Source organism: Papaver somniferum, chromosome 4 (genome assembly GCF_003573695.1).
Source record: "Papaver somniferum cultivar HN1 chromosome 4, ASM357369v1, whole genome shotgun sequence".
NCBI classification, from domain to species: Eukaryota; Viridiplantae; Streptophyta; class Magnoliopsida; order Ranunculales; family Papaveraceae; genus Papaver; species Papaver somniferum.
In genome coordinates, this window is record NC_039361.1 from 13,879,852 (window position 1) to 13,951,940 (window position 72,089).

General features: G+C 37.7%; 1 long non-coding RNA gene across 3 annotated transcripts; it reads left to right on the forward strand.

Moving 5' to 3' along the window:
* The first annotated feature begins 17,192 nt into the window (after window positions 1-17,192).
* LOC113274777 lies at window positions 17,193-20,157 on the forward strand. 3 transcript variants are annotated; one of them, XR_003323220.1, is made up of 6 exons: window positions 17,193-17,398; window positions 17,486-17,611; window positions 18,477-18,656; window positions 18,935-19,087; window positions 19,366-19,519; window positions 19,798-20,157. It is a non-coding gene; the product is annotated as an uncharacterized LOC113274777 (long non-coding RNA). The 3 variants fall into 3 exon arrangements; XR_003323221.1 differs by having other exon boundaries at window positions 18,491-18,656; XR_003323219.1 differs by having other exon boundaries at window positions 17,486-18,656.
* Window positions 20,158-72,089: the final 51,932 nt, after the last annotated feature.

Genomic DNA, 72,089 nt, shown 5'->3' on the forward strand with positions numbered 1-72,089 from the left:
TTATTTAGCATTTGGGTCCTAGATTTTGGTATGTATGAGTGTTTGGGTCTTAAGTTTGTCCAAGTTAATGTTTGGGTCGTTGACCCGTTAGTCGACCTATTTTTCTGGTCAAACAGTTACAGTAGCTAACGTCAGTTAATATTTATATTTACCCGTTTGCGATGCAGATAATTTCAGTTAAGTGGCTCGGAGTTGGTTTTTTTCTGTTAGAGAAAACAAACCGATTCCTCTTCTTACAACCAGTTGACCACTACCATTAACGATGAAAACAATAAGAAGAACAAATAGTGAATAACAATTATTATTGAGGATTCAAATCAAGGTGGTGTGATGATTTTTTTCATTTTTTTTGATAAAGAAGGTGGTGTGATGATTAAGATGAAGACAAATATCAGAAAATGAAGAGAAGAAATGGATGATTATGGTAACCTGCGCCTTTCTTTTTAGGAGTTGATCGATGATAGCCATGGCCACTCAAAGCCTTTTGGTACAGGTATCACAATCATCCGTACACTTTAGCTCCCACAAGTTTCATGTTATTTCTTATATCCAAAGTAGTTGTTTGGTTTGTACTCAAGATTCATGTACAGTTGTTGCGGAATTTTATCTCCGTCAATTTACACGTCGATGTTAAATTTTTATGGAATTAGTTTTGTTCCTCACATTCCAGAGGGACCAGAACTCATGGTAGTCAAAGTCTCTGTTGAAATGGAACGGGTCTCATGAATTCATAATTTATAGTTATGAATCTCATATTTATTTTTATTTGATTTTAATATTGATGTAACTTGAGTTTATGATCATTAGAAAAGAATGGAATTGATTAGTATGTTGATGTACATTGACTTTCTGATCATTGGAGAAGAATGGAATTGCTTACTACATGTTCGAAGAAATGCTCAAGAGAGGCTTAATCATCCATGGTTAACTAACTAAGAGTTTGACCAAACCGCTAGTTGACCTAGTTGACTAACGAGTCAACGACCCAAACACTAAATTGAACAAACTTACGACCCAAACACTAAGACATACCTAAATCTACGACCCAAACACTAAATAACTTATATGGTTAATATGGAAGTGCTCATATGGCTAACCATTGGTTAACTATTTGTGAACCAACTAACTGTACACGTTTAGGTACGGTTACTCAAACCTAAATGAAATACATTTCATTTGTGTGTGACAAGCTAAGTTTCCATCTAACGGTTGAAATATATTAGCTTGGTTAAATTAGTTTTTTCATCTAACGGTGAATATTGAATGCTTTGTTACCAAGGTAACTTGGATTGCAAACCCTGATTCGAAAACTATATAAAGGAGATATCTAGCAACTGGAAAAAATAATCCCCACACCTCCTGTGTGATACTAGTTGGTTTTGCTAGAGTCGATTATCCTTTAACCTTAGGTTTCTTCTCGATACCCTGTAGGTTAACGACTGAAAGACTTCATTGGGATTGTGAAGCTAGACGAAACTACTTCTCTTGTAGATGAGCGATCTGATCTTGCAATTTTCTATCGTACGAGTTCAATTGAATAATTGACTTGAGACTATATATATGATAGGGAAAGATAAAAAGAAATCACAAACATATTCGTCTCATCGTTTGTGATTCCGCAATATCTAGTTTCGCTACCATACGATTTAGATTATTGTGAGGTGATTGATAATTCTAGGATGTTCTTCGGGAATTTAAGTCCGGGTTATCAATTAGTTTTTGTTCACCTTTATTTTATCATAAGACATAACAAAACTCATAGGTTTATCTGTGGGAGACAGATTTATCTATAGACTTTTCTGTGTGATACAGATTTGTTTATTAAAGTCTTCGACTTTGGGTCGTAGCAACTCTTGGTTGTGGGTGAGATCAGCTAAGGCTCAAGTGCGTAGTATCCTGCTGGGATCAGAGACGTAAGGAGTGCAACTGTACCTTGAATCAGTGTGAGATTGATCAGGGTTCAACTATAGTCCAGACCGAAGTTAGTCTGTAGTAGGCTAGTGTCTGTAGCGGCTTAATACAGTGTGGTGTTCAATCTGGACTAGGTCTCGGGGTTTTTCTTCATTTGCGGTTTCCTCGTTAACAAAATTGTGGTGTCTGTGTTATTTCTTTTTCGCATTATATTTTGTTATATAATTGAAATATCGCAGGTTGTGCGTTAAGATCAATCAATTAGAATAGCCAATCCTTGGTTGTTGATTTACATTGATTGACACTTGAATATTGGTCTTTGGTACCATTCAAGTAATTCCTCTTATATTCAATCAGGCTCGCAGATTTCTATTTGCTGATTGTGGATTGAATTAAGAGTTAGAGATATTAAACTCTGTGATATACTTTAATCTAGATTGAGTCTGACTGTCTAGTTGATTCTCTAGAAAGTGTATTGGAGTAAGTCCTCTCAGATTTCCAAACGAATTGTTGGGTGTGGTTGTTAGACCCCGCATTTTCAGAATCAATAACAACATGCTAGAAGAATTGGGTCAAAGCTTGATAGGTTTCTTGTTAATATGGAATGGATTGAGACGTTTGAAAATTCTAAAGATGATTTTTTAAAACTCAAGGTGTCTCTGATCATTCCCCTGTAAACATTGAAACTATTTTTGAGAAAAGAAAACATGACCCTCCTCCTTTTAGGTTTTATAACCTTATGACTGATGATCCGAGTTCTTAGAGGTTGTTAGGAATGCCTGGAAATACCATATTGTTGGAAACCCGATGTTTGTTCTTGTCTCTAAACCTAAGAGGGTCAAACAAATTCTTAGCAAATAGAATAAGGCTAAATTTAAACATCTTTATGTTCAAACCCTTTCTGCTGACAATGAGTTAGTTGTTGCTCAAGAGAATATTCAAAAAGCTCCTCTATGTCCTATGACTGCTAAGAAAGAAAGGGAAATTGTTATTAAGTACTCTATTTTAGATAAATATGAAGAATTTATATTGAAACAAAAGTCTAGAGTACAATGGCTTGATCTTTTTGATTCCAGTAATTCTTTTTTCCATAACTCTCTCAAAGAAAAAAGATCCAGGAATAATATTTTTACTCTACATTCTTTGTCTTGTGAGCTTTTAGAGGATGATTGTTCTATTTTTAAAGAATGTTTTGATTTCTATTCTCAATCATTTGATGAGTTCAAGACTCAGAGGACTAATGATAACATTTTTGAAGATATACAGTTTAATAAGGAGATGGATTATAACACCTCTTTAAAGATTATCAAGGATGTTTTTAGAGATGAAATTGTTCTACCTCTGTCTACCATTGGTTCCAACAAATCACCTGGCCCTAATTGATTTTCTAGTCATTTTTTCAAAGTTTGTTGGAAGATTGTGGGTGATGACTTTGTGGATGCTATTAAGAATTTATTCTCTAAGTCAAAACTCTTGAAGGAAGTTAATAGTACTTTTATTACTCTAGTGGCCAAGTGTGAGAATCCTTCTCAGGTAATTGATTATAGACCCATTGCTTGTTACAATGTGATTTATAAGTGCATTACTAAAACTATTTATCTTAGAATGAAGTTACTTAATTATAATTATTAAGGAGTTGATAAGTGAAAATTAGTCTGTTTTTTGTATCTGGAAGAGTTATTCAAGATAATATCCTAGTTTCTCATGAGCTTTTTAGGAATTATCATAAAGTTTCAGGTTCTCCTAGATGCTCTCTTAAGATTGACTTAAAAAAATCTTTTGACAGTGTTAGCTGGAAGAGGGGTTTTCCTGACCAATTCATTCAATGGACTTTCTTTGTCTTTCCACAGCCAAAATTTTTTGTTTTGATAAATGGTTCTCCTTATGGATTATTTGGAGCAGAAAGAGGTTTGATGCAGGGATGTCCTCTTTCTCATTACCTTTTTGTTATTGTTATGGGAATCTTAAATATTATCATTCAGAATCAGATGAAGACTGGAAATTTTGGATTCCACCTCTCTGGCTCAGCTCAGTCACCTCTGTTTTGCTGATGATATCCTTGTCTTATTCAAAGGTAATCTGTCTTCTGCTTTGACTCTCAAAGGTTGCATTGACAACTTTAGCAGATGAACAAGCAGAAGCCTACTTTTATTTCTTCTTCCATTAAGCCTTTGTTCTTGATCGGATTGTTCAGTGTTTGGATGGCTCTGTTGGTAGTTTCCCAATCAGATATCTGGGTATGCTTATACTAAACTTTCTTACTCTGATTTCCTTCCTCTTATTTTTACAGTTACTGCCAGAGTTAAGTCATGGAAAGATAAGAATCTTGTTTTTCCTGGTAGCGTTATGCTCATTAAATCAGTCCTCATTGACATGGTCCATTTTTGGTTATCTTATTTTATTTTTCCTAAAAGGATATCAAAGAGCTTAACAGAATTTTTAAAAGATTTTATAAGCTGGGTCTGATCTGGGTAAGAAACACAATCCTATGGTTTGAATGTCATTTGTCTCCTTTATCATGAGGGTGGTCGTGGAGTCAAAGATTTAGCTACTACTAATATAGTTGCAAACCTCAATCACATCTGGCATATAATTTCTGGTGCTTAGAATGTTTGGACGCATGGTGTTCAAAGGAATTTAATCAAACATAAGGATATCTGGCAGCTTAAAACCCCTAAAGATGCCTCTTGGTATTGGAGAAGAGTCCTGGAACTTAGAGAAACTGCTAAAGATCAAATTGGTTATGTGATTGGAGATGGGTCTAAAGTCAATTTTTTTGATGTTAACTGGCACCCAAAGATCACTGAATGGGTACGTAGATGATGTATTTTGTTCACTTTTTCCAGATAAATATATGCTTATTGCTGATTATATTAGTGAAGGTAAATGGAATTTTCCTCCCTCTGATGATGACAGTTTTAATGAAATTTTAGCACAAATCTCTTGTGTGGATTTAAATGTGACTGAATCTGATATCATTATCTGGAAGGCTAATGCTCATGGAGACTTTAATATGCGGGACACTTATAAGGTAATAACTTCTTATAGAGAGTATGTTCAGTGACATTTTCTTATTCGGTTTAAACTTCAAATTCCCAGAAATTCATGTATTGCATGGATTCCTCTCATTGGAGACTCAAGACCAGAGATAAATTGAAGCAATGGGGTGTTATTGAGAATTTCATCTGTGTTCTTTGCGAGAATGGAAATCAAAACGAAGCTCACCTCTTTCACTCTTGTTAGTTTGCTTCTACCATTTGGCAAGGTTTACATATTAAGATGGGTTATAAAAGAATGAGTTTTAATTCTTGGGAAGAAGAAATTTCTTGATGTATTGAGCAATTTTCTGGTTCTGATCTTGTCAGCTCTATCAAGAAACTTGTTTTCACTGGTTTTATTTACCAAATCTGGAAGGAGAGAAATAACAGAATCTTTGCTTCTAAGAAATATTCCTCTTATCAAGTTAGCATTAAGATTATTCAAGATATACAACTAAAGCTGAGTGCTTATCCTGATGAGTTTCTGGCACTACTTCTCATTGAGTTTTTACGCAAAATTGGAAGGTGGAGTGTCATTTTACTGCTAAGAAAGTGATCCCTTGTTGGTCGATTGGTCCAGAGGGGAATGATATTAAGATAAATACTGATGGTTCAAAGAAAGACCATTCTGGTGGCTTTGGGGCAGTCTTAAGAGACAATTCTGGTGTTATCATTGATTGTGCTTTAGGAGGGATTAGTCATGTTTCTGTTGCTACCCGTGAACTTGTAGGTGTGGAGCTTGGTAATAAGCTTGCTATAGAAACGAAAGATCAGAAAATTCACCTTAGTATGGATTCCATGGATGCGTTTTTGTTACTTACAAACAAGAGTCCAAAGTCACCTTGGAATATGCTTCACATCTGGAGGAGGGTTAAAACTCTTCTTCAGAGCTTCAACTCAGTTAAATTCGGTCACTGCTTCAGGAAAACTAATGGGGCAGCTGACCTTTTGGCGAGCAAGCATCCTTTTTGAAAGGAGGCATCTTTTTGATTTTTGTTCTTTTCTTTTTAGAATGTTTTAGCATGTGTTTGGTTTTGTTTTGTTCTCTTGGGCTCAGGGACGGAGGAAGAAATCTTTCACAGGGGAGGTTAATGTATAAAACATATATTTTTGGGGAGATTATTGAAGAATTTTTTCCAAATAACAAAAACATCAAGGGATGTCTAATGAATTAACAAAAAACAGGGGGACGGGGGCCACCCCTAGAATGCACACAGCTCCGTCCCTGCTTGGGCTTTAGCCTGCTGATTGCATCAGGGAAATAAAAAAAGTTAATAAAAGCACCAAATAGAAAATCTGCGAGTTGATATTTGTGGTGCAAACTAACAAACAAAAGCGTGCACTAAAACAACTGTGCATCCTGTCAAGGTTTAATTGGAAAATAAATTGAGTACAAATTTGAGGAGTGTTTAGTGTGTTACTTACTTTTCAAAACTACCCACATCGACTCACCAGTTACACTCACACCGATAAACCAGTCACACTCAAATATAGTCTATTAGGAAATAGACTATATTTGAGTGAGTTATGTTGATACATGAAAAAATATCCCCCTTAACGGGTTAAGGGTGCCCTTAAGAGTGGTAACAAACTTGGGTCAAGGCGTGGAGACTTGGGCACTAAGCCCAACTAGGTGGAAAAGGCCCAAAAGGATTGAAGGATTAAGAAGAAATTAACATAGAAGAAAGGGGTTAGCTTAAGGAGTGGCGTTAAAAGTAATAGTATTAGGACACATGGCGTGATGTCACAAAATGAGGGGCTTTTGGGAAAGCCTATAAAAGAAAAGACAAGGTACAATGGAAAGGGAACTCTCTCTTACGATAATTGGCACAATGAAGTCATGTGAGGCAACTAGGACGGGTAGGATCTAAAATGAAATTTGGGTATTAACATTTGGCGACCACACCCGGAGGCTCGTGCCTAGCTCACAAATGACGAGCGTGGGAAGCGTCGATCCAAGCGCTATATGAGAGCAAATGGTCAACCGACCCATTAACCTTGATCAAGTAACTTTAGAGGACGACGACAGCGAGGAGGAAACACCGATCCTAAGCATCGTCAAGCAACCAGTGAAGCGCGCAACTCAACCAAAGGAGTCAGCATCACCTGAATTCTAGAACATGCAAGCAGAACTGAAGCAGCGCGCCCGGAAGAGACAAGAATTGGAAAATTGGATAGCCCAGGCGGTTGAAGCAGGACAAAGCGCCCCAGAAGAGGCGAGAAAAGAGGAACACTAGGCCAACAGAATAACATCAATTTCGAAAGATAGGATTGCCGAGTATTTGGAGCAGAACTACCACGTGGTAAAGCAAGATGGCCTTTGCCGCGTGAGTAGCTCATACCCTGCACACATCCAGGATTACTCGTATCCGGAAAACTACATTTACCCAAAATTCAAAACATACGAAGGGCAAGGAAATGCGCGGGAACATCTCAGCTGATTCTTGTAAGATATGAACGACGGGGCCAATGATGAAAAATTGTGTTTAAAAGAATTCCCGAAGTCACTTACGGGCACGGCATTCTCTTGGTATAATAACCTTAAGGAAGAAAGCGTTGACTCCTGGAAGACCATGTCTACACTCTTCCTCGGAAAATTTTATTCGGCTAAAAGGAAAATCACTGCAATAGATTTAACTAAGAGTGGACAGCAAATCGGAGAAGACATAGGAAAATACATCTCGCGATTTAGACGCTTAACCCTGGATTGCCATGAAGACATCAATGAGGGGACGCTTGTAGAAATTTGCGTACGAGGGATGAATCCGGCTTTCAAGGGAAATTTGATCAACTTCAAGTTACAGACCTTTGTAGAACTAGAAGAAGCAGCTGATAGGATCGCCGACTGCATAGAAGATGTGCCCGTAGAGTCCAACTGGCGTACTACAATAAGTGTCGTGTCAAGAAATTCATCCTACGGGAAATATAGTGTTAAGTAGGAAAGTTGGAATCGGTCACAAGGATATCGCAGAAATCAAGGAAGAGGAGGAAGAGGAATGCGAGATAATGAGCCACCTCCCCTCCCATGCAGTAAAGACCAAATAATCAAGCTCTTAAACCAATGGATCGCTGAGGATGAAATTCAATTACCCCCAACCATGGTAGACATCAACAAAATGGACAAGGGTTCAACTAACTACTGCCATTATCACCGAAGATTGGTACACCCAACCGAGGAGTGCTTCGTCATCCGAAGTATATTTGAGCGGAAACGGGAAGCAGGAGAGCTTGATAGGCCAAGACAAACAATCGCGCACGACCCATTCTTGCACCATTAGCCCAGAAGAGAAAATCCGACAACGAGCGTACAAGCTGTAGTCAGTTTTATTCCGGAAAAATGAAGCAGATTAATAACATATGTTTTTGAATCAGTGAGTAAATACTTCAAAAAGGTCTCAGGTTAGCCAAGGGCGCCTGATCGACTGACAAGCTTTACGAAAGGTCTCAGGTCAGCCAAAGGCGCCTGATTGACTGACAAAAGGTCTCAGGTTAACCAAAGGCGCCTGATCGACTGACAAACTTTATGAAAGGTCTCAGGTTAGCCAAAGGCGCCTGATCGACTGACAAACTTTACGAAAGGTCTCAGGTCAGCCAAGGGCGCCTAATCGACTGACAAACTTTACGAAAGGTCTCAGGTCATCCAAGGGCGCCTGATCGACTTACAAACTTTATGAAAGGTCTCGGGTCAGCCAACACGCCTGACTGACTGACAAAAGGTCCCAAGTTATCCAAAGGCGCTTGATCGACCGACAAACTTGACGAAAGGTCTCAGGTCAGCCAAAGGCGCCTGATCGACTGACAAAAGGTCTTAGGTTAGCCAAAGGCGCCTGGTGACAGAAGACCCCAGAATTGCAGACACTCTTAAGTGATTGGAAAATAAGGAATGAACACAAGTTATGGGGGGATAGGCGCGTTCAACCAACGCCATCCCCACCCGCCAATCCTTTGAAAACTAGAAAAAAAGGGGAATAGGCGCGTTTAGCAAAATATCGCCCCACCCACCAACCCTTTGAAATAAGAAGGGGGAATAGGCGCGTTTAGCAAACGCCCGCCTCACCCTCCAACCCTTGAAATAAGAAGAAAAGAAGGGGGAGTATGCGCGTTCAACCAACGCTCGCCCCACCCGCCGACCCTTGGAAATAAGAAGAAAGGGGGAATAACCGCGTTAAGCGTAATGAAAACACGGGCCTACAGTAATACCGCAAGTGCACGGTCGTCGGTTGTAGCTCGTGCAAGTACGGGTCGATCCACAGAGATTGGGAGTGTTTTGTAGTGTTTAGCTATTTTGGGCTCCTAAATTGTTGTTGGTTAACTTATGAAGCCTTTTTGGGTTTTGGGCTTAGGGGGTTTGTTTTGGTCTTCTGGTGAGCTCAAGTTGTGCTCTGGGCTTTTGGGCTCAATGGGATTGAGCTAACAGTGGACTGTGGGCTTTTGATTAGACCTAGGCTTTGGTTTGTAAAGGTCCAATGGTTAAAAACCCAGGCTTTGGACTTATGGGCTTCTGGCTTAGTAGCAAAAGAGGAGTGTAAACAGTGGCTCTAGGCCAAATTGGAAGCAAACCAGAGAACAAAAGAATGGCAAAAACAGCAAAGATTAAACAGACTAAAAACTAAACAGCAAAAGAAAGACAGTGAGAAAAATGGTGGAAAACAGTGTGTGAAAATGTGAAGAAAAACAGTGATTCTAGAGCTAAACAATGGCTGTGAGCCAAAGGCAAGAGTGTGAAGACAATACAGTTATAAGATAAAACAATGATGAGAACCTAGGCATACACTAGAGTGGGAAGAGAACCAGTTTGCTCACAGTCACTAGTGAGCACTAGTTTCTCCCCACTACTCAATCAACACAATGCTTCAAAGGTTTTAACTTATCGTTCAATTACTCAACAGTGAACAAAAACTAACAGTGAACTAAAGAGGGATAAAATACTAACATTAACAACGAACCTAGAGAATTAACATTCACACTAACACAATACTAACAGTGACACTTAAACATGATACTAAAAATTAAACTAAATATGTATAATGTATCAAACAGGAAACAAAAATTTATCAAAACAGGGAACAAAAATTAACAAGGAACAAACATTAACAAAATAAGAATCATTGCTAAACAGGAAACAAAAATTGAGGTAAAAAAAATTAAAATTTAAAACACAACAGGGAATTAAAATTCAACATTAACAGGGAATTAAAATTTAACACTAACAGGAAAATAAAATTAAAACACAAATTGCAATAAAAAGTGACAGAATTTAACAGAACTTGAAATTAAAATTGAAACCCTAAATTGAAATTTAATTGAAATTTAAGAACTGGAATTAAAACTAAGGTATCCCATATTAGGGGGTATCTCGGCTAACCCAAGCACACCCTGAAATTGCTCTACACACTCTCTATTTATAGCATACAAATACCCAATTTTTTTCAAACCCTAAAATTAGAAATTAGGTATTTTCAATTTCGAAATTGCTCACCAAATCCGCTGAATTGGTGGTGACCCATGCCTCTTTTCTTCTCTCTCGGTCCTTCTCTGCCTCCAATTGCGTCAATTGCTCCCTAATTCGAGGTGTTTTATCAACCCTCACCTAGGTCAGTTGGTGAGAGGAGTTAAAGCAACTCGGCTAGGGGGATGGTGTGGTGTCGGGTGATGATGGTGAAGAAGTGATGGCGCTGCAGAGGTGAGGTGGTAGAGATGGTGGAGCAGGTGGTGGCAGGGATGATGATGGAGTTGCAGACGAGGGTCGGGAGAAAGAAGAAGAAAGAAGGAGGAGAAAACGATTTGGGTTAGGGATCGTTTGTTTTGGGGTATAGGTTTCTGATGCTAGGGTGTGAAGCAGGTTCAGCGGAGTTTGATGAACAACGAGTGGAAGGCGTTGGATGTGGAGATGAAGATTGATCTAACGGATAAAAGTGAAGATGCTGGCAGCGACCGTTGGATGCAGATATACAACGAAATTAACGGCGCCAGATGGAGTTAGGTGTTGTAGTGTTAGGCGGAAGTATCGAGATTTGATGCGCAGGCAAAGAAGCGATCGTTGGATTCAACTACAATCTAATCTGAAGGCTTGGAATTTAGGCACTATGGTGTTTTGCAGGAGCTTCAGATTTTGATGCGCGATGAAGGAGCGACCATCGGATGATGAGATGGATCCAATCCGACGGCTGAAGATGGAGGCGGTTTTGGATTTAGAAAATGGGTTTGGGTAAGGGTTTTGGGCCTTGGGTATGCCAAGCCCATATCTTCTTTAAGAACAATTCTTCCTTCTTGAGCCCATTCCTAGCTTTTTGGACGTGCGCTCCATTCTTTGCGGCTTCCTTGCGTAATTTCTTCCGGCTTCTCACTACTCTTCAGCTCTTTTCCGCTCCGCAAGTTATCCAGATTTTATTTATTACCTAAAAATGCAAAATTAAGTAAGAAAAATATTTATTCTTGAAAACAATGAAAATACAGAATATGGGATAAAATGTAGAATTACTGCACAAAAGATGAGTTAAATGCCAACAAAAAGGGATAAATATATACAATATTTGGCACTCATCAAATACCCCCAAACCTGAATTTTACTTGTCCTCAAGTAAAACAAAATTAAGGAAATCCTAACTATACCACTGTCGCTGGTCTCTCGAATGCATTTAGCGTATGCACTAAGCCTTTTAAACCACTAAGTGTCCCTAGTGGACGAGTTGAAGTCTCGTGAAGGTTTGCTTAGAACGTACCTACAAAGTTCTAGGTCAAAATATAAGCTCAGATTCCATCAAATGTGACATGTACAAAACAGTTTAAGCTCACAGCAAAATGGAGATGTCAATCTAGCTATCGAAGGCACAATCTTAGCACTGATAACAAAAAAAGACATGTGATAAGAGTGTAAAGTGTATCTACACATGTGTAAAGAAAGATCTGAAGTTATGACTACTAATCACCAAGAGATAGTTTCTCAGGCTAAGAACCAAGGTCGAAATCTAGCTAGCTGTCCGGACTTTACGAGAATTGTGAATGAGTCGGAGGTATTTCACAATTGCCCGCGCACTAGTACAAACCTTCACATAGGCCACGTTTTTCGGTTTACAGCCTAGCCACGTTTCAGGTTATTTGCGTGGCTACTAGTCATATGTATAACTATAGCCACGTTTTGTGTTACCCTGTAGCCATAATGCACCATTTGGTCATGTATTTAAACCTAAACCCATCAATTGTAGCCATAAGGCACCTTCTGGTCATGGTTTTAAGTATAAACCCATCACTTGTAGCCATAGGTGAGAATATGACCACATTAAGCAATTATGTACGTGTCGAATTCATAGGTTGGCTTTAGACACGCATATTAACTCGTGACAGAAAGATATCAGATTAAGCCACTTAGATTTGTTTATGTGCCCAAATGAGTGGTTCATTAGACACATCTTGCAATCGAGACAAAAGACTCTCCATGGCCATCCGCAGTAGGGTCAGGGTATAAATATGCCCCTAGTTTTTAAACACGGCAAACACAAATACAATTCGGCACTCAGTGGATTAATGTCTTAAAATTACTCTGTGTAAGCAAGTGTTGCCAAGTATTGATGAGACGGTAACATCTTCATTCTAATACATGATTGGCGAGCTTAGATTTTTATAAAAAATTAGAAGATTGAAACTGTTACAAAATGCATCGTACCATTCCAAGACACATCAAATTTAGACGAGCTTAGATTAATTTCATGAAAAAAAATGTTTACACGAGTAATTTTCAATCGCATACTATTACATTTACTTTTCTGAAAATGCAGGCAACTTGATGCAATTGTCATAAGGAATAGCAGCGTGAGAGACCATAGCAGCAGGATTACATGATCATTGTCTTCTTATCTACAATGCCCGAGAATTATCTACAGCTAGGACAGACCCGGATATGCTCCAACACATATGTATTGCTTATTTTGCTTCTGGAACTTCCATATGAATATTGATGATTGAGTTTATTTGTTATAAACTTTTAATACTTATAACTTGTTCATAATATGCATCCTTTGTTGATTAACAGGCATGAGGATGAATTAGTTCATATGAAAAGAGAAAAAACGTCACTGCAGGGGATTTTTTTCTCAGCAAGTCAAAACCAGGAGCCACAAACACCTTCAGGGGTTTCAAGCGGTAACAGAGCCGGGACTTCGAATGGGGTCATATTATTTCTTTTCCGACGTTCAACGATATTTTTTTTCTTTTGTATTTCATATTTTGTCTTACAACCTAAAGCAACACAAAATGTTGCATGGTATAAAAGCTTACCAGTGTTGTGATACAAAAGAAAATCAAACAAACTCGTGGCAACCATCAAAGCATACTTTAAAGGCCATGCTAGGAGGCTTGCAACAACTGGGAAAACTCCTCGGAAACCAATAGCCGCTGCATCAAACATATAACAAGTCGAAGTAATAAGTATCCACATCAAGTAAACAAATGTCAAAGTTGTTCTTCCATTTCCCTTAGGTTCAAAAACATGGAAATACAAATGAATGACGATACAGGGAAGAGGAGAAGACTAATATTGAGTTTCCCTTTTATGCTGAAAACTGGGACCTTCTCATTCCCCCGTACCTTTTCAAAGCAAACATCCGAAAACACAGTGGTAACAATTTTTTCAGAACTAGTTATCTATCAACAGAAGTAGTCCAAAAGATAACAAAATGATCTTCAGTAGCTTTATCATTGATAGAACAGACATATGTCATATAACAAAATTCACTCAAATTTTGAAATCCAAAGAAAAAGATAAATGACAAAACGACTGCTCAAAAATAAAATTCATGCTAGCTCAATCATGATACAACAACAGTATTTGATAGGCTTGGACTCCATATATCGTTATGATGTGAACTACATCAACTAATCTAAACAACAAAACGTAACCAAACCCGCAAATCTTAATATATAAGAAAAGAAAATACCAAAATCCAAGCAACAGGAGAAAAAACATACCCACTGGTATTGTCTTGGATCTCTATTTAAAAGTACCAAGCCTAGTTAATAGATCTTGCCAACACCCCATAGATAATGGCCGCATCTTTTCACTAACATGTAGCTTCATCGAGATTGCAGAACTATAAGATCTAATTCCTGCAACAATTTATAGCATAAGTGGATACACTAATATAAACCTTTACGTAGGCAATGGTTTGAGATCATAAGTTGTCGGTGCGGAAGAGAAATGTTGGGGATTCACGGCTATTAAAATAGACGCTTTCGACATTTATCTGCAGCAGAGTGGCATGCCATTTCAAGTCTCAATCTCAGCCAAAAAAAAACAAGGAGAAACTGAATGAACAAAAAAATAAAAAAAATAAAATGGAACAATGAAATCATCAAATTAATTCTTTCTGTATGCAGCTCACTTGATTGGATGTTGCTTCATCAAATTTTCTAAGTTAATCCAAACCTCCTTTCCCTTCCCATGTAAGTTATCCTCTGACCTCTTTCTGCTTCCCATTCTTTACAAACTACACAAACAGTAACATGCATATAAATTGAATATAATCATAAATTTAGGTATGCAGGTAATCCCCATGCCAATCCAAAAAATGTTTTACCTTCTCAACAAAATCAAGGTCCAATTAATCAACGGCCTCTTATACTAATATTCAGAAGATCCATCTTGATTGCAATAGCATAATTAAACGCATCAAGGAACCAAAGCTGAATTTTGTTTCTCCTGGTACCGTACATCTATTTATAAACCAAGCAGATTCTAGTTAATCATTTCAACAAACAGCTAAAGTACATGAAGTTATCAACAAACCAAAATGAGTTGATTTGCAATTAAACCCCTAACATGTTCATTATGGTCAAATCATTTTCTTCTTCTTCTTCCCAGAATAAAAACTGTAAAACAGCACCAACGAAGGAAGTTAAGAAATTACAGGAAGTTTAACATGAACCGATAAGAAAACTCACAACATAAGAGTACATAAACCTATTTGAATCAATACTTAAATCAAAATTTCGAAAATCCCCAGATAACAAGAAAATATTTTAAATTAACACAGATCTTCTTACCCAAAATCGATGTACGATAACAGGGGACAAGAGACATCAACATATCATCCTTTTTTCCATATTCAAAATCTCTAAAAAATGAAGAACTTCATGAGATAAAACATGGAAGAAAAAAAAACATATGGGTTTTGGTTTACGGGGTATTAGCCACTCGGAGGGGTGTTGTTTTGTGATTTGGTTACTCTTATTGATTTACGGTGGTGACCAATGGAAGTGGTGAAGTTCTATTCATGGGTTTTGTTGAAGGGTTTCAATCTTGGAAAAAAGAAAAAAAAAGACGCGGAACAGAGATCGCAATATTCGGTTAGGTTTCACAGGGGAAAGAAATTTAGTGAAATTTTGGGGGAAATAATGCGCCAAAATTTTGTTGTTCCCGCCACTCGAGATTGCAATCTTCCCTCCTTTGCCAGTGGTAATCTATGCCTTTTTGTGTTTGCAATTATATTCGTTGGATTAGTGATTCTGATTTTCTATTGGTCCTATAAACACCATACGGATAACACTTTTTCTTTTGTGCTGATTATATCTTTCTGCTTAACCTAAAATTTCAATTTGCTGAACGATTTTAATTTATAATTTCAATTTGCTAAATGATTTTAATCTATATTTTTTTACATACTGATATATAAGGGGGATCGGTGGACAATCCTATATAAACACTACATTGTAAGATTTGACCCAATTTTTTTCTTTAAAGTGTAAAGACAATGAAAATAATTTGGTGATACGTTTTTTTTTTTATAAAAACGGGACAATCCTACAAGTAAGCACAATCCAAGAAGTATAATACCACCATTTTCCCTTTTGAAAATAAACCATTGAAAATTAACGTCCAAAATTAAAATCGGTAAATGGTGAGGTTTGGTATCTCGAATTTTGTTCATTTTTTTCTGTAGAATTTAGTGTTTCATAAGAATAACGTTTCATCAAAATATTAGGTCCAAATTCATAGTCGATCTGACTCTAAAAAAATTTGGTGCAAATCTTATAAGATAGTTTTCGTATAATATTGTTCTTGGATCCTATCTCCTAATGTATAAATAACCCGATCAGTTTTATAGTTATTATATTAGATCGATTTGTTTTACATAAGTAAATGAATTAACAATTTAGTGACTCAAATAAATTTGTGACCTTATTGTCCAATGATGTGCAACGAGTGACACCGAATGAAATTCATTGAGCCGGACTAAGCAGCTAAGGGGATCAAGTGAGACCGGACGAAATTTAATGTCAAATGAAGTAATGTAAATCTATAAGCATTCGATGAGATTGAGTAAGATAAAACGAAATATAAATCACGAATCAGATGATAAATTTATAAAGAAGTCCCAGTGATAGACATAACTTCGAAATCCCTAATTATAAAAAAAACCTTACTTGGTTTAAATATTTATGCATCAAACGAACTCCGGTGAGATATTTAACCCACACTTGCATTAACTAATTTCCCATAAACTCGATCATATTTAACTCAATTTTACTTCATGAATTCAATTTATGCACAAACTTGGTAAGACCGATGATCAACATAACTCCATCTAATTCATTCAAATTGTACTCAATTTTCCATCAACATCTCTAGAGCACATATACCTTGACTTATTAATCAAATATGATTTCACACATGACATTGCTTGACCAATGATCCACCTAATTCCATTTACTTCAATCCAATTGTACCCAACGTTCAATCAATATCATTAGATAATACTCGCATTTGTTAACTATCCACAAATTAAATCAAATTTTACTCAATTTTTCTCCATCAAATCAAAAATCAGTATAGTTTAATTATTCGATCAGTCGATTCCAAGAAAGATTCATCTGACTTTGGATTTTTTTTGCTAGTATTAGGTGAGCTAAATTTTTTACGTAAAATCGATTCCAAAATTATTTTATGTGTCTTGAATTTATTCTATTATTTTTGAAATTGATATCACAAGAAAAAAGAAAAAAAAAGTGCAACAATTATTTTTAGATAGAGAGCAAATATGTACTTTGCAAACGTTTGGTTGTTAGGATGGCCCTGTAATGGACGGTTCAGATTATTGAGGAGAAAGTCAAGCTATCAACATTCTGACGTGTCGCATGTTTATTAGCTGGTTATCAAACGATTGATGCACTAATATGCATGGAAACATCAAACCTTTATGAAAATTTCTACATGCTCCCCGACTTCTCTTCTCATCTAAATCTGCCTCCGCCTCCAGTGAATATCGATGCAGAGCTTTACAAAAACCCTAACAACCAAACCCTATCATTTTCGTAAGTTCGAATCCAAAAACTCTCACCTTTCCATCGCGAGAACCAAATCCACTGAAACTCCAATCAAAGCGAAACTGGAAGAACTGATTTACCTAGAAGTTGTTTCTCATCTCCTGCAAATCAAACAAACAAACGACCTTAAGGTTTAGTTTCCCTCTCTATCTGCCGTTCTTCACGTCTCCTACAACTACCATATGGATTTACATTTTACTGTTGTTTTCTCTTTGTAGATTCATAAGAGAAGCCCAAACTTGAACAACTAAACAGGAAGAATAGATGATACCCTAACTTCTATATTCAATTGGGTTCCTATTCTTCCTTCACGAAGTCAATTTTCATCCGTGTTGTTGATTCAGGTCTAGTACTTCCTCAATTCTTTTAAAGATTTGGTTTTTCTTCGTGTTTAAGAAAGAGAATTGAATTTTAATTGAATTTCCATTTAGTATTTTTTTTTGTTCGAATTTCATTGAAGAGAAATGGAGAAAAGGTTTTGAAGTAGTTTTTAATCAATACTCTGATTCCTCTTTATCATCACTTCCTAGATAAACCTCGAGATTTTGGTACTAATTTCTTACATTTTCTGTTCAATTCGTATCTTTCACACCTCTTTGATATATAATTATAGTGAAGGGAAGTTGTATTTTTGGATATCTATGTTCTGGTGCAAGTCATTAGAACTGAGTTTTAGCTTAAACTAATAAAAGTGACACAAGTTCAGGAATCCTTGTTATGTACTCAGTAATGAAAGATATGAAAGATTTATGACACTAGTTGAAAATGAGGTATGGGAGTTGTGTCCGTCCAAAATGTTGTAATTTCCTGACTAATTCACATATATTGTTGTCTTAGCTTCTATTGCTATGAGGTTATTTGCCCGGTCATCAATTTGATGTTGGTGGATCTTATTTCCGAGCTACGTTCTGTATTATGAGACCTAATTATCTTAGTTTTTTGTAGGATTCTGTAGGTTGGTAAATGATGGCACATTCTTTTTAAACAGCGTAACAATATTAGCCATCAAAATCAGTTGATGTGCTTACCATGATTGTTAGTTAGTTTTGCCCGTCAACTGTAGTTGTTAGGTGCCTACTGACTAGCATATTTCATTTCGAGAGAGTTTTTTGTTGGGTGAACTAGGACCTACCGTATGGCATTTGACATTAGCATCTTCTAAGGTTAACTATTCATTTGAGGAAACTCTAAACTTGATTAATCCTATAGCGTGTGAATGCCAGTGGTCAAATGGGTTGGTTCTTGCGTGTCCATTCAAAAAGCTCTTCTGGAAATATTTTCTTTTGGAGCTATAACGAAGTTCTGAATATATGTCGGCCTTGTGCCCACTAGCCGTTGAAGAATGACCTTGTGCACCATTGTCGGTTGATACTTTTCATGGACAACAAGGTAACATTTTATTTGATTTGATAATAGTACTCTCTTTAATTATACGTCTTTACATGTTTCATGGCTTGTATGTATATTTTTTTTTCCAGGGGTGTACTCGTGACATTTGTTTTCTAAGTTTAGTCTAATACATCTCCTTGCAGTGTTCTATTTTCAAATCTTATAATTCTGAATGTGTTGTATCTGGATGCTCACCTCGTTCCTCGTTTATTTTTATGCTTTCTATATAGATTAGAATATTAGTACTGGAATTGGTTTAATTCTTCTTGCTAATGCAGGGTACTTCTGGGGTTCCGAAACCATCCCCGATCACAACATTAGATGCTCAACAGGCTGAAGCTAAATGCTCTTCTTGCAAGAATCATATGCTCAACAGGTTGAAGAATGACCTTGTGCACCATTGTCGGTTGATACTTTTCATGGACAACAAGGTAACATTTTATTTGATTTGATAATAGTACTCTCTTTAATTATACGTCTTTACATGTTTCATGGCTTGTATGTATATTTTTTTTTCCAGGGGTGTACTCGTGACATTTGTTTTCTAAGTTTAGTCTAATACATCTCCTTGCAGTGTTCTATTTTCAAATGTTATAATTCTGAATGTGTTGTATCTGGATGCTCACCTCGTTCCTCGTTTATTTTTATGCTTTCTATATAGATTAGAATATTAGTACTGGAATTGGTTTAATTCTTCTTGCTAATGCAGGGTACTTCTGGGGTTCCGAAACCATCCCCGATCACAACATTAGATGCTCCAACAGGCTGAAGCTAAATGCTCTTCTTGCAAGAATCATATGCTCAACAGGTTGAAGAATGACCTTGTGCACCATTGTCGGTTGATACTTTTCATGGACAACAAGGTAACATTTTATTTGATTTGATAATAGTACTCTCTTTAATTATACGTCTTTACACGTTTCATGGCTTGTATGTATATTTCTTTTTCCAGGGGTGTACTCGTGACATTTGTTTTCTAAGTTTAGTCTAATACATCTCCTTGCAGTGTTCTATTTTCAAATGTTATAATTCTGAATGTGTTGTATCTGGATGCTCACCTCGTTCCTCGTTTATTTTTATGCTTTCTATATAGATTAGAATATTAGTACTGGAATTGGTTTAATTCTTCTTGCTAATGCAGAAACCATCCCCGATCACAACATTAGATGCTCAACAGGCTGAAGCTAAATGCTCTTCTTGCAAGAATCATATGCACTAGAGAGATGGTACTAATCCAAAACATTGGAGATTGAAGCTGTTATCCGTCGATGGTTCTCAGTCTGGTGCCAAGTGGACTACCAATCTTGTAATAGTTGATTGTAAATTTTATTCAAGTCTTTTCCAGTTATATTCTTATAAGTTTGTTGATAGGTCTTGTAACCTTATGGTCCTTGACGAATGGTCCTCCTCCTGGCATTTTGCTCATGTTAAAGGAGCATGAGGCCTGTCATGTAAATCTTTACTACACTTTATTATTCAAATAATAATAATATGCTTCCATGTATTAAAAATCAATATTCTAATTTTATTTTCGTTTGTTCAAGATACATTTTTATTTTCTCTGTATTTGGTTTAATTTGGAGGTTCAAGCCAGGACGCTAAATCTTACCTGTAACCAAAGTTGTGGTCACGTTAATTCCGGTTTAGATGATAGCAATAACGATGGTTAAAATGATTCCATGTGGCTTAAAGGTACACCCTAGCCACATTGAAAGGCTAATATGTGTCCTTGAGGAATTTATCGCCATGGTTTCAATAATTCTCCGTGTCCAGCAGGAAAACAATCTCCACAGTTAAAATGATTCCATGTGGCTTAAAGGTACACGCTAGCCACATTGAAAGGCTATTATGTATCCTCGAGGAATTTATTGCCATGGTTTCAATAATTCTCCGTGTCCCAAAGGTAAACAATTGCTACGTTTAAAATAATTTGTGTGTTTGTAGAAAATTGATCTCCATGGTGCTGCAAGTCAATGTAGCCTTAAGTTACAAATTGGCCATAATAAAATGAATTTTGTGTGTCCAATTGATGACAAAAGCCATGACTAAAATATAATTCATGTGACTTTAAGGTAAACTTTAGCCACATATAATCAAATTGTGTGTCTATAAGAATCTTATGGTCATGGTGATAGTGAAAATGCTTAACGACAAAAAAAATAATGAGTACCATATAGACACGGTTATAGAGTTACAGTCATGGTAAATCATATTTTATAGCCACTCAAAGTTTATGTAGCTATAAAGGTACCTCTTTGTCACGGCACCTGATGCCACATTTTTGGAGTGAAAAAAATCCATGACCAAAAGCTTATGGACACGGTGATTAAGTGTGGCCAATGTGAAGATTTGTACTAGTGGCGTTGTACATCAATGGCATACACCCTTCCTTGCTTATTACAATGAAACAACAAAATGACTCTTTACATGACTTTTATTTACATTGACTATTCTCTTTTTATTTTTGGAACAAGAGATGATGGAATTGATAAATACTTGATTTTTTTGTATTTTTCTGATATTTTTTTCTCTTTTTTTTTTTTTTTTTTTTTTTTTTGAATTTTTTTTTTTTAATAGAAGAAGGAAACACTTTTGATACATATACAAAAGGAAACAAAATATTACATGACACTTTGCAAGAGGTAGCCCTTTTTGATGCACCCAGTTAAATTCGATGGTTGTTTTTCTTAATGTAACCTCCACCTTCTATCCCAACCAACCAAAGAACAAGCTAGTCAAGTTTCGTTCAGTATTCTAAAGTGATTGGCAATCGTAACTTCCTATCAAACACCTTGAAGATTGAGGCCATACATGTATTGGTAGATCGTGCGCGTGCAAATTTCTTATCACTATGTGAATTGTGCTAGAATCAGGGTGCCTAAATATCTAGACTAAGACTCCTAATAATTACATATTTGCACAAGAGTCAACATTTTCAAGGTAAATGAGCTCCATTTTTATGATTTTTCATTTTTTAATTTTTTTGAATTTTTATTTTTCAATTTTTTTTGGAATTTTTCAATTTTTTTCAAAAAGAAGAAGGAGTTCGTTTTCAATTATGGCATATTATCATGGCATCTACTCTATACCCCCAAACCTAAACTAAACATTGTCCTCAATGTTTCAAAATATGGAAAGAATTAAAATGCAACATATGGAAAGGGACATGCTGAGTAGAGTAAAAGGAGAGAGAATACCCGATTTCGGCGAAAGCAGAATTAAAACTCCGTTATTCAAGGCAAAAAAAATCCAACATATTTCAACCGAGATCATATTGGATGAGCAGAAAATATATACAAAAGGAATTTTAACTAACACATTATCTACAAGAAAATTTGGTTTTTAATGGGATTGGACTTTTTGGAAAAATTTGGTTTTGTTGGGAAATATTTGAAAAGAAAATTTGGTTTAAAAATGGGAGCAAAGTAGAAATTTGGTTTTAAAATTGGGAGCAAAAGAAAATTTTGGTTTTTTTTTTTTTTTTTTTTTTTTTTTTTTTTTTTTTTTGCAAAAGAAAATAAAATTTGGTTTTTGAATGGGAGCAAGCCCACTGTTTGTTTTGTGTCTGCTTTGGCTCCGCTTGGTTGAAAACTTTTGGTGGAACTGAGTCCAAAATCTCGGCCTAGAATTTGGGTACTCGGCCCACTAACGAGTTCAACTAGCGTGATCGGTTACAAGCTCAGCTAGGTTTAAAAACCCAGAATACAAAATACAAGTCCAAATTAAACAAGCTCACAAAAATTAAATACAAGCCCACAAATTAAACAAACAAGCCCACAAATAAATTATTACAAACCCAACAGAAAATAAGAGAAGCCCAAAAATTGGCTTTAATATTACATGCCCACAATTAAAAAATTGGAAGCCCACAATTCGGGTTCTCTTAAATGGGTTACCTTTTAAGCACAGCCCAGCTGCTCTGATATTGTTGCAAAAACCCAGTTGGGCTTTGGTTCTTTTCCTTGGTGGCGTCCCAGCATAGGAAGAACAGGTTCAGAACAGCAGGTCCAACAACAAATGAAGTGAAGCAGATGCAGATGCAAGTGCTATGCAGTGAAATGCAAAAATAGCTAATAAAACAACAAGAAAAACACAGCACCAATCCCCGGCAGCGGCGCCAAAAACTTGGTGGGCCCGGAGATGTGTATAAAATTAAGCGTAATGAAAACGCGGGCCTACAGTAATACCGCAAGTGCACGGTCGTCGGTTGTAGCTCGTGCAAGTACGGGTCGATCCACAGAGATTGGGAGTGTTTTGTAGTGTTTAGCTATTTTGGGCTCCTAAATTGTTGTTGGTTAACTTATGAAGCCTTTTTGGGTTTTGGGCTTAGGGGGTTTGTTTTAGTCTTCTGGTGAGCTCAAGTTGTGCTCTGGGCTTTTGGGCTCAATGGGATTGAGCTAACATTGGACTGTGGGCTTTTGATTAGACCTGGGCTTTGGTTTGTAAAGGGCCAATGGTTAAAAACCCAGGCTTTGGACTTATGGGCTTCTGGCTTAGTAGCAAAAGAGGAGTGTAAACAGTGGCTCTAGGCCAAATTGGAAGCAAACCAGAGAACAAAAGAATGGCAAAAACAGCAAAGATTAAACAGACTAAAAACTAAACAGCAAAAGAAAGACAGTGAGAAAAATGGTGGAAAACAGTGTGTGAAAATGTGAAGAAAAACAGTGATTCTAGAGCTAAACAATGGCTGTGAGCCAAAGGCAAGAGTGTGAAGACAATACAGTTATAAGATAAAACAATGATGAGAACCTAGGCATACACTAGAGTGGGAAGAGAACCAGTTTGCTCACAGTCACTAGTGAGCACTAGTTTCTCCCCACTACTCAATCAACACAATGCTTCAAAGGTTTTAACTTATCATTCCATTACTCAACAGTGAACAACAACTAACAGTGAACTAAAGAGGGATAAAATACTAACATTAACAATGAACCTAGAGAATTAACAGTCACACTAACACAATACTAACAGTGACACTTAAACATGATACTAAAAATTAAACTAAATATGTATAATGTATCAAACAGGAAACAAAAATTTATCAAAACATGGAACAAAAATTAACAAGGAACAAACATTAACAAAACAAGAATCATTGCTAAACAGGAAACAAAAATTGAGGTAAAAAAAATTAAAATTTAAAACACAACAGGGAATTAAAATTCAACATTAATAGGGAATTAAAATTTAACACTAACAGGAAAATAAAATTAAAACACAAATTGTAATAAAAAGTGACAGAATTTAACAGAACTTGAAATTAAAATTGAAACCCTAAATTGAAATTTAATTGAAATTTAAGAACTGAAATTAAAACTAAGGTATCCCATATTAGGGGGTATCTCGGCTAACCCAAGCACACCCTGAAATTGCTCTACACACTCTCTATTTATAGCATACAAATACCCAATTTTTTTCAAACCCTAAAATTAGAAATTAGGTATTTTCAATTTCGAAATTGCTCACCAAATCCGCTGAATTGGTGGTGACCCATGCCTCTTTTCTTCTCTCTCGGTCCTTCTCTGCCTCCAATTGCGTCAATTGCTCCCTAATTCGAGGTGTTTTATCAACCCTCACCTAGGTCAGTTGGTGAGAGGAGTTAAAGCAACTCGGCTAGGGGGATGGTGTGGTTTCGGGTGATGATGGTGAAGAAGTGATGGCGCTGCAGAGGTGAGGTGGTAGAGATGGTGGAGTAGGTGGTGGCAGGGATGATGATGGAGTTGCAGACGAGGGTCGGGAGAAAGAAGAAGAAAGAAGGAGGAGAAAACGATTTGGGTTAGGGATCGTTTGTTTTGGGGTATAGGTTTCTGATGCTAGGGTGTGAAGCAGGTTCAGCGGAGTTTGATGAACAACGAGTGGAAGGCGTTGGATGTGGAATTGAAGATTGATCTAACGGATAAAAGTGAAGATGCTGGCAGCGACCGTTGGATGCAGATATACAACGAAATTAACGGCGCCAGATGGAGTTAGGTGTTGTAGTGTTAGGCGGAAGTATCGAGATTTGATGCGCAGGCAAAGAAGCGATCGTTGGATTCAACTACAATCTAATCTGAAGGCTTGGAATTTAGGCACTATGGTGTTTTGCAGGAGCTTCAGATTTTGATGCGCGATGAAGGAGCGACCATCGGATGATGAGATGGATCCAATCCGACGGCTGAAGATGGAGGCGGTTTTGGTTATAAAAAATGGGTTTGGGTAAGGGTTTTGGTCCTTGGGTATACCAAGCCCATATCTTCTTTAAGAAAAATTCTTCCTTCTTGAGCCCATTCCTAGCTTTTTGGACGTGCGCTCCATTCTTTGCGGCTTCCTTGCGTAATTTCTTCCGGCTTCTCACTACTCTTCAGCTCTTTTCCGCTCCGCAAGTTATCCAGATTTTATTTATTACCTAAAAATGCAAAATTAAGTAAGAAAAATATTTATTCTTGAAAACAATGAAAATACAGAATATGGGATAAAATGTAGAATTACTGCACAAAAGATGAGTTAAATGCCAACAAAAAGGGATAAATATATACAATATTTGGCACTCATCAGGAAATAAGAAGAAAAGAAGGGGGAGTAGGCGCTTTCAACCAACGCCCGCCCTACCCTTTGAAATAAGGAGGGAGTAGGCGCGTTCAACCAATTCCCACCATACCAATCATTTGTTTCCTTACAATTCTACTTGCTCACTCGCATGAATGGCTCCAAATACACAAGTTCACAAAATACCAAAGCAGTGTAGAAATTAAACATAAAAACCAGAATATCCCACAAATAAAAACAAACCAGTACAGTTAATACAGACATAAACATCCCATGACAAACATCAACTCAAAAAAAAAGGGGAGAGGGGAGGATAAGAGAGCGAAGAAATGCAACAAATTAAAGCCTTTCCAACTCCACCCGTTTTGCCTCAAGCTAAGCGCGAACTTTCGCCTCGGCAGTCTCAGCCCGCAACACCTCGTCATTAGGAGAACAAACATCAGCAAGCAGTAAGTCCAATACGGTCCTCTTGCTGGCAGTTGTCTCAGCACATTTCTGCAGCTGCTGCTCCAATAGAGAAAATTGGCTGACAAGACGACCACGAGGTTCATCACGGTTCTTCACCTTCATTAACAGCTCCTTAAGCCACGCCACGGGGAATTGAACATTGAGCGCATACTGCACAGACGACTCCCAACCACACAACTTAGTCTCATGAACGGAACCACCCCCCACGCACGTGAGTTGCTCCGCGATATCCAGAAGACTCCGAGTCATATAACACATAACGGGGACGCTTAACAAGCCAGGCTTCGCCATATGACCGCCCCCGCGCTCAACAATGTCCTTATAATTGTCACCAAAGACGGTTGGGACTTAGATTCCGTGAACAAGGGTGTGAGTGGAAGGATCCACCTCAGCCTCTGCAGCACTCACTACCAAAGGAAAGCGAAATTGAGCATCCCCAGAGCTCTCCGCCACTATGGAAGCACCTAATGCGCCAGCACCAGGAGGGTCCACTCGTTTCTCCAAGGGAATTGCTAAATTCCCATCCCCATTCAGTTTGGTGCGCTTGACAGATCCCTTGCCACCAAGAACAGCGCGCTTGACCCCGTCGATATCGGGCTTCAAGGTCTCTTTCCGCTTCTTACCCATATCTTGGCGTCAGTAGAAAGGTATTAACAAAAAGGAAAGGGGGAGAAAGGGAAAAAGTGAATCCAAAGAAAGGGGAAAGAAATAACCTCAAGAACCTTGGGGCGAGACTTAGAAGAGGACTCAGAATCGCTAGCAGAACCTGACAAATAAGAAATGAGCACCATTGCAAAACTAACTTCTTTTTATAAAAAAAAAGAGAGAGAGAAAGAGAGGGAAGGAACAAGGAAAGAAGAACAACAATAACAAACACACGTATTAAATAAAGAAGTTACCTGCAGAATCATTAACTTCCAAAGCCATGTGGGATGTAGACCCACCATAAACTGACCGACCAGACCCAGAAGGACTCATCGATTGCAGAACGGTACTAGGGGATACTGGAGGTTCACTCCTGCCCCGATAAGTTTCAGCCATGAGAGGATGAATGGATGACACGTGAAGACGTGGCGGCACCCAACCGCTCCCCGAAAGAAGGTTGACGCATAAATCCCTTAACTGATCCACAAATGGGGTCGAGCTACTAATTGTGGCTTTGGTAGGCTGTGATGCGCTCCGTTGATGACCTTGACGAGTCTGCAAGGGTGCAACATTAGCGGAAGAACAAGGACGTGGGATAGATGACTGGTTCGCTTCCCGCCTAGCCTTTTTCTTCAAACTACTCTCAGTCCAATCACACTCGGGCATGTTCAAATATTCCTCAATCACGTAAGAAGGAGCCTTCCACCCAAGACGATCGGAAGGAGAACTCCTTGAGAAAGCTATTCCAGCGACCCACCCCAGTCAAAAAAACTATATATATATATATATATATATATATATATATATATATATATATACTAAGGCAGCAAGTAACTCGTAACAGGAGCAAAATACCTGAGGCACTAAGGGACTAGCTGAGGCTCTCACGTTCAGGCGTGGGGGCTTGCGATCGGAAAGAAATTCTTTCATTGGTTTTGCAGGCTCATGATCTCATGGCGGGGCCCAAGAGGTTACCACAGGGTCTAAACGACCTTTGTTAGCAGGGACAAGGTGATGCTCTGCAGCCACAACATCATTGATCTTAATCCTCCTGGACGCATGAAGCTCTCGAAGCTCCTGAACGATTAATTCATGAGGAGGAGATGATTCACGTAAAAGGAAGTTCAGTGCACGGCGCCTTAAAAAATCATGATTCTCATGGGCCCTCTCTGTGACTGCCGATGGGCGCGCGGGCATGGGCTGCCTAAATGAAAAATCAATCCCACGGTCTGACAAGCGAATCGTTTCTTTAAATACATAGCGGTTGAAGCTGGCGGTGATGACACTCGCGCTGGAGTTATTCGGAGGATGGAACCTGTGAGGAACCCCTTGGTAAAACCCTACCTTCCTAGACGTACGATCAGGGTTGTATGACACGGCGATGAACTTACCCTCATGAAAACCCGGGAGATAACCAGGCAACAAAGCCATGACTGAGTCGAAATATGCCTCCGACAAAAGCGTTGAAGAATTCAATTCTATTTCAAAAGGGGCGAGGAAATCATAATGCGGCAGACCAGCGCGGTCGTCTTGATAGGGGCATAGTTCAAAATCCTTAGCCACGTCCAGATGCCTGCCCAAGTCGGATTTTCGGGCTTTACCTTTTGAATTCAAAGGGCCATCCGCGGGTAACTATAGGAGACAGGGAGCCTCTTTACCGAGCCATCAGACTGCTCGACATCCTTTTCACGAAGAACGACGAGCTCGTTTGGTTCCGGCGCGCATGGAGGAACATACTCCCAATACCACGCCTGCACAAAAGAAGCGGGAATGTAGGTCTCGTTCTTATGAGACGAACCCACCGTCTGAAGGTCTCGGCAAAACATATCAAGGTGGTGGTATAGGCCTCCTAAAAACATTGGCGCAAGCGGAAAGGAAACCCCACGGGATAGCAACACCGCCATTGGCACAAGTTCTCCCTTAATAGTATCTTGGGGACTGTACTCGAACACGTCATGACATAACCAAAACAGGATGAAAGCAGCACGCTCCGCTCGGGGATTCGTCTTTTGGCGCTTGTTGGGAAATGCCTGCTTATCGATTACTTGAGGAGCCCAATACTTCAGCCAAAGAGAAAAAGACGCGCGACGATTAACCTTAACTTCCCATTCAGGGTCAGTCTCTGGAGGCTCTGACAAACCGTGAATCGCTTCAAAAGCACGGAAGGAGATGGACAATAATCGATCGTCGGATGGGCGCTTAGGCGGGGATTTATTTTTCTTCTCTACCATCGGGGCCTTCCTTCTCTTGGAAGACAACCGAATCGCCTCCTCACCTTTGGCTTATACATCTTCTGCTCCTGTCTGGGGGACTTGGACTTTTCGAACTAATTCATGACGAGAATCATCCTTACACTTCAACAAATAAGCGCATAACTCCTTGTACTTGTTATTCAACGCTGCAAAAACGGCTGCCTCTTCATATGAATGACTGCCATGGATTGGTAACCCGGTAAGGGAGACTACGTCTTCAAGCACGATGGTAGCTTCCATCCATGCCGTAAAAAAGGTATGCACGGGAGCCCAATTACAAAAGAGCCGTGTTATATCACGAAGACACCTATGAACCTCTCTCTTGAGGGATGAGCGTATAGCTTCCTCAATACCCGCCATCTGAAGCGCCGCAACATGCTCAGGGTCAGAGAGGGTACGGGCTTCCCAATGCGGCCATACTGGGTGAGTCTTCACCTTGGATCTGATATCGATAGAGGGAAGGTTATAATCGCCACGATGGATAGGCATGCGTGGGATAGCTTTGAATGTGAAGATGTCCATTCTTTCTGATTCGGTCCGCATAAGCCACCCAGTAGTGGCGGGATAAGGTAAAACAAGAGGATTTAGGAGGCGAGAGGTCAGTATGTCCTCCAAAGGAAAGGGGCGCTTGCCTCCGCGATATTCCCGCGCCCTCAACGCGCGCTTTAAGACAGGACCGCTCGTAAACTCGGCGAGTGTATTCAGCCTACCATCGGCTGGAGGAGGAAGGATGAGCTTCGTCTGGTTGGGTACCTCCGCTTCTTCAGGGTCTATATTGCCTGGCTGCTCAGAATCGCTGCTTTCGTCAGAAGACGAGCTACTAGAATAACTACTAGACATGGCGAGTGCGTGGGCGTGTAAAAAAGGGGAGTTGAAAGTGAAAGTTTAGAAAAGAAAAATTAACAAAGCTCTATATATATAGGGGTAATTTCAGGAGTTAGACGTGGCAGTTATGAGTAAGTGAAAAGTAGTAACCGTCAGGAAGTGGGAAAGGAAGTTTTGCACGATAAGGAGTTGGAACGCCGCCCACGATCGGAAATTTGAAAGAGGGACACGAACCGCTCCGAAAAAGGGAAAAGCCATGGAAAGAATCTTTTGACTATTGGGTTATTTGATAAATAATCCAATAGTCAGGGGACTAATATTGATACATGAAAAAATATCCCCCTTAACGGATTAAGGGTGCCCTTAAGAGTGGTAACAAACTTTGGTCAAGGCGTGGAGACTTGGGGACTAAGCCAAAGTCTAGGTGGAAAAGGCCCAAAAGGATTGAAGGATTAAGAAGGAATTAACAAAGAAGAAAGGGGTTAGCTTAAGAAGTGGCGTTAAAAGTAATTAAGAAGTATTAGGACACATGGCGTGATGTCACAAAATGAGGGCTTTTGGGAAACCCTATAAAAGAAAAGGACAAGGTACAATGGAAAGGGGACTCTCTCTCTTACCACAATTGGTACAATGAAGTCATGTGAGGCAACTAGGACGGGTAGGACCTAAACTGAAATTTGGGTATTAACAAGTTATATTAGGAATTGAATCCCGTGATAATCAAGTCTTGTGTATTGATGACCAAGTCTTATCATTGTATAAATACCTTGATTATTATTGAGAAATATAAGAAAAGGTTGAGATTTTGACATGGAATCACGAGCCTGGTTCAAACCCTAAAAAATAATAATAATAATAAATAAATAAAACAGATATGGGAGAGGGAGACGAAAAATCAATAAAGGATGGAGGAAAAGGGAAGGCACGGGCTGATTCGTCGAATAAAAATCCTGTGTATCATCTAGGATCGAGTGATGGACCTGGGGTTATTATTACCCTGATTGTTTTGAAAGGAATCAACTATGATGAATGGGATAGAGCCATTAGAAGATCTTTGATAGCAAAACATAAGTTTGGTTTTGTTGATGAGACGGTATTGTAACCGAAAGACCCTGAACAGTTGGACGAATGGATTCTTGTTCATTCAATGGTTGTTTCCTAGATTAACAACACGCTAGACTCTTCCATCAGATCAACTTTGGGGGATTATGATGATGTTGCTCTTCTTTGGACACACTTAAAGAAGCGATTTTGTGTTGTTAGTGGAACCAAAATCTGTCAACTCAAATCTTCTTTGAGTGAATGCAAACAAGGGAAGACTGAAAGTGTAGCTATGTATTATGGGATATTAAAAAAGATATGGGATGAACTGGTGACCCACATGATAATACCACAATGCAAGTGTGATCACTGCACATGTAATATAGCGACACTGGTAAATGTTTTGAGAGAAGAAGATTATCTTCAGTATTTTTTGATTGGTTTAGATAGTATGTATGTCTCGCTGCGTGAACAATTGTTGGCAAGAGATCCTTTACCATCTATTGATACGGCTTACCAGACAATAGTCAATTCTGAACGCTTAAGAATGGGAGACATTATTTTATCTAAAGAAGTGCAAGAGAATGTCATGGCCTTTAAGGTACAACCTTACCAAAGAACAAACACTAATACTTATGATACTGCAAAGTTTTGCAAACGTTGTAACCGAGAAGGACAGTCTGATGATGGTTGTTATCAAGTGATTGGATATCCTGAATGTTGGGGTGACATACCACGTGGTGGTATAGGATATGGCAGAGGTGGTAGATTTGGTGGTCGTGGTCGAGGTGGTTATGTGTCTAGCAGAGGTGGAAGAGGATATGGCAGCACAAATCCTGTACGGGCAAATAACTTAAATGCACCAGCAGCTCAGCAGTAAACTAGTATGACATCTGCAGATGGAACTGGTTTAGTTGGAGTCACCGCAACTCAGCTTCAACAAGTTCTTGAGTTTTTGAACTCAAACAAATCGAAAATTCAATTGCAAGGTAAATGGAATCATGCTTCCTGGATTATGGATACAGGGGCTACGAATCATGTCACATGTAATTTAGATGACATGATAGAAGTAAAGGATATTAATACATGTAGGTCTGCCAGATGGAAAGTATGCGAACTCTGATAAATTGGGATAGTGATTCTTCCTGGTGGTTTGAGGCTTGATGATGTTCTTTATGTGCCTCAAATAACATGTAACTTAATCTCGGTCACACAGATGATCGATGAGTCATTTTGTGTTGTGCAATGTACTAACAATTTATGTCTTATACAGGACCGGTTGACGAGGAAGGTGATTGGAGTGGGTGAGAGACAAGGTGGACTATATTTTTTCCGTGGTGTACCTCCAGTTAAAGTGCTTGCAGTGAGAGGGAATTCGTATGAGCCGTGGCATCAAAGAATGGGACATCCATAGGAGAAAGTATTACAAAAGATACCAGTTGTGAGTAGGTTATCTAGGATAAATAATAATGCTTGTGATATTTGTCCAAGAGCAAAGCATCGTAGAAGTAGTTCTCCCATTAGTCAGAATAGAGCTAGCAGTATATTTGATTTGGTTCATCTGCATTTATGGGGGGCTTACAAGACACCTTCGTCTTGTGGAGCTCATTATTTTTTAACAATAGTTGATGATTTTTCAAGAGGTGTATGAATTTATTGGATCAAACCTAAAACTGAAGTTGAATTGATATTTCTTGATTTTATTGCTTTTGTTAAACGTCAATTTGACAAGGAAATCAAATATGTTAGAAGTGATAATGGAACAAAATTTAATTCTTTGCATGGATATTTTAAGTCTAATGGGATGATATTTGATACATCTTGTGTTGGTACACCCCAAAAAAATGGGAAAATTTAGAGAAAACATCAACATATAATGAATGTTGCGAGAGCTTTGAGATTTCAAGCTAATTTACCAATACAGTTTTGGAGGGAATGTGCATTGATTGTAGCATATTTGATCAATCGTACACCAACACCTCTTCTTGATAACAAGACTCCTTATGAAATTATGTTTGGAAAGTTTCCTCCATATTGATGTAGTTTTACAAGTGGTAAGTAGAAGGTTCGATTCTCGGAATATTTTCAAAGGTTTGGTTCAAGACAAATAAAAGAAAATATGCTAAATAAAATTAAACTAATTAAATTTTTGTTGGTAAAAGAGATGGAGAACTAGGGTTTGGATTCTATTATTTTGATGTTGCAAATTCACTAATTACAACTTCTACACAATACTCCAAATTACTCAAGGCAGTTTTAAACTCAATCTCATGCCTTGGAGAATAAAACGTTACAAGCTCTATTTTTATAACTATGTCATTAATCTTTGGCCTAATTCTCCTTCGCTTATAAAAAATCAATAATCTAAAACTATTCAAAACAATTTAAATGAGGCATGCAAAGAAGAGAAATTTTTAAGGAATAATTAGCACAAAATAGGAGTAAATATGAAAAAGAAAATAATTACTTAAATAAACTCATCAAGAAAATAACTACTTCCCAACCCTAGAAAAGAAACTTAGATACTCATGTGAAGAAAAATGGAGAAACTTTGATTAATCATTGTATGAAAAATAATAGAAATTGCTTACAACGATTTTCAGTGCAAAAGACTTCCAGTGACAAAGCAGTACAGTTACAAAAAGGTTTTTGCAAGTGGAATTGTATACGATAATAATTTATTGTTGTTCAATAAGACTGCTTTCTGCGACTAATTCTGAGGGTGGATGTTCTTCGTGTTCTTGAGTTTGCAGCAACATCAGAACTTCCTAGAACTTTTATTTCTCTCGATTTTAAGCACTATTTCCTATCCCAGACTCTCCGTCCTCTTCTACAGATCCCATACAGTCTTTATATACTCGACATACTCCCAAAATCTTTCGTAATAACTTCAAAAATTCTTCTTTCCTTACACGGAGAAATACGGCAATAATCTCCCCTGCACGCTTCCAAACAAGCTTCTACACGTCTCAGCACGTTTTTACACAACATGGGTTGAGTTAAACTCTTCATAACACACGCAACTTCCATAAATCAGGGCAGCAAATCCCGAGTATATATGCTTCATTGTTTCTTCGTGTGTAACCCAAGTTTTTCGATTCCAACTCATATACCAGCCATGTTTTGACTTAACAGGCCTAAAGCAACCCAAAATCGAGATTGAATCACTCTCAATCCTTCCCAAGTTTCTTACAAAACTTTCCGGAGCCAAATAAACCCGAGAATGATGTTTTCTCAAATGGTGATTATCCAACCCATTCTAAACGAATCTGAGACCATTACCATCCATGTATAGCCATTAAGAACAAACCCAATTAATTTGAACGATCGAGTCTCCTTTTAACAACTCCAAATATTGAACACTAACTTTTCCGGTGACTGCAACAATTTGTTTTTGATCATCAGACAATTTTAGGCGAATCAAACACCCATATCATCCCTGTTTAGCCCAAATTAATAACCCTAATCTTTTTCAGGGCTTTAGTCTCATTAAAACTGGTCCAAATCACGAACCTTAATTCAGCCGGAGTAAATCTCATTTTTTCCGCCAAAAACACAATTCAAAAGGTATGAGATGAAGGTGCCCCTTAACGGATTCGGGGGTCCCTTTAGCAACTCCCATGGGGGTGCCTTTAGTAAATTTTGGGGTGCCCGTAGTAATTTTGGGTATGACTTTTCTGACGTGTTTTCAACACACTATGAGGGTGCCCCTTATCCAAAGTTTGGGTGCCTTTAACACTTTTCTGGGTGCTTTAGCAATTTTTCGAGCTGATTTCTCCAAAAGTGATTATTTTCCAAAAATACCTACACATATAAAACACCATAATAAGTACAAAAATGAGCACTAACAATATAGAAATTGTGGACAAAGTAGACACATAAATGCGTCTATCAAATACCCCCAAACTTATTATTTGCTAGTCCCGAGCTAACTCACATTGCACTTAGCATGTGCAACAAACCTTTAAACCCCTAGGTGGCCCTGGTGGCCGAGTTATAGTCTCAGGAGGGTTAACAAGAGGTGTACCCACAAAACCTTAACTCATAATTGGTCACAAATATCCAAAGAGTTGTGAGGACAAACATATTCTCAACCTATCGCCAAGTAACTAGAATGCCAAAGAAATTAAAGGTATCCGCTCAAAAGCTGAATAAAGAAAAGGGGAGACACATCCACAATACTGCTAGATAAAGAGATATCCGCTACACAGCTTGATAAACATTATGAGATGCATCCGCTTTACAGCTGGATAAGATTAGGAGAGAGACAAATATGAGAGGGACATTTGCTACACAGCTGGACTAATTATGTGTGATGAGTTGAACCAGTGTTAGAAAGATCTTGTGCCAGATGGAAAGCGGACTAACAAAGCAACCAATATGCATCTCTCTTTGACTCTCTCATAGTGCTCAGTGGAAACAACGTCTTCTTCGGCTTCAACTATTGATGATAGACTCTTGAACTTCGTGGAACCTTGAAAATTAACTTTTGTCTTCGATTTCTTGCTTGAAACTTTTAAACACAGTACTAACAAGATTAATATTTACATGGCCATGAGACAAGGACTTTAGCACTTGGATCTTCGCAACTTGTAATATCTTGGTATCATAAACTTTAACAACTTACATCTTCTGATTTTCTTTGCTCTAAGTCTTCAACTTTGAACGTCTTCAACTTTATTCATAGATTTTGATGTCGCTCCGCTTGTTGATGATGATAAGTTTCTACTGAGAGAGAGAGTCGTAATCCAGTAACTAAGACTACATTGTGAGGTTGCTTTTTCTTTCTAGCATCTCTTTTTGACCGAATTGTCTTTCCATCGTGGATGGTTAGGTCCATCACGATTACCCTCTAAAAGGTACATGTTCTCTCCTGATTTTCAATGATCTCAATGTCTTTTTCTCTAATGTCTCACTAGAATTTTATCCCTAGCAATTCTAATTTCCATCTTTTCGGTGAGAAACAGTATGTAACTTAGCTAACTAGATACTATGCGACACTAGAAGTTTCTCCGTTACCCCCAAACTTAAATCTAACATTTTCCTCAATGTTTCAAATTAAAGTACAGTATCAAAAATATAAGTAACACGAGGCATTAGTAAAGAGAGAAGTCAGAAAGATAGTACCTGGATGAAGCGTATCAATCCTTCCATGGGAAGCAAGAGAAAAAGAAAATAAAAACAAAAATAAAACCAATGTATAACAACAGCAGGGTCCTCCAGAGGGACCTTAATATCACCATGTATGGGTTGCCTCCCATTAAGCGCTAAGTTTAGTGTCTTCAGCCAGACTTTGTTACCCGTTAAAATTAATCCTGGTAGACAGGATCCCTCAGCTCTGATTCTTTTATTACATGACTGGGTAACTCCAAGAATAGTTTCAACCGTTAACCGTTAACTTTGAAAGTTTCCCCGTTCTAAGGATTTTCAACTTCAACTGCACCATGAGGAAAAACAATTTTGACAAAGTATGGTCCGGACCACCGAGACCTCAATTTACCAAGGAAAAGATGTAGACGAGAATTGTAAAGGAGAACTTTTTGACCTGATTCAAATGTCTTTCGAATAATCGATTCATCATGAAATATATTTTTTTCTCCTTGTAAATTTTCGCACTCTGGTAAGAATCATTACAAATTTATTCTAACTCATTAAGTTGCAGTCGACGGTTATCACCAGCAGTAGATAGGTCAAAGTTTAGCTTTTTAATGGCCCAATAAGCTCGGTGTTCTAATTCTACAGGCAAGTGGCAGACTGGCAGGTTTTACCGAGGATAAGTTTATATGGAGACATCCCAAGTGGAGTCTTAAAAGCGGTTCGGTAATCCCACAAATCTTCTATTAAGCGCAAAGACCAATCCTTTCGGGTAGGGTTTACGGTCTTCTCTAAAATCTGTTTGATTTGCCTATTAGGCACTTCTACTTAGCCACAAATTTGTGGGTGGTAAGGTGTAGAAACCTTATGGGTAATGGAGTATTTCTTCATTAGCCTCTCAAAATACCGATTACAAAAATGGGAACCTCCATAACTAATGAATGATCTAGGCATACCAAATCGATAGAAAATATCGTCTCTAACAAACTTGATCACAACGTGGCGATCGTTTGTCTTGGTAGCTATTGGTTCAACCCATTTAGACACATAGTCAACAACTAATAAGATGTAAGAGTTTCCATAGGAATTGATAAAAGGGCCCATAAAATCTATACCCCACACATCAAATATTTCTATTATTAGTATAGGACTAAGTGACATCATATTACGTCGGGTCAACTTTCCTAACTTCTGACATCTCTCACAACTTTGACAAAATAGGTGGGAGTCATTAAACAGAGTTGGCCAATAAAGACCGTATTGCAAAACCTTAGCTGCTGTTTTCTTAGAACTAAAGTGACCCCCACAAGCTTCAGAATGACAAAAAGTCAGGATACTGGACATTTCGTTGTCAGGAATACAACGACGGATGATCTGATCAGGGCAGTATTTAAATAAGTACAAATCATCCCAAAAAAAGTATTTAACCTCAGACAAGAATTTAGCTCTATCCTGTTTAGACCAATGGTCGGGCATTTGACCAGTTACCAAATAATTGACAATGTCATCAAACCAGGGTAACAAAGAGACGGAAAATAATTGTTTGTTGGGGCACGTGTCAAGGATCGGTTTCTCGTCATCTCTAGTTTCATCAAGGATACGGGATAAATGGTCAGCTACTACATTTTTCAGACCCTTTCTTATCACGAATATCTAGAGTAAATTCATGGAACAACAATACCCATCTGATCAGCCGAGGTTTTGAGTCCTTATTGGAAAGGAGATATTTGAGTACGACATGATCAGAGTAAACTATGACCTTAGACCCCAGGAGATATGATCTAAATTTATCCAAATCAAAAACGATGGCTAACATTTCTTTCTTAGTGGTTGTGTAGTTCAACTGGGCATCGTTTAGGGTCCTACTATCATAATAAATCACACAAGGTGCTTTATCACATTGTTGTCCAAGGACAGCACCACCGCATAATCGGACGCATCACACATGAGTTCAAATGGGAGGTTCCAATCGGGTGGTTGGATGATAGGGGCAGAAGTCAACAATGATTTTAGCTTCTCAAAAGATACAACACAGGCTTCATCAAAAACAAAGGTAGTATCTTTAGCAAGTAGGTTCGATAGAGGTAAAGCAATCTTGCTAAAGTCTTTGATGAAACGACGATAAAATACATCATGTGCAAGGAAAGATATAACATCTGTTACATTCTTAGGTGGTCTTAATTTTGAAATTAGGTCAACCTTGGCTTTATCAACTTCTATCCCCTTAGAGGACACCGCATGTCCTAACACTATTCCAGATTTAACCATAAAATGACACTTTTCCCAATTAAGGACTAAGTTCTTTTCTTTACAACTTTCTAGAACAAGTGTAAGCCGGTGCAAACATTCATCGAAAGAGGATCGAAAAACCTAAAAATCGTCCATAAAGACCTCGAGAAATCGCTCAACCATGTCCGAAAATATACTTAGCATGCAGCGTTGGAATGTTGCGGGTGCATTGCACAACCCAAAAGGCATATGCCTGTAAGCAAAAGTACCAAATGGACATGTGAAGGTTGTCTTCTCTTGGTCCTCCGGCGTTATAGGGATTTGGTTATAACCAGAATATCTATCTAAGAAACAATAATGGTTGTGGCCAGCTAATCTTTCTAACATCTGGTCGATGAATGGTAAAGGAAAGTGGTCTTTCCTTGAGGCTGAGTTCAGCTTACAGTAGTCTATACATACTCTCAACCGGTGATAACACGGGTAGGTATCAGTTTATTGTTCTCACTCTCAACTACTGTAATCCCAGACTTCTTTGGGACAACCTGGACAGGGCTGACCCATTTACTATTAGAGATGGGGTATATGATACCCGCATCTAATATCTTGAGCACCTCAGTGCGGACAACGTCCTTCATCTTAGGGTTTAAACATATCTGCATTTCTCTTGAAGTTTTGGCACCCTCTTCTAGATAGATATGGTGCATACAATCAGCAGGACTAATTCTTTTCAAATCTGCTATAGTCCACCCTATTGCAGTTGATGGACACATTTATGTGTCTAATATGATCTCAATTGCATATATTATTAGTACTCGATTTTGTATTTATTAAGGCTTTTTGTGTCTTTGTAGGTGTTTTTGGAGAAATAAGCTTTTGCGGCGAAATTGCCTCGAAAAGTGGTGTTTGCGCCCGTGGGAGAAAATTACTATTCGGACTCTCAGTTTGGATAAGGAGCACCTAAATTACTAAAGGGTGGCCACTTGCTATTCGCACCCATCAGCAGGATAAGGGGCAATCATCTTCTACGTTTCAAAATAAAGAAATTGGCGGGAAAATGTTTTCATGCGACTGGCAGAGTTTGGATTCGATTTTGGACGTGACTGAATGAGATTCAATCACCGGATCTAGTACAGATGGACTCTAATTGACTAAACAGGCCTGGTATGGTGTTTTAATCCGACTTATTTGGGCTGGATAATGAGGACTCGATAAAACAGAAAGTTGGTAGGTTTACGGGTTCCCTGGATATTCAAATATGGCAACTACGTGGGGAATAGGAGAAGATATTTTGCTGGATTCATATCTATCGAGTCAGGGAGAGTTTTGGAAATTCTGAAGCCGCGTAAAGAAAAAAAAACAACAACTAAGAGACGCGTCAACAAGGAAATAAAAAAAGGCCGAGACTTGAAGGGAAGGAAAAGGGATTTAATCGAGTTATTTTCTCATCTGTGGTGTATAAATAGTTGAGGAGAGTTCCAGAAAAGAAAACGAAGAGTTTGGGGTCGATCCAGAGCTAGGAGGAGCGAGAAAATGGAACCAGCAGCAATGTTCACCTGCTGCTGCTGCATTAAAAAGCTTCAAGAACACGAAGAACAGACACTTAAAGACATTCGTTCTTCAACAGTTCCATCAGCGGAAAGGAAGTGTCGTTGTTTATAGCGCTCAGGTTCTATTGTTCTTTTACAACAGTTTAGTTCTATTGCTTCTTTCTGGACGCCTTCTGTGAGTCTTAGAACCATTGTTTTGTAACTTTTGACTCTTTTAATCATATTTTGAGCATCAAATATATATTTTTAGAACATGATTATTATGAATAGCTAAACCCCATTACTAGGATGATGGAGGAAACCATTCTTTATGCATGAGTAATTCTATTTAATTCTTTTATGACTATTTGCACTATTATGAGTTGATTTATGATTTTTATTGATTATTTGTGATTTTATCTGATGATGTATGCTTAGTATAGGAACTCTTGATGCATCATGCTTATGATTTACATCTAATACTTTACAAAATCTATTTTTCGCAAAGAAAATAGTCAATATTTGTTATCATTATAAGCTATAATTGTCTAGAATTAATAGTTGATTCGCATGAGTATAAGAATTGGTTGAATCTTGAGTCCTAGTATCTCTTGATCCTGTGACAAATTTTGTATATATTTTTGTTTTTAAAATCTTTTCAATTCCGAGCAACGAACACTTTACTTACCACTACAAAATTACATCAATTTTTGGCACCGCTTCCGGGGACTTGTATTTAGATTTGTTTTAGGTTTCTTTTTATTTTTATTATTTTTTGTTCTTCTTTACGCGTTTTGGTATTTTTCGATTCTTTTCAGATTTGGAGCGAAGCTACAAGGGAAGAAAAAGTGTTATAAAAGGAAAGCATCGCCAAAGAAGGAAAGAAAAGTGGAATCCGAAAGGAGTGAAGAAGAAGATTTTGTATAAAGTTATTTTGTTTTATTTTTAGAAACTGTAAATAGGGTGTTATTTTTGTAATTTTTCTTTTCCTTTTTGAACATTTTTCTTTTTGGACTTTTTGGACATTCTTGGACATTAATTTTTAAAACCCTACGGAAGGGTTAAGATTAAATATAAATTGTTTGCAGGGAAGGACGACAGTTACGATACTGTCTCGGCCCCTCGGGTTCGTACACGGACATTGGAGTCGGTGGCCTGAGTCGACTTCAACGGTTCATCGCCCGTCTGGTACGGGAGGTAAGACTTTATCCACCAATGAATCCCCTGTCAGTGGGTTTTATTTTGTGTGACAACTCACACCCCTGCAATAGAATGTCGAACTGGTATTACAATAGCCGATACAACGAATATCCGACTGAGTTTCAAAATGCACGTTACTTTGATCATAGTGTGAATAGTAATTGGGAACATCAGCCTTTAGAAGGTTATGGTCCATACCATGGTGAGACAAATTACTATTCATATGCCCAGCGGTCATACGAGCAAAATTCCTCTCATCTAGAGTCTGCACGAAAGTTAGCTGAGTCGACACAAAACTTACTTGAGTCGTCACGTAGTTCACCTGAAATGAATAACTTATTTATGGACGAAAGCAATGCAATGTGTGAACCTTATTTCCTAGATATAATCAGAAAGTCTTGTGAGTCGACTCAGAAAATGTTGTTAGAGGCCCAGGAAAGAACTGCTCAAGATAGTCTTAATTTCCAATATAGTGTTTCCAGTAATACCTTTGAAAATGAGGATAGTTATTCGCATAATCAAGATGACAAGGATAGGATTGGTAAAACTACTTTAGATGAGGTTCAACCATTTTCATGCTATTATGATGAGTATGACGAGGATAGTGTTGATGAAGAATTTGAAATATGTAGGCATAATGATCAGGAATTTGTTACTCCAAATGAACTTTATGATGATAGTTTTATTTCTGGTTCAGATCCCGATAATTTTAATGATTATTTACCTATTCAAAAGGACGAGGATTTGATTAGAGATACCACTTCTTTAGATGATGTAGTATTTCCTTTTGATTACGAAGTCGATAATGGTTTAGAGGAACGAGTTTATTCTGAGAATATCGTTTTAGAGTCTAGCGATTTAGAAACAATGGTCTTAGACGAAGAAAATGAACTCGTACAACTATTAAATATGGGTGAGGATGCGTCACTTGAGTATAACCTAGAAGAAGCAATTGACTATTTTCAGGATTCCAACGATCTAGAAATTAAGGAAATTGTAGTTAGTCTATCTAGAGATACCCAAAACTCTAAGTTTGGGGGTGATTATCATTCTCCATGTGCCTCAACCATTTTACAAGATTATCTTCACACACGTTTTCCTGAACCTAGTGATGTCCATAAGGAAGTTTAGTTATTAGAAACCCATCCTCTGGTTGATGAGGTTAGACCAGGCTATGATACTAAGATCGACTTTGTTTTCCCACCAAATATTTTTCAACCAATTGTGGGAACGTATAAATTTCAGATGTGTCAATTATTTAGTTTTAAGACTAAACCTAATTATTTTAAGAGATTAGGGTCGATACATTTGCTTAAGATTGACCACCAGTTTCATCGTGGTCGATTGTGTGAGTCAAAACTGATTGACTTTAAGGATCCTCAATTATTCAGGTTATTATTATGTGCTTTTAAATTTTTTACTTGAGTTTCTTCAGACTCTAATACCTGAACCGGATCTTAGCTTTGAGGAATTCCAACCCATGAAAATATTTTATTTGGACCCAATTATAGAACCTGAACCTAAACCAAAGCTAGATGTAGTTGTCTTAAACAGGAAACTAGACAAGGATGTGCTTTATTTGCTTATTTTCTTGACGGGTTGCAGATTCCTTTTATTTGTGATAGCTCTATTTGGTTTTGATGACCCACAGAAATTTCGGCTATTAGTTTATGATTCCATGAGGTGACTAATCATCTATTAGTCTGGCTGAAGACGTTAAACTTAGCACTTCTTTGGAGGTAACCCAATATTCATGCGACACGGTAATATCTTTCCTTATCTCTTTCGCTTCAAATGGTAACAGTTTCTCCTTGTTCATGCTTTTAATTTTATCTTTAGAACATTGAGGACAATGTTAGATTTAAGTTTGGGGGTATGGGAGAAACTTTTTAGTTGCAATATGAATAAATAAACTCCAGAGCCTAGAAATTTATGCCTATTAAGGATGGCACTAACCAATCTAAGTGGATGGAAGCATTTTGATTGTAGGAGTTGAGGAACCAATCTGATTAGATGGCAACATCTAAAGAGTCTATTCATAAAAGCACAGAGCTCAGGTGTTAGAAATAACATGATATTTTCACCATATCTCGTTGAGTCCTTTTCACTTCTATTTTTATTTTGTTTTGTTTTTAAACTATGTTTCTCTAAGTGATTAGGTGGGGCTCATGATTCAAGTTGTTACCAATGCTAGGGTAAATTAGAGTGATTGAGATACAAAAAAAAAAAAGAAAAAAGAAAAAAAAAATTGAGACCAGACCACCAAACCAACCGGAATAAATTCAATAAAGTCGACCACTGGTACCCTTGTATATGCCAGCTGAGTTGACATAGAGTTAGGATTATCGACCACTGGTTCCCTTGTATATGCCAGTGTGTTGATATTAGTCAGACTAGTATCTCAGTCCATTAGGATAGGTTCATTTTGGCGGAGGCCTTCAGACATATATGAGAAACGCCGTTCACTTAGTAAACATTAAAACATCTATGTTTTTCTATATCCATCTTCTTGATCTATCCATTTGATTAGTTTTGACTCCGGATATTGATGTCCATGGTGCGACTATCTGAGTAGAGCTCTGTCACTTTACATGAATTTTAGTATGCTTGAGTGCAAACTCGTGTACATCAATTGGAATTTCGCATCAGGGTACTTCCTCATGTAGTCAATAAGTATGCCAACCAAGGAGATGCTTTAGTGCTTTCCAAGGTTCTGCGTAGATAGCTAGGGTCTGGAGTATAAAGGTTTTGTGGGTATATCTCTTGTAAGCCCTCCCGAGACTATAACTCGGCCACTAGGGCCACCTAGGGGTTTAAAGGCTTATTGCATACGCTAAATGCAATCGACGATGCCTGCGTTAGTGAGTTAGGATTTTATTTTCTATTTGACATTCTCGAGGACTAGCAAATAATAAGTTTGGGGGTATTTGATGGACACATTTATGTGTCTAATATGATCTCAATTGTATATATTGTTAGTGCTCGGTTTTGTATTTATTATGGCTTTTTGTGTCTTTGTAGGTGTTTTTGGAGAAATAAGCTTTTGCGGCGAAATTGCTTCGAAAAGTGGTGTTTGCGCCCATGGGATAAAATTACTATTCGGACTCTCAGTTTGGATAAGGGGCACCTAAATTACTAAGGGGTGGCCACTTGCTATTCGCACCCATCAGCAGGATAAGGGGCAATCATCTTCTACGTTTCAAAATAAAGAAATTGGCGGGAAAATATTTTCATGCGACTGGCAGAGTTTGGATTCGAAATTGGACGTGACTGAATGAGATTCAATCACCGGATCTAGTACAGATGGACTCTAATTGACTAAACAGGCATGGTATGGTGTTTGAATTCGACTTATTTGGGCTGGATAATGAGGACTCGATAAAACAGGAAGTTGGTAGGTTGACAGGTTCCCTGGATATTCAAATATGGCAACTACGTGGGGAATAGGAGAACATATTTTGATGGATTCATATCTATTGAGTCAGGGAGAGTTTTGGAAATTCTGAAACCGCGTAAAGAAAAAAAAAACAACAACTAAGAGACGCGTCAACAAGGAAATAAAAAAAGGCCGAGACTTGAGGGGAAGGAAAAGGGATTTAATCGAGTTATTTTCTCATTTGTGGTGTATAAATAGTTGAGGAGAGTTCCAGAAAAGAAAACGAAGAGTTTGGGGTCGATCCAGAGCTAGGATGAGCGAGAAAATGGAACCAGCAGCAATGTTCACCTGCTGCTGCTGCTGCCATTAAAAAGCTTCAAGAACACGAAGAACAGACACTTAAAGACAGTCGTTCTTTAACAGTTCCAGTAGCGGAAAGGAAGTGTCGTTGTTTACAGTGCTCAGGTTCTATTGTTCTTTTACAATAGTATAGTTCTATCGCTTCTTTCTGGACGCCTTCTGTGAGTCTTAGAACCATTGTTTTATAACTTTTGACTCTTTTAATCATATTTTGAGCATCAAATATATATTTTTAGAACATGATTAGAGCTGGCAAACAAGCCAAAACCCGCGGATTTACCCGGCAAAACCCGTGAAAAACCCGCACCCGGCTCGGCTGGTGTCTAAACAAGCCGGGTTAGGGTTGGAGAAATGCCGTCTTGTGAGTAAACAGGTTAACCCGTCTCGGCCCGTAAATCCGCGGGTTCATCTTGTTAACCCGTTTAGAGAGTTTCACAAACATGTATCAGCGTCATCTAGTGACACCGGTCATCTAATGTCACCATCTAATGACACGAAACCAGAAAGAGAAAAAGAATGACACGGTTTTATTATTTTCTCCTCCACTTTATCTCTCTTTTTTTGAATTATTTTACCAACTTCTTTTTCTTCTTTTCTCCATCGAAGTCTTTCAGAGAAAGAAAAAATTTCAATGGCGGAGAGAGATAGCAAAAGGAGAGGAATTCGAGAAAAAAACGGATTAAAGGATTAACAGGTGGGATGTATTTGGTTATAACAATTATTGAATCAGGGTTTATGTTTCTCCAAAATTGAATTAGGGTTTTTTTTGTGATTGAATTAATCACATGAATTCGAAGAATTAAGCTTGTGTGAATTTGTTTCTATGAGTAGGGTTTCATGTTAATTTGATTTCAGGTAGAGGAAGTTGATTAAAAAGATTAAGATTGAAAAGGGTCTTGTGGTAAATAAGTTTGAAACAGGTGAAGGGAAAATTTCCTGTTACTGTGAGAAGGTTTAAGAGAAATCGTGTTCTTGCTTTTTTTTCTAAGTTTTTATTGAATGATTTCCCGATTAGATTATACTGAATCTAGGTATTGATTAACGTTTAAGAGAAATTGATTAGTTTAGATCTTCAGTGATTCTGTAGAGTTGATTTATGTGTGTTTTTGGTTGATTTGAATCTTCGTTTAGAATCCTCGTGTTAAAATTGATTGGAATTTGATTAATTTCTATGTGTTTTTGGTTGTTTTAGAATCGAGTATTGGAGATAAGACTAAGAAATTTTGTTTCAGGTAACATAAAGTTCTTTTTTCATTTGTCTGACTCATTAGATGCTGCGGTTGAAGCAATAATGGGTTGAGCTGAAATGAAGTGATTAGAATCATTAGATGTATTTTAGGTGTTACAGTTGCAGGGAAGGATTTGAAAGGGATTTGTGTTTGATCCTTGTAATAACTGTGCTTTATCCTTTTAATTTGTCATAAATTAACTTAATTAAATTTTAATTTGATTTTTAATTAAACGAGTCGGGTTACCCGTAAGCCCGCAAGCTTTATCCGCTACGGGCGCGGGTTGAAGAAATGATGACCCGTGAAGAATAACAACCCGCAAGCTTTGGCCCGTGTTAACCCGTAACCTGCGGGTTGGTAACAAGCCAACCCCGACCCGCCCGTTTGCCAGCTCTAAACATGATTATTATGAATAGCTAAACCCCATTACTGGTACGATGGAGGAAACCATTCTTTATGCATGAGTAATTATATTTAATTCTTTTATGACTATTTTAAGAAATGATGTATGCTTAGTCTAGGAACTCTTGATGCATCATGCTTATGATTTACATCTAATACTTACAAAATCTATTTTTCGCAAAGAAAAGAGTCGATATTTATTATCATTATAAGCTATAATTTTCTAGAATTAATAGTTGATTCGCATGAGTAAAAGAATTGGTGGAATCCTGAGTCCTAGTATCTCTTGATCCTGTGACAAATTTTCTATATATTTTTGTTTTAAAAATCTTTTCAAGTCCGAGCAACGAACACTTTACTTACCACTACAAAATTACATCAGAAGTCTTGTGCTCTCGGAGAACACTAACTAGTCTACTTTCCTAATCGGGCTCTAAGTCAGAGGCAATTATGGCAGGAAGAGTATTCTCATTACCAAGAAATACATATTTCAGTGTATCTGGTAGCGGCTTTAATTAAAGGGTGGGTGCCTTAACTGATGATGGGAGGGGTTTATCTATGGTCGGCGGAAGAGGTTCTGGTTTACGCTGCCATTTTCCATAATTCATTACTGGCGCAGAATCTAACAACGCATTAACTTCTTCAAAATGACTATCCTCATAATAGTAGGCTCCAAAGTGGGCCAAGCACGCCTCTAAAGGATCGCTAACACTATTGGTGGTAAAGGTATTCTCAACTAGCTAGAGAATCAATCATGCATATAGACTCATAGTGTTCGGGGTCCAGTGGGGCTTGTAACGCCTTAAAAACGTTCACCGAGATTTTCTGATTCCCAAATGAAAATTCTACTAGGCCAGTTTGACAATGTATGACTGCATTTGCAGTGGCTAGAAACGGGCAACCTAGGATGATTGGGATATTGGTATTTTGACTAGAGACAGGTTGAGTGTCTAAAATCACAAAGTCAACTGGATAGATAAATTTTTCTACCTGAACCAAAACGTCTTCAATAATTCCACGTGGGATTTTGACTGACCTATCGGCTCACTGTATTGTTATCCTAGTTGGTTTCATCTCACCTAGTCCAAGTTGTTCATATAACGAGAACTATAAAAGATTCACACTAGCCCTAAGATCTAAAAGAGAATTTTCTATATTTTGGCTACCTATAACACATGTGATAGTAGGACAGCCAAGATCTTTAAATTTGACTGGGTACTTTTATGGGATTATGGAACTAACTTGTTGGGTCAAAAATGCCTTTTTATGGACACTCGCGTATCTCTTGATAATGCAAATATCTTTTAAGAACTTGGCCATAGCCGTTACATGTTTAATTGCATCTAACAAGGGAAGGTTGATTTTAACTTGCTTAAAGATGTCTAGGATTTCAGCATATGTACTAGGCTTTTTCTTAGCGAGTATCTGAGGAAATGGTGCAGGTGGTATGTACACTCTCTTATGGGTAGCTTCCTCACTTGGACTCTTAGCATTCTCAGGCCCATTAGGGTCTTTAGACGAAGTTTGGTCAACCTCAGTCTCTTTTTCAGCTAGACTACTATCCTTAGGTGGTTCTACCGAGTTCTCTAGAGTTTTAGCACTCATAAGGGTGATAACTACTTTGATATGTTCATGTGGTTTGAACTACCTGATCTATTAACCTGGTTAAATCCTTTCGGATTTGGAGTCGTTTGGCTAGGAAATGTCCTGTTCTCCCTATCATTTAACCGGTTCGAAAGTTGACTTATTTGAGTCTCTAAATTGGCAATAGCCCGGTCACTGTTTTCTTGGTTACGTTGACTCGTCAGGACAAAGTCATCGAGCTTCCGACTTAAATGGTTGATATTTTGGGTAGTCTGAGAACTTTTTAGAGCATTACCCTCAATTAAGAGTCTTAAACTTACCTCTAGATATGAAACCTTTTTATCAACTTGGCTGGGTTCTTGGACTTGAGCTTGGCTCCTAGAAAACCTGGTGGTGGATTGCTAGATGGTCCACCTTGATGGTTACCTTTATACCACTAGAAATTCGGGTTATGTCTCCATCCAGGATTATATGTATTAGAGTATGGGTCAAACTTGGGTCGACCCTCATATTTAGAGTTCATACCACCATGTAGGACACTAACCTGGTCACGGGTAGTTTCATTAGAGAAAACAGAGGATAGTGAGGTCCAATATGACTTTGATCACCACAAATGGTAAATGGATAGGTTTTGGGCTCACTGTTACAACTCATAGTCTGGTTGGACCCTTGGTTCATTTCTAAGGCCTCTTGACGCTTAAGGATATCAGACCCATTATCAACTCTATCAACCCTATGGATAGGGTTCCTAGTTATTTCAGGCTCCCTCATTAAATCCCATTGACGAGTATTTTCAGCAAATTCGATGAACTTGTCAAAAGATTCATCTGGGTCTTGATGGGTAAATTCTCCACCACTCATTGTTTCTACATGCATTCGGGTTTCACTATCAAGGCCCTCATATAAGTAGTTGTCTAAGAAATAATAATTCATATTAACCTATTTTTGGAGTCAAACAAACACAAATTAACTTAGCCCAAGATATGATAGAGTTTTAGAAAAACACAATTAAAACTATCCATTAACAAGGTTATCATAAATTAAATTAATATAAACTATTCTAGGATATGTCATCCCGTTTCCAAGCTCCCAAACAGACCCTAAACCATTCTACATAATCAGGTAGGCTCTCACCTATTTTTTGCTTAAAGGTTTAGATAGACTGCCTAACAACAACAGTCTTGTGGTGTGGGTAGAACTTCTTAACAAAGGCCTCTACAAGGCCATCCCAGGTGGTGATTGTTTTATATGGAATCAAATGGTACCACTCATTGGCTCTCTCTTCTAAGGAAAAAGGAAAAAAACGCAACCTAACCACATCTTTAGAGACATTAGTAACTCATTGTGTCACAGATCATTTCAAAGTCTCTTACGTGGGTATACGGGTTTTCATTCTCAATTCCCCTAAATTTTCGAAGCATGCTAAATGTCCCAGGTTTAATATCAAATTTAACGGTAGTAGCCGGTAAAACTGCCCCAGGTTCACTATCACTCTAGACGGGTTCAAACGGTCCCTAAGGGTTTTGGTTGGCGGGACTTCACCCTCATCATTTTCATTAACCATTTCGGTAAAAATAGAAGTACTACCGAAATCCGTGTAACGGGTCGGACTCAAATTAAAAAGGTGGTTTTCCACAAGTCTATCTCCTACCCGTTTCCAACTCGCATACACAAGCAAGAATACTAGTGAAGCAAGATAATCGTGCACATGCAAATGCTGGGGTTCACTAATTTAGGTAAGCTTGGGTTACCTACAGACAAAGACTGGTCACAAGTACCAGGCTGAGGTTTGTGGTATTTCAAATGATAACGCCCAGAAGGTTCACCGTACTAAACCACGTGTTTTCCTATAATCGGTGCCAGACGAATAATGCAATTGGTGTGTGCACGTGTATTTTTTTTAAATATATAATAGAAAATAAAAGAAATATTTACAAAAGGAAATAAAATCTAAAAGAATAAAAAAAAAAGAATTGGGTTTTATTACTTATCTCTTTTGTTAGGCAATTCCACAACAAATGAAGAATATTACCTGCACAATAAAAATAAGAAAAATACCCAAGTAAAATCAAAGAAAATAAAATAAAATAAATTTAATTAAACTAAAAAAAAAATACTAAAAAGAAAAGATAAGGATCTAAAACCTAACCTAAAGGCAAGTCCGCGTCGGCGACGCCAAAAACTGATGTAGTTTTACAAGTGGTAAGTAGAAGGTTCGATTCTTGGACTATTTTCAAACGTTTGGTCCAAGACAAATAAAAGAAAATATGCTAAATAAAATTAAACTAATTAAACTTTTGTTGGTAAAAGAGATGGAGAACTAGGATTGGGACTCTACTATTTTGATGTTGCAAATTCACTAATTATAACTTCTACACAATACTCCAAATTACTCACGGCAGTTTTGAACTCAATCTCATGCCTTGGAGAATAAAACATTACAAGCTCTATTTTTATGACTTTGTCATTAATCTTTGGCCTAATTCTCCTTCGCCTATTAAAAATCAATAGTCTAAAACTATTCAAAACAATTTAAATGAGGCATTCAAAGAAGATAAATTTTTAAGGAATAATTAGCACAAAATAGGAGTAAATATGAAAAAGAAAATAATTATTTAAATAAACTCATCAAGAAAATAGCTACTTCCCAACCCTAGAAAAGAAACTTAGATACTCATGTGAAGAAAAATGGAGAAACTTTGATTAATCATTGTATTAAAAATAATAGAAATTGCTTACGACGGTTTTCAGTGCTAAAGACCTCCAGTGACAAAGCAGTACAGTTACCAAAAGGTTTTTGCAAGTGGAACTGTATACGATAACTATTTATTGTTGTTGAATAAGACTGCTTTCTGCGATTGTTTCTGAGGGTAGATGTTCTTCGTGTTCTTGAGTTTGCAGCAACAACAAAACTTCCTGGAACATTTATTTCTCTCGATATTAAGCACTATTTTCTATCCCAGACTCTCGGTCCTCTTCTACAGATCCCCTACAACCTTTATATACTCGACATACTCCCAAAATCCTTCGTAATAACTTCAAAAAAATTTCTTTCCTTACACATAGAAATACGGCAATAATCTCCCCTGCACGCTTCTGACGGTATCCAATTCTTTCCAAACAAGCTTCTACACGTCTCAGCACGTTTCTTACACAACATGGGTTGAGTTAAACTCTTCACAGCACACACAACTTCCATAAATCATGGCAGCAAATCCCGAGTATATCTGCTTCAATGTTTCTTCGTGTATAACCTAATTTTTTCGATTTCAACTCATATACTAACCTTGTTTTGACTTAACAGGCCTAAAGCAACCCAAACTCGAGATTGAATCACTCTCAATCCTTCCCAAGTTTCTTACAGAACTTCCCGGAGCCAAATAAACCCGAGAATGATGTTTTCTCAAATGGTGATTATCCATCCCATTTTAAACGAATCTGAGACCATTATCATCCCTGTCTAGACATTACGAACAAACCCAATTAATTTGAACGATCGAGTCTCCTTCTAACAACTCCAAATATTCAACACTAACTTTTCCGGTGACTGCAACAATTTGTTTTTGATTATCAGACAATTTTAGGCGAATCAAACACCCATATCATCCATGTTTATCCCAAATTAATAACCCCAATCAGTTTCATGGCTTTAGTCTCATTAAAACTGGTCCAAATCACGAAACCTAATTCTGCCGGAGTAAGCCTGATTTTTCCCGCCAAAAACACAATTCAAAAGGTTGGAGATGAAGGTGCCCCTTAACGGATCCGGGGGTCTTTTAGCAACTACCTTGGGGTGCCTTTAGTAAATTTTGGGGTGCCCATAGAAATTTTGGGTATGACTTTTCTGGGGTGTTTTCAACACACTCTATGGGTGCCCTTATCCAAACTTTGGGTGCCTTTAACACTTTTCTGGGTACTTTAGCAATTATTCGAGCCGATTTTTCCAAAAGTGATTATTTTCCAAAAATATCTACACACATATAAAACACCATAATAAGTACAAAAATGAGCATTAACGATATAGAAATTGTGGACAAAGTAGACACAGAAACGCGTCTATCAAATACCCCCAAACTTATTATTTGCTAATCCCGAGAAAAATCAAATCCTAACTCACTGTCGTAGGCACCGCGGTTGCACTTAGCGTGTGCAACAAGCCTTTAAACCCCTAGGTGTCCCTAGTGGCCGAGTTATAGTCTCGGGAGGGTTTACAAGAGGTGTACCCACAAAATCTTAACTCCTAATTGGTCACAAATATCCAAAGAGCTGTGAGGACAAACATATTCTCAACCTATCGCCAAGTAACTAGAAGGCCAAAGAAATTAAAGGTATCCGCTCAAAAGCTGAATAAAGAAAGGGGGAGACACATCCGCAATACTGCTAGATAAAGAGATATCCGATACACATCTTGATAAACATTATGAGATGCATCCGCTTTACAGCTGGATAAGATTAGGAGAGAGACAAAGATGAGAAGGACATTTTCTACACAGATGGACTAATTACGTGTGATGAGTTGAACCAGTCTTAGAAAGATCTTGTGCCAGATGGAAAGCGGACTAACAAAACAACCAATATGCATCTCTCTTTGACTCTCTCATAGTGCTCAGTGGAAACAACGTCTTCTTCGGCTTCAACTATTGATGATAGACTCTTGAACTTCGTAGAACCTTTGCAATTAACTCTTGTCTTCGATTTCTTGCTTGAAACTTCCATATAGATTTCTAATTCCCTATGACCTTATTGAATAAAACTAACAACACACATATATATATATATATATATATATATTTAAACATATTAATAACAAGATTAATATTTACATGACCATGAGACCAGGACTTTAGCACTTGGATCTTCGCAACTTTTAATATCTTGGTATCATGAACTTCAACAACTTACATCATTTGATTTTCTTTACTCTAAGTATTCAATTTTGATTTTAAATTTTTCTTTTCTTTCTATTGTTTTCTTATAAACCTTAAACGTCTTCAACTTTCTTCATAGATTTTGATGTTGCTCCGCTTGTTGATGATGATAAGTTTCTACTGAGTGAGATTCGTAATCCAGTAACTAAGACTACATTGTGAGGTTGCTTTGTCTTTCTGGAATCTCCTTTTGACCGATTTTTCTTTCCATCATTGATGGTTAGGTCCATCACGATTACCCTTTAAAAGGTACATGTTCTCTCCTGATTGTCAATGATCTCAATGTCTTTTTCTCTAATGTCTCACTAGAATGTTATCCCTAGCAATTCTAATTTCAATATTTTCGGTGAGAAACAGTATGTAACTTAGCTAAATGGATACAATGTGACACCATAAGTTTCTCCCTTATGGCGATTTCACTGGGGAACGAACCCAAAATCCCCGGCAGCGGCGCCAAAAACTGATGTAGTTTTACAAGTGGTAAGTAGAAGGTCCGATTCTCGGACTATTTTCAAAGGTTTGGTTCAAGACAAATAAAGTAAAATATGCTAAATAAAATTAAATTAATTAAATTTTTGTTGGTAAAAGAGATGGAGAACTAGGGTTGGGACTCTACTATTTTGATGTTGCAAATTCACTAATTATAACTTCTACACAATACTCCAAATTACTCAAGGCAGTTTTGAACTGAATCTCATGCCTTGGAGAATAAAACATTAAAAGCAGTACAGTTACCAAAAGGTTTTTGCAAGTGGAACTGTATACGATAACTATTTATTGTTGTCGAATAAGACCGCTTTCTACGACTGTTTCTGAGGGTAGATGTTCTTCGTGTTCTTGAGTTTGGAGCAGCAGCAGAACTTCCTGGAACATTTATTTCTCTCGATCTTAAGCACTATTTTCTATCCCAGACTCTCCGTCCTCTTCTACAGATCCTCTACAACCTTTATATACTCGACATACTCCCAAAATACTTTCTAATAACTTCAAAATTATTCTTTCCTTACACGTAGAAATACAGCAATTATCTCCCCTCCTCACTTCTGTCGATGTCCAATTCTTTCCAAACAAGCTTCTACACGTCCCTACACGTTTCTTACACAACATGGATTGAGTTAAACTCTTCACAGCACATGCAACTTCCATCAATCATGGTAGCAAATCTCGAGTATATCTGCTTCACTATTTCTTTGTGTATAACCCATGTTTTTCGATTCCAACTCATATACTAACCTTGTTTTGACTTAACAGGCCTAAACCAACCCAAACTCGAGATTGAATCACTCTCAATCCTTCCTAAGTTTCTTACAGAACTTCCCTGAGCAAAATAAACCCGAGAATGATGTTTTCTCAAATGGTCATTATCCAACCCATTTTAAACGAATCTGAGACCATTACCATCCCTGTCTAGACATTACGAACAAACCCAATTAATTTGAACGATCGAGTCTCCTTCTAACAACTCCAAATATTGAACACTAACTTTTCCAGTGACTGCAACAATTTGTTTTTGATTATCAGAAAATTTTAGGCGAATCAAACATCCATATCGTCCTCTTCTATAGATCCCCTACTCGACATACTCTCAAAATTCTTCGTAATAACTTAAAAAATTCTTCTTTCCTTACACATAAAAATACAAAAATAATCTCCCCTGCACGCTTCTGTTGGTGTCCAATTTTTTCCAAACAAGCTTCTAGGCGTCTCAGCACGTTTCTTACACAACATAGATTTGAGTTAAACTCTTCACAGCACACGCAACTTCCATAAATCATGGCATCAAATCCCGAGTATATCTGCTTCACTGTTTCTTCGTGTATAACCCAAGTTTTTCGATTCCAACTCATATACTAACCTTGTTTTGACTTAACAGGCCTAAAGCAACCCAAACTCGAGATTGAATCACTCTCAATCCTTCCCAAGTTTCTTACAGAACTTCCCGGAGCCAAACAAACCCGAGAATGATGTTTTCCCAAATTGTGATTATCCAACCCATTTTAAACGAATCTGAGACCATTACCATCCCTGTCTAGCCATTACGAACAAACCCAATTAATTTGAACAATCGAGTCTCCTTCTAACAGCTCCAAATATTGAACACTAACTTTTCCGGTGACTCCAAAATTTGTTTTTGATTATCAGACAATTTTAGGCGAATCAAACACCCATATCATCCCTGTTTAGCCCAAATTAATAACCCCAATCAGTTTCAGGGCTTTAGTCTCATTAAAACTGGTCCAAATCACGAACCCTAATTCTGCCGGAGTAAGCCTGATTTTTCCCGCCAAAAACACAATTCAAAAGTTAGGATATGAAGGTGCCCCTTAAAGGATCCGTGGGTCCTTTAGCAACTACCTTGGGGTGCCTTTAGTAAATTTTGGGGTGCCTGTAGTAAGTTTGGGTATGACTTTTCTGGGGTGTTTTCAACACACTTTGGGGGTGCCCTTATCCAAACTTTGGGTGCCTTTAACACTTTTCTGGGTGCTTTAGCAATTTTTCGAGCCGATTCTCCAAAAGTGATTATTTTCCAAAAATACCTACACACATATAAAACACCATAATAAGTACAAAAATGAGCACTAACGATATAGAAATTGTGGACAAAGTAGACACATAAATGCGTCTATCAAATACCCCCAAACTTATTATTTGCTAGTCCCCAGCAAAATCAAATCCTAACTCACTGTCGCAGGCATCGCGGTTGCACTTAGCGTGTGCAACAAGCCTTTAAACCCCTAGGTGGCCCTAGTGGCCGAGTTATAGTCTCGGGAGGGTTTACTAGAGGTGTACCCACAAAACCTTAACTCCTAATTGGTCACAAATATCCAAAGAGTTGTGAGGACAAACATATTCTCAACCTATCGGGAAGTACCTAGAATGCCAAAGAAATTAAAGGTATCCGCTCAAAAGATGAATAAAGAAAAGGGGAGAGACATCCGCAATACTGCTAGATAAAGAGATATCCGCTACACAGCTTGATAAACATTATGAGATGCATCCGCTTTACAACTGGATAAGATTAGGAGAGAGATAAATATGAGAGGGACATCTGCTACACAGCGGGACTAGTTACGTGTGATGAGTTGAACCAGTGTTAGAAAGATCTTGTGCCAGATGGAAAGCGGACTAACAAAGCGACCAATATGCATCTCTTTTTGACTCTGTCATAGTGCTCAGTGGAAACAACGTCTTCTTCGGCTTCAACTATTGATGATAAACTCTTGAACTTCGTAGAACCTTGACAATTAACTCTTCTCTTCTATTTCTTGCTTGAAACTTCCTTATAGATTTCTAATTCCCTATGACCTTATTGAACAAAACTAACAACATATATATATATATATATATATATATATATATATATATATATATATTTAGGGTTATTTTGTTTTTGGTACTCAGGTTTTGTCCAGTTTTTGAGTTTGGTCTAACATTTGTCCAGCTTGGCGTTTGGTACATGGGTAAAACGTTGACCTTCATTGACCGTTTATGACCACATTCTAATTTATTTTATAAAATAAAAATATTATAGAATTGTGAGTTTACAAGTGTACCCCTGAATTTGGTCTAAGATCCAATGGTTACAATCAAAACAATTTAGCCTATGGTCCTGATTTATACCTAACCTCACTTTGTATTTTCTTCCTCAATTCTAGCAGCAGCAGATTAATCTTCATTCAACTTCAAAATCTGCTGCAACCACCATTTCTATTCAAACAAAACCGAATTCCGGTAACATAGCAAAAAGAAAAAATCAAACCCACATCATGAAACATTTATATAATCAAATCCTTCAACCACAACCCAAACATCTGTCAGTACCTTCAAACTTTAAACCCATATCACAAAACACTATAATCAAATCCTTGTTTGTAAATTGGTATTACCTTTTAAGTATGTAAAATGGCAAAGCAACAATCGTTCTTGTTGTTGAGAATCAAAATCTAATGGAAAATAGAAGCTCTAAATCGAATGGCGTGATTTAAAAATGAAGTATGAAATCACGATCTTATATTTCATTTTCTATAAAATCCATATCCTCGATTTAACTCACTTAATTGCTAAACCTACTTCAAATCCAATGTATAGTTACTCAAAATTTTCAATCTTTCGACCATCACCATAGAACCATCTTCCTGAAACCTCAAAATAACAACAAAATTAATTCGTGAATCAAATTACGATGCCCCTGAAATCAGTACAACATATTCCTTCTCCGCCTTAATCTCTAAATGATGTTAATGCTTCCTGATTCCATTTTTTCAGTGATTTCAATTGAGTACGAATTGAAAAAATTAGGGTTTGATTTGGTAAAATTTAATTCGTTTTTTTCTTGATTTGTTTTTGGGTCTTCCTATTGGATTTCTAAAGTCTCAGAAATGAGACCGAGAAGGGAAAGATGAATAAATAAATGGAAAGAGAGGAAGGTAATATGAAAAGAATATGAAGGTTGCGGTGGTGGTTTCAATGGCAGTAAGAAGGTAGCAGATGATAGTGGTGGCGGCGACGTTTGGAAAATGAAGACAAGGTGAAGGAATTAGGGTTAATATGGAATGGTTATTATGTAATTATTATTAGAGTGAAGGGTATAATTTTAATCCTATTTAGTAATTTAATTTAAACAAAACTTTTTAATAATTTCCGAACAGAAGTCAAGATTTAGCGGAGTCAGCTCGAGTCAACGTCAAGTCCAAGTACCAAACACCAACCTGGACAAATGTTAGACCAAACTCAAAAGTTAGAAAAAACCTGAGTACCAAACACAAAATAACCCATATATTTAAACACATTAATAAAAAGATTAATATTTACATGGCCATAAGACAAGTACTTTAGCACTTGGATCTTCACAACTTGTAATATCTTGGTATCATGAACTTCAACAACTTACATCGTTTGATTTTCTTTATTCTAAGTCTTCAACTTTGATTTTCAATTTTGCTTTTCTTTCTATTGTTTTCTTATAAACCTTAAACTTCTTCAACTTTCTTCATAGATTTTGATATCGCTCCGCTTGTTGATGATGATAAGTTTCTAATGAGAGAGAGTCGTAATCCAGTAACTAAGACTACACTGTGAGATTGCTTTGTCTTTTTGGCATCTCCTTTTGACCGAATTGTCTTTCCATCATTGATGGTTAGGTCCATCACGATTACCCTCTAAAAGGTACATGTTCTCTCATGATTGTCAATGATCTCAATGTCTTTTTCTCTAATGTCTCACTAGAATGTTATCCCTAGCAATTCTAATTTCCATCTTTTCGGTGAGAAACAGTATGTAACTTAGCTAACTGGATACTATGTGACACTAGAAGTTTCTACCTTATGGAGACTTCACTGGGGAACGAACCCAGAATCCCCGGCAGCGGCGCCAAAAACTGATGTAGTTTTACAAGTGGTAAGTAGAAGGTTCGATTCTCGGACTATTTTCAAAGGTTTGGTTCAAGACAAATAAAATAAAATATGATAAACAAAATTAAACTAATTAAATTTTTGTTGTTAAAAGAGATGGAGAACTAGGGTTGGGACTCCACTATTTTGATGTTGCAAATTCACTAATTATAACTTATACACAACACTCCAAATTACTCAAGATAGTTTTGAACTCAATCTCATGCCTTGGAGAATAAAACATTTACAAGCTCTATTTTTATGACTATGTCATTAATCTTAGGCCTAATTCTTTTTCGCCTATAAAAATCAATAGTCTAAAACTATTCAAAACAATTTACATGAGGAATGCAAAGAAGAGAGAATTTTTAAAGAATAATTAGTACAAAATGGGAGTAAATATGAAAAATAAAATGGGATAATTGGAGTTTAGTACTCAGGTTTTGACCAACACTAGGCTTTGGTCTAACATTTGTCCAACGTTAGGGATTGGTACCTGGACTGGACGTTGATTGGCGTTGACTAGGTTAAGTCCTAACTTTTGTTTAGTAATTCTTGATAAGTTTATATCATAATGTAATTATTTAACAAGATTACAATTATATCCTCAACTTTACTAATATTTACACAATAACCATTAAATTAAAGGACAAACATGTTCTCAACCTATCGCCAAGTAACTAGAATGCCAAAGAAATTAAAGGTATCCGCTCAAAAGCTGAATAAAGAAAAGGGGAGACACATCCGCAATACTGCTAGATAAAGAGATATCCGTTACATAGCTTGATAAAAATTATGAGATGCATCCGCTTTACAGCTGGATAAGATTAGGAGAGAGACAAGGATGAGAGGGACATTTGCTACATAGATGGACTAATTACGTGTGATGAGTTGAACCGGTGTTAGAAAGATCTTGTGCCAGATGGAAAGCGGACTAACAAAGCAACCAATATGCATCTCTCTTTGATTCTCTCATAGTGCTCAGTGGAAACAACGTCTTTTTCGACTTCAACTGTTGATGATAAACTCTTTAACTTCGTAGAACCTTGACAATTAACTCTTGTCTTCGATTTCGCTTGAAACTTTTAAGCAAAGTAATAACAAGATTAATATTTACATGGTCATGAGACAAGGACTTTAGCACTCGGATCTTCGCAACTTATAATATCTTGGTATCATAAACTTTAACAACGTTTATCTTCTGATTTTCTTTGCTCTAAGTCTTCAGCTTTGATATTAAATTTTGCCTTTATTTCTATTGTTTTCTTATAACTTTAAACGTCTTCAACTTTCTTCATAGATTTTGATGTCGCTCCGCTTGTTGATGATGATAAGTTTCTACTGAGAGAGAGAGAGTCGTAATATAGTAACTAAGACTACATTGTGAGGTTGCTTTTTCTTTCTGGCATCTCCTTTTGACCGAATTGTCTTTCCATCATGGATGGTTAGGTCCATCACGATTACCCTCTAAAAGGTACATGTTCTCTCCTGATTGTCAATGATCTCAATGTCTTTTTCTCTAATGTCTCACTAGAATGTTATCCCTGGCAATTCTAATTTCCATCTTTTCGGTAAGAATCAATATGTAACTTAGCTAACTGGATACTATGTGACACTAGAAGTTTCTCCCTTACCCCCAAACGTAAATCTAATATTGTCCTCAATGTTTCAAATTAAAGTACAGTCCCAAAAATATAAGTAACATGAGGCATTAGTAAAGAGATAAGTCAGAAAGATAGTACATGGATGAAGCGTATCAATCCTTCCATGGGAAGCAAGAGAAAAAGAATATAAAAACAAAAATAAAACTAATGTACAACAACAGCAGGGTCCTCCAGAGGGACCTTAATATCAACATGTAAGGGTTGCCTCCCATCAAGCGCTAAGTTTAGTTTCTTCAGCCAGACTTATTTACCCGTTGAAATTAATCCTGGTAGACAGGATCTCTCAGCTCTAATTCTTCTATTGCATGACTGGGTAACTCCAAGAATAGTTTCAACCGTTGACCGTTAACTTTGAAAGTTTCTCCGTTCTAAGGATTTTCAACTTTAACTGCACCATGAGGAAAAACAATTTTGACAAAGTATGGTCCGGACCACCGAGACCTCAATTTACCAAGGAAAAGATGTAGACGAGAATTGTAAAGGAGAACTTTTGACCTGATTCAAATGTCTTTCGAATAATCGATTTATCATGAATTTTTTTTTCTACTTGTAAATTTTCGCACTCTGGTAAGAATCATTACAAATTTCTTCTAACTCATTAAGTTGCAGTCTACGGTTATCACCAGCAGTAGATAGGTCAAAGTTTAACTTTTTAATGGCCCAATAAGATCGGTGTTCTAATTCTACAGGCAAGTGGAAGGCTTTACCGGGATAAGTTTATATGGATACATCCCAAGTGGAGTCTTAAAAGCGGTTCAATAATCCCACAAAGCTTCTATTAAGCGCAAAGACCAATCCTTTCGGGTAGGGTTTACGGTCTTCTCTAAAATCTGTTTGATTTGCCTATTAGACACTTCTACTTATCCACAAATTTGTGGATGGTAAGGTGTAGAAACCTTATGGGTAATTGAGCATTTCTTCATTAGCTTCTCAAAAGACCGATTACAAAAATGGGAACCTCCATCACTAATGAATGCTTTAGGCATACCAAATCGAGAGAAAATATCGTCTCTAACAAATTTGATCACAACGTGGCGATCATTTGTCTTGGTAGCTATTGATTCAACCCATTTAGAGACATAGTCAACAACTAATAAGATGTAAAAGTTTCCGTAGGAATTGATAAAAGGGCCCATAAAATCTATACCCCACACATCAAATATTTCTATTATTAGTATAGGACTAAGTGGCATCATATTACGTCGGGTCAACTTTCCTAACTTCTGACATCTCTCACAACTTTGAAAAAATAGGTGGGAGTTATTAAACATAGTTGGCCAATAAATACCGGATTGCAAAACCTTAGCAGTTGTTTTCTTAGAACTAAAGTAACCCCCAAAAGCTTCAGAATGACAAAAAGTCAGGACAGTGGAGATTTCGTTGTCAGGAATACAACGACGGATGATCTGATCAGTGCAGTATTTAAATAAGTACAGATCATCCAAAAAAAAGTATTTAACCTCAGACAAGAATTTAGCTCTATCCTCTTTAGACCAATGGTCGGGCATTTGACCAGTTACCAAATAATTGACAATGTCAGCAAACTAGGGTAACAAAGAGACGAAAAATAATTGTTCGTCGGGGAACGTGTCAAGGATCGGTTTCTCGTCATCTCTAGTTTCATCAAGGATACGGGATAAATGGTCAGCTACTATATTTTCAGACCCTTTTTTATCACGAATATCTAGAGTAAATTCTTGGAACAATAATAACCACTGATCAGCCGAGGTTTTGAGTCCTTCTTGGAGGAGATATTTGAGTACGGCATGATCAGAGTAAACTATGACCTTAGACCCTAGGAGATATGATCTAAATTTCTCCAAAGCAAAAACGATGGCTAACATTTCTTTCTCAGTGGTTGTGTAGTTCAACTGGGCATCGCTTAAAGTCCTACTAGCATAATAAATCACACTAGGTGCTTTATCACATCGTTGGCCAAGGACAGCACCAACCGCATAATCAGACGCATCACACATGAGTTCGAATGGGAAGTTCCAATCGGGTGGTTGGATGATAGGGGAAGAAGTCAACAATGATTTTAGCTTCTCAAAAGCTACAACACAGGCTTCATCAAAAACAAAGGCAATATCTTTAGCAAGTAGGTTCGATAGAGGTAAAGCAATCTTGCTAAAGTCTTTGATGAAACGACGATAAAATACATCATGTCCAAGGAAAGATATAACATCTGTTACATTCTTAGGTGGTCTTAATTTTGAAATTAGGTCAACCTTGGGTTTATCAGCTTCTATTCCCTTGGAGGACACCACATGTCCTATCATTATTCCAGATTTAACCATAAAATGACACTTTGCCCAATTAAGGACTAAGTTCTTTTCTTTAGAATAGTCTAGAACAAGTGTAAGCTGGTGCAAACATTCATCGAAAGAGGATCCAAAAAAACGAAAAATCGTCCATAAAGACCTCGAGAAATCGCTCAACCATGTCTGAAAAGATACTTAGCATGCAGCGTTGGAATGTTGCGGGTGCATTGCACAACCCAAAAGGCATACGCCTGTAGGAAAAAGTACCAAATGGACATGTGAAGGTTGTCTTCTCTTGGTCCTCCGGTGATATAGGGAGTTTGTTATAACCAGAATATCCATCTAAGAAACAATGATGGTTGTGGCCAGCTAATCTTTCTAACATCTGGTCGATGAATGGTAAAGTAAAGTGGTCTTTCCTTGAGGTTGAGTTCAGCTTATGGTAGTCTATACATACTCTCAACCGGTAGTAACACGTGTAGGTATCAGTTCATTATTCTCACTCTCAACTACTGTAATGTCAGACTTCTTTGAGACAACCTGGACAGAGCTGACCCATTTACTATCATAGATGGGGTATATGATACACGCATCTAATAACTTGAGCACCTCAGTGCGGACAACTTCCTTCATATTAGGGTTTAAACGTCTATGCATTTCTCTTGAAGTTTTGGCACCCTCTTCTAGATAGATATGGTGCACGCAATCAGCAGGACTAATTCCTTTCAAATCTGCTATAGTCCACCTTATTGCAGTCTTGTGCTCTCGGAGAACACTAACTAGTCTACTTTCCTGATCGGGCTCTAAATAAGAGGAAATTATGGCAGGAAGAGTATTCTCATTAACAAGAAATACATATTTTAGTGTATATGGTAGCGGCGTTAATTCAATGGTGGATTCCTTAACTGATGATGGGAGGGGTTTATCTATGGTCGGCGGAAGAGGTTCTGGTTTACGCTTCCATTTTTCATTATTCATTACTGGCGCAAAATCTAACAACGCATTAACTTCTTCAAAATGACTATCCTCATCATAATAGGCTCCAAAGTGGGCCAAGCACGCCTCTAAAGGATCGCTAACACTATTGGTGGTAAAGGTATTCTCAACTAGCTAGAGAATCAATCATGCATATAGACTCATAGTGTTCGGGGTCCAGTGGGGCTTGTATCGCCTTAAAAACGTTCACCGAGATTTTTTGATTCCCAAATGAAAATTCTACTAGGCCAGTTTGACAATGTATGACTGCATTTGCAGTGGCTAGAAACGGGCGACCTAGGATGATTGGGATACTGGTATTTTTACTAGAGACAGGTTGAGCGTCTAAAATCACAAAGTCAACTGGATAGATAAAGTTTTCTACCTGAACCAAAACGTCTTCAATAATTCCACGTGGGATTTTGACTGACCTATCGGCTCACGGTAGTGTTACCCTAGTTGGTTTCATCTCACCTAGTCCAAGTTGTTCATATACCGAGAACGGTAAAAGATTCACACCAGCCCCAAGATCTAAAAGAGAATTTTCTATATTTTGGCTACCTATAACACATGTGATAGTAGGCCAGCCAAGATCTTTAAATTTGACTGGGTACTTTTGTGAGATTATGGAACTAACTTGTTGGGTCAAAAATGCCTTTTTATGGACACTCGCGTCTCTCTTGACAATGCACATCTATTTTAAGAACTTGGTCATATCCGGTACATGTTTAATTGCATTTAACAAGGGAAAGTTGATCTTAACTTGCTTAAAGATGTCTAGGATTTCAGCATATGTACTAGGATTTTCTTAGCCAGTCTCTGAGGAAATGGTGCAGGTGGTATGTACACTCTCTTAGGGGTAGCTCCCTCACTTGGACTCTTAGCATTCTCGGGCCCATTATGGTTTTTAGACGAAGTTTGGTCAACCTCGGTCTCTTTTTCAGCTAGACTACTATCCTTAGGTGGTTTTACCGAGTTCTCTAGAGTTTTACCACTCCTAAGGGTGATAACTGCTTTGATATGTTCATTGTGGTTTCAACTACCTGATATATTAACATGGTTAAATCCTTTCATATTTGGAGTCGTTTGGCTAGGAAATGTCCTGTTCTCCCTATCATTTAACCGGTTTGAAAGTTGACTTATTTGAGTCTCTAAATTGGCAATAGCCCGTTCACTGTTTTCTTGGTTACGCTAACTCGTCAGGACAAAGTCATCGACCTTCCAACTTAAATGGTTGATATTTTGGGTAGTCTGGGAACTTTAGAGCATTACCCTCAATTAAGAGTCTTATACTTTCCTCTAGAGATGAAACCTTTTTATCAACTTGGCTCGGTTCTTGGACTTGAGCTTGGTTCCTAGAAAAACCTGGTGGTGGATTTCTAGATGGGCCACCTTGATGGTTACCTTTAGACCACGAGAAATTCGGGTTATGTCTCCATCCAGGGTTATAGGTATTATAATATGGGTCAAACTTGGGTTGACCCTCATATTTAGAGTTCATACCACCATGTAGTACACTAACCTGGTCACGGGTAGTTTCATTAGAGAAAACAGAGTACAATGAGGTCCAATATTACTTTGATCACCACAAATGGTAAATGGATAGGTTTCGGGCTCACTATTACAACTCATAGTCTGGTTGGACCCTTGGTTCATCTCTAAGGCCTCTTGATGCTTAAGAATATCAGACCTATTATCAACTCTATCAACCCTATGGATAGGGTTCCTAGTTATTTAAGGCTCCCTCATTGAAGCCCATTGACGAGTCTTTTCAGCAAACTCGATGAACTCGTCAAAACATTCATCTGGGTCTTGATGGGTAAATTCTCCACCACTCATTGTTTCTACCTGCATTCGGGTTTCACTATCAAGGCCCTCATATAAGTAGTTGTCTAAGAAATAATAATTCATACTAACCTATTTCTGGAGTCAAACAAACACAAATTAACTTAGCCCAAGACATGATAGAGTTTTAGACAAACACAATTAAAACTATCCATTAACAAGGTTATCATAAATTAAATTAATATAAACTATTCTAGGATATGTCATCCCGTTTCCAAGCTCCCAAACAGAACCTAAACCATTCTACATAATCAGGTAGACTCTCACCTATTTTTTGCTTAAAGGTTTAGATAGACTGCCTAACAACATCAGTCTTGTGGTGTGGGTAGAAATTCTTAACAAAGGCCTCTACAAGGCCATCCCAGGTGGTGATTGTTTTAGAGGGAATCAAATGGTACCACTCATTGGATCTCTCTTCTAAGGAAAAAGGAAAAAAAAACGCAAACTAACCACATCTTTAGAGACATTAGGGTAACTCATTGTGTCACAGATCATTTCAAAGTCTCTTACGTGGGTATACAGGTTTTCATTTTCTATTCCCTTAAATTTTCGAAGCATGCTAAATGTCCCAGGTTTAATATCAAATTTAACGGTAGTAGCCGGTAAAACTGCCCCAGGTTCACTATCACTCTAGACGGGTTCAAACGGTCCCTAAGGGTTTTGGTTGGCGGGACTTCACCCTCATCATTTTCATTAACCATTTCGGTAAAAATAGAAGTACTATCGAAATCCGTGTAACGGGTCGGAATCAAATTAAAAAGGTCGTTTTCCACAAGTCTATCTCCTACCCGTTTCCAACGTTGCATACACAAGCAAGAATACTAGTGAAGCAAGAAAATCGTGCACATGCAAATGCTGGGGTTCACTAATTTAGGTAAGCTTGGGTTACCTACAACAAAATATACCTACAGTCAAAGACTGGTTACAGGTACCGGGCTGAGGTTTGTGGTGTTTCAGATGATAACGCCCAGAGGGTTCACCGTACTAAACCACGTGTTTTCCTAGAATCGATGCCAGACGAATAATGCAATTGGTGTGTGCACGTGTATTTTTTTTAAATGTATGATAGAAAATAAAGGAAATATTTACAAAAGGAAATAAAATCTAAAAGAATAAAAAAAGAATTGGGTTTTCTTACTTACCTCTTTTGGTATGCAATTCCACAATAAATGAAGAATATAACCTGCACAATAAAAATAAGAAAAATACCCAAGTAAAATCAAAGAAAATAAAATAAAATAAATTTAATTTAACTAAATAAAAAAAATAAAAAATACTAAAAAGAAAAGATAAAAATCTAAAACCTAACCTAAAGGCAAGTCCGCGTCGGCGGCGCCAAAAACTGACGTAGTTTTACAAGTGGTAAGTAGAAGGTTCTATTCTTGGACTATTTTCAAAGGTTTGGTTCAAGACAAATAGAAGAAAATATGCTAAATAAAATTAAACTAATTAATTTTTTGTTGGTAAAAGAGATGGAGAACTAGGGTTGGGATTCCACTATTTTGATGTTGCAAATTCACTAATTATAACTTCTATACAATACTCCAAATTACCCAAGAAAGTTTTGAACTCAATCTCATGCCTTGGAGAATTAAACATGACAAGCTCTATTTTTATGACTCTGGCATTAATCTTTGGCCTAATTCTCCTTCGCCTATAAAAAATCAATAGTCTAAAACTATTCAAAACAATTTAAATGAGGCATGCAAAGAAGAGAAATTTTTAAGGAATAATTAGCACAAAATAGGAGTAAATATGAAAAAGAAAATAATTATTTAATTAAACTCATAAAGAAATAGATACTTCCCAACCCTAGAAAAGAAACTTAGATACTCATGTGAAGAAAAATGGAGAAACTTTGATTAATCATTGTATTAAAAATAATAGAAATTGCTTACGACGGTTTTCAGTGCTAAAGACCTCCAGTGAAAAAGTAGTACAGTTACGAAAAGGTTTTTGCAAGTGGAACTGTATACGATAACTATTTATTGTTGTTGAATAAGACTGCGTTCTTCGACTGTTTCTGAGGGTAGATGTTCTTCGTGTTCTTGAGTTTGCAGCAGCAGCAGAACTTTCTGGAACATTTATTTCTCTCGATCTTAAGCACTATTTTCTATCCCAGACTCTCCGTCCTCTTCTACAGATCCCCTACAACCTTTATATACTCGACATACTCCCAAAATCCTTCGTAATAACTTCAAAAATTCTTTTTTCCTTACACATAGAAATACAACAATAATCTCCCCTGCGCGCTTCTGTTGATGTCCAATTCTTTCCAAACAAGCTTCTAGGCGTCTCATCACGTTTCTTACACAACATGGATTGAGTTAAACTCTTCACAGCACACGCAACTTCCATAAATCATGGCAGCAAATCCCGAGTATATATGCTTCACTGTTTCTTCGTGTATAACCCAAGTTTTTCGATTCCAACTCATATACTAACCTTGTTTTGACTTAACAAGCCTAAACCAACCTGATGAGTGCCAAATATTGTATATATTTGCACCATTTTTATTGGCATTTAACTAATCTTTTGTGCATTAATTCTACATTTTATCCCATATTCTGTATTTTCATTGTTTTTAAGAATAAATATTTTTATTAACTAATTTTGTATTTTAAGGTACTAAATAAAGATTGGATGAATTGCGGAGCAAAAAGAGCAAAGGAACGACAAAGAATCCGGCAGAAAGATAGCGCAGATTGTGGTATGGAAGACTCTGAGGCTAGCAATGGGATTAACAAGGAAGAAATTGTTCTTAAAGAAGAAATGGGCTCAGAATTATCCCAAGCCCAACTTATCTCCCAAGCAAAATCTCAAACCCAAAGCCCATTCTCCTGTAGCCGTCAGATTGGATCCACAAATGCATCCAACGGTCGCTTCATCGATGTTCATCAGATTTCGATACATCGGACTCACACTACAGCACCTAACTCCATCTTGATCCGTCAGTTTCGTTGTATTTTTGCATCCAACGGTCGTTCATAATCTGTCTCCATCTCGCCGTTAGATCTGTTTCAGAAGTTATCATCCCACGGCTTAGCTTTGCAAATCATCAAGAATCGATGTTCCCGCTTCACACCTGAGTACCTAACACATCTACACCCAAAACAGAACCCAACCAAACACTCCCTTCTCTCTTCTCCCATCGAACTCTCTTCGTTCTTCTCTCCCTCACCTCCTCTGCAACCACCATTCCCACCACCTTCTCCTGCTGCCTCCACCAACTCGAGCAGAACTCGAGAAATCAAATCATCACCACCCTATACCACCAACCCATCACTACCCTATCTCTCTCTAACGTATACTAATTGCTTTCACTGATTTCCCCTACTGCTAGGGTTTTGAAAATTGGGAACGAGAATTGATGGACGTGGCAGAGAAAAATAGCTGAGGACGGAGAAAAGACAGCAAGGAGAGGAACAACGACGACATGGGTGTGATTTAATTAATCGAATTAGGTGAGTGGAACCCTAATTTATTAATTTGGGTATAAATAGAAGGTGTTTTGTGCTGTTGTGGGTATGCCTCGATTAGCCAGAGCACCACCTCAGAGGCCTGGACTAGCCAGTGCCCTCAATTATCCATGTTCTGTGAATTTAAATTATAGTTCTTAATTCAGTTAATTTCAATTTCAAATGTTAATTATGTTCAGCATGTTCTAATTTGGTTTGCTGGGGTGGAGATGAAACCCTTAATCTTCTTCTAATTTGATTCATGTTCATGGCAGTGTTCTTGTTGTGCTTAATTGCTTAGGGGTAGATTTAATCTTTTTACTACAACATATTACTTTCACCTTGTTTGTTATATGCAACCTAGGTAGTTGGAATACATCTATGTTGCTGTGCTGCAATTCAAGCTTAAATGAATAGATTTATTATTTGATTAGTTGTGCTTTAATCAGACAATTAATGCTTAGGATAAACACTTCAATTGTGATTAATTATTCATCTTCAGATCACCCTGGATAAATGGCAGACTTGTATCTTGTCCAACATCCATTACAAGGGACAAGAACATCACCGTAACTGAATTACTTATCTAAGATTATGTGTTGGATTCAAAAACCCTAGTAGTGTTCCCACAACTGTTTACTTTCATCTTCTTTTATTCACTACACTAGGTCACTTCCTTTGGCTCAATGCCATTGTTTCACAGTTATTCCTTGGTTCACTATCTCACTGCCACATAGTTACTTGTTTAGATAACTTTAGCTTAGGAAGATTTCAACACACACCCTAGTCTCTGTGGAATGACCCGTATTTTCACACACATACTACAATCGACACCGTGCACTTGCGGTATAACCGCAGGCCCTGCCATCTTTATCTTTGCTCTTCATTTTATACAACAATCCGGGCCTGCCACAACCCAAACTCGAAATTGAATCACTCTCAATCCTTCCCAAGTTTCTTACAGAACTTCCCGGAGCCAAACAAACCCGAGAATGATATTTTCCCAAATGGTGATTATCCAACCCATTTTAAACGAATCTGAGACCATTACCGTCCCTGCCAAGCCATTACGAACAAACCCAATTAATTTGAACAATCGAGTCTCCTTCTAACAACTCCAAATATTGAACACTAACTTTTCCGGTGACTGCAACAATTTGTTTTTGATTATCAGACAATTTTAGGCGAATCAAACACCCATATCATCCATGTTTAGCCCAAATTAATAACCCCAATCAGTTTCAAGGCTTTAGTCTCATTAAACCTGGTCCAAATCACGAACCCTAATTCTGCCGGAGTAAGCCTGATTTTTCCCGCCAAAAACACAATTCAAAAGGTAAGAGATGAAGGTGCCCCTTAACGGATCCGGGGGTCCCTTTAGCAACTACCTTGGGATGCCTTTAGTAAATTTTGGGGTGCCTGTAGTAATTTTGGGTATGACTTTTCTGGGGTGTTTTCAACACACTCTGGGGGTGCCCTTATCCAAACTTTGGGTGCCTTTAACACTTTTCTGGGTGCTTTAGCAATTTTTCGAGCCGATTTCTCCAAAAGTGATTATTTTCCAAAAATATCTACACACATATAAAACACCATAATAAGTACAAAAATGAGCACTAACGATATAGAAATTGTGGACAAAGTAGACACATAAATGCGTCTATCAATACCCCCAAACTTATTATTTGCTAGTCCCGAGAAAAATAAAATCCTAACTCACTGTCGCAGGCATCGCGGTTGCACTTAGCGTGTGCAACAAGCCTTTAAACCCCTAGGTGGCCCTAGTGGCCGAGTTATAGTCCTGGGAGGGTTTACAAGAGGTGTACCCACAAAACCTTAACTCCTAATTGGTCACAAATATCCAAAGAGCTGTGAGGACAAACATATTCTCAACCTATCGCCAAGTAACTAGAATGCCAAAGAAATTAAAGGTATCCGCTCAAAAAATGAATAAAGAAAAGGGGAAACACATCCGCAATACTGCTAGATAAAGAGATATCCGCTACACAGCTTGATAGACATTATGAGATGCATCCGCTTTACAACTAGATAAGAGATAAAGATGAGAGGGACATATGCTACATAGCTGGACTAGTTTCGTGTGATGAGTTGAACAAGTGTTAGAAAGATCTTGTGCCAGATGGAAAGTGGTAGGTTCAGAAACCTATAATAATAATACTGCAAGTGCACAACGTCTAACTCGTAGACAATGGCAAGTACAGGTCGTTCCCACGAGGAGTGTGAAATACTACTACTAACTAATACCAAAAATTAAGTAACCAACGAGATGATGTTTGAACGATTTTCAGAAATTTGGAACAAAACGAGATAAAAATAATTCTAACAATAAACAAAATGGAAATTGGGTTATTAGGGTTTTCTGTTTCCACCAATTAATTATGCAAACTCTACTAATCTTTAAAAATATATTTCATGCATTTTTAAATATTGTTTCTCCGCTGTAATTTCCGTCGCTTCGTATGTAGTAATCCTAAAGCATTACCTATCTATCCATGCATACCACGTCTAGGGATTTAACCGAAGCACGAAATATCAATTCAAAAGCATAAATAATCTAGAAAATCACATAAACAATTAGATACAAGCTTTTATGAAGATAAATTACTAGTCAATCAAATCATTATTAAGCATATAAAAGGAGAGTTCACACAATCAAATTGGTTTCTACCTAAGCCCTAACATGATTAGCTACACATGGCTTTCTCAAAAGCCATATACATATTAAGATCAAAAACTCTAGATAAAAAAAAATGGAATCGAAGAAAAATGAAACTCCAAACCCTATTCTTATCTTCCGCTGCGGCTGTGTAGCCTCCAGCCGACCTCTCTTCTCTTTTGGTTTTCGGCTGTGTAGCCGCAACCTCCCCCTTCTTCCTCTTTTGCTGTTCAGTTATATCTCCCTGTTGCGACAAACAAAACCTAGCCAATAATTACCAGGCCCGGTCCAATACTAGCAGACCAATTTCCAAATCTAGTTGCTTCCTAAATCCGGCCACAGTTCCAATATCCGTTCGTTCCAATCTCACCCACTGGCTACAGTCTCTATTACCCGACCATCTAACCATTTCTCGGGTCTTCTAAACCTCTTCACATCTGAGCACTACCTTCGATACTGCAACATGAATGACCACAACCCGCTTTGCGGAACTTCAGAATGTCTTCACCAGCAATGCAAACTCAAATCCGTTATTACCCTCGAACTGTCAATGAGCTGCATGATCACCACAAGTTTAATCACCATTACCGACACCATTTCAGTTCAACATGACAGTCACCTCTTCATCGAAATCGAAATAACAGCTCAACCAAATGATTTTTCTATCGGTTCCTTCCATTAACCCAAGCTGTACGAATTGAAACGTATCTTTCCATGCAGTTCCGACCAGCGCTCATTCTAACCATCTCAGTCACGTCCGCAGATCCTTAAACAGACACCACGATCAACACCGGCTTTTTTTTTTGCCGACACGGGTTATTTCTCTTCTTCACTGTCGTGCATTTTTCTTCTCCATATATCCCGTGTTCCTTGACTGCAGCATCCTCCACCGTTGTCGATCGTTGAGACAACATAACTCGACTAGCCAACCACACTCAACCTGATGTATTGTTTCTCAGTAAAGAAATTTCAACCAAATGAGTACTGTATCATTCCAGAAAATTAAACCATCTCTGACTCATAGCACAAATCGTTTCTTCTCGTCTTCTCGCACTCCAAACAGCACCAAAGAGGCAAAGACCCTCCATGCATTCTTTCTCACCGACTGCACAAGCTCACACAAATTAAGCACAACTCCCATTTATCAACCATTAGGAAATCTCCATCTCGCTCAAACGACCCCATTGATCTTGATCAGCTTGAAATTCCACTAAAGATGTTGCTCGAAATGGTTTCCAGCTAAGAAAACAAGCTGCTGCTCGAGACCTTCTTGTCTGATGAGAACAAACGATGCCTTGAAACATACCACTAGTATGGTGTGGAAATGGACACGTCCAACTTATGGTTTAGTCTCACTAGTGGACTTCACCTACTTGAGACAGGAAAGAAATTCTTTGTACCACCAACACTCTGTTATTCTCTGGCCACCAAATGGTTCCACGCTGCTGATATATGGAGATACCAGGTCAGCTATATTTTGTC